At 42.0% G+C, this 72,089-nt stretch overlaps 1 protein-coding gene across 7 annotated transcripts; it reads right to left on the bottom strand.

Moving 5' to 3' along the window:
- Window positions 1-37,945: 37,945 nt before the first annotated feature.
- LOC147420722 (uncharacterized) lies at window positions 37,946-65,803 on the bottom strand. 7 transcript variants are annotated; one of them, XM_086503909.1, is made up of 10 exons: window positions 65,673-65,803; window positions 64,609-65,104; window positions 64,096-64,408; window positions 63,861-64,006; window positions 62,596-62,889; window positions 61,636-62,324; window positions 43,624-43,861; window positions 43,211-43,381; window positions 39,231-39,454; window positions 37,946-38,377 (listed from the first exon to the last, which is right to left on the bottom strand). In XM_086503909.1, exons 2-10 carry the CDS (start codon window positions 64,930-64,932, stop codon window positions 38,110-38,112), a joined length of 2,667 nt encoding a protein of 888 aa, XP_086360035.1. In that variant the 5' UTR covers window positions 64,933-65,104; window positions 65,673-65,803; the 3' UTR covers window positions 37,946-38,109. The 7 variants fall into 7 exon arrangements, with proteins under 7 accessions (XP_086360035.1, XP_086360036.1, XP_086360037.1 ...); XM_086503910.1 differs by lacking the exon at window positions 65,673-65,803 and adding an exon at window positions 65,229-65,627; XM_086503911.1 differs by lacking the exon at window positions 65,673-65,803 and having other exon boundaries at window positions 64,481-64,751.
- Window positions 65,804-72,089: the final 6,286 nt, after the last annotated feature.

Here is a 72,089-nt window from a genome sequence, read left to right as displayed (position 1 = left end):
CAATAGTACCTAGCTAGGTATGCGATGCCTCCCTCACAAAAGCTCATGATGTTGAGGTAAGTCACAATGTGGGAATTATTATGAGAATTTGTCCAAAACTTCTTGTGAATTCTTAATCCCTCTATTTCTTTGGAGGCAAGATTGTGCCCACCAAATAATGCTTTGTGAGAAAATTGTTTTTGACCCTATGTGGGCGTTCTTCAATGGAATGCATAATGGTCTTGACATCTTGAGAAAGGTGAAACCATGGAAAAATTTTGACTTGGTGTCACATCATTATATTGGGACACACTAAGCATGATGCTACTAAAAAGATTCCTTTATGAATCGTCATCATAAACACCAAGAATGACTCTTTCTCATCAGAGTCAAGGATACACTCTCCCCAGTAAAAGGTACGATGGTGAGGGAGTGGACTAGGGGGCAACATGGAGAGAGAGAGAAAGGGGCTTACACTAGTAAAATCTATCATGAGGGCGTGGACTCTAGAGGATACTTGCCCTTCCAAATTAGAGGTTTTTTTTTTAAAAAACCGTTCGCTTCGACTAATTTTATGGGATTGCGCCCACTTACCCACACCCACATGTCTCAAGGGGAGAATTTTACACCTTTTTTGCAAAGTCGTTACATTTTTTGGGTAAATTAGTGTAGTTTTGGTGGATTTATGTGAGAGAGAGAGAGAGAGAGAGAGAGCTCTGGGGCCATTGAGAGGAAATAGAGATAAAAGGAGAGGAGAAAAATGTTGCCAACCATCATCATTGGAAAAGGATTGAAAGGGCAGAAGTCATGAACACGCTTCAAGAATTCCAAAGAGGGTGCTTGGGGCTGGGGATGGGGTGAATCGGGGATGGTGGTGATGTGGGTGTGTGATGATCAAAGGAGGAAGAGGCCACATTATCATGATGATGAGGGAAAATGTTGGGAAAGGCATGTGTGTGTAGGTGGGAATCAACGTTCTTTTGGTTTTTGCAATGATGGGGTTGAAAGGGTCACTTGAGGCTTGAAAGGACACTTTTCTCTTCCTAGTTAGAGGGAGAGGACTCATTAGAGGAGCCCTTTCTTTTTGTGGGGAGCTATGGGGATGCCACAAGAGGGGCAAAGTAGAAGGATCTACGGTTTTTGGGGGGGGGGGGGGGGGGGGGGGGGGGGGGTGTGTTTTAATCCACCGTTGATCCCATCTCCTTGAGATTAAAAATAAGGCTCCCCACCATTTGTTGCTCGCGATTCAAACCTTGGACTTACCCCTACATGCTCCCACACCTTAACTATCCCACCTACCACGCGGTGTTGTACACATGGCGATGGCTTTTGTATAAAACCTTGTCCCTCCCTGTTGCGTCAATCCAACACTCCAAAATGCATGCATTGTCGATAAATTGCCCCTGCCCGTCGATCCCGCGTTTTTCACCTCATGTCACTTGTAAAAGAAAGGGGGGGGGGGGGGGTTGTCATTATGGAGGGGTAGGGAGGTAATAGTTACGGATTACCCCTTTATAACGATTACCCCTCTCTCCTTTCTCTAAGTGCACCTCAAAAGGGTGCAGGTAGAATATGGGCTTGCTATTCCTTCCTTGTGTGCATGTGCGTGAATGAGCTTGTCAAATCAATGTCTTGTCTTTCTAATTCTATGACCCCCCGTGTGGGGGTTAGTGTTCGGGAAAAATCAATTTCACAAACATACAAAATTCCCTTTAAGATAGATTTAAAGAAGAAGTTTTGCAAAAACACCGGCATTTTTTGCAATTTAACTCATCTTCTCCCTTCAACCGATTGATTTGATTTTTCAACCGGCTCAAGTCTAAGCTAGGCACACTTTTTCGGAACACTGATGGGGGTACATATATAGAATAGAAGAGAAGTTGCTTGTTGTTTAGATATCCAAGTCATAGTAATAAGGCAAATACTGTTGGAATTAGGGTTGCAGAGAAACACACACAGCTTGGAGAAGACGAAGGAAGCTCAAGGCACACAATAGAGAGTGTGTTACTTAGTGTGCAATGGAAAGATGGATAGCCCTAGAGTGATGGGCGTATATACAATGCTCGGGAGAAAAAACCTCCTAAAGAGGGAAAAAATGCCCCGGCGGTCCTAGTGTGTTCACACATATCACTACCACATGTATATGGTAACAAATCCCCCCTAGAGTGATGCGGTGAACGAGAGCTGGCACATGAGTAAAGGGAAGTGCCATGCCCTGAGGACATGATCAGTCCACAAAGGGGAGTAAGCCCAAAGCTTTGCGGAAAGCTTCAAGCTTCTCACAAGACAATGCCTTTGTGAAAAGATCTGCAAGGTTGTCCTGTGTTGGCACATAAGCCAAGCTGATCTCTCCTGCTGAGAGCCTCTCCCTGACATAGTGGTAATGCACCTCAATGTGCTTTGTGCGAGCATAAAAAAATGGGTTCCTCGCAACTGCTAATGCGCTCTGACTGTCAGTGTAGATAGTGTTGGCAGTGTCCTGTCCAACACCCAAATCAGCCATAAGGCGTCTGAGCCATACACACTCAACCGTACCTGTGAAGACTGCCCTGTACTCAGCCTCACAACTCGAAGTGGCCACAGTAGGTTGCTTCTTGCTCAACCATGATATACATGAACTGCCAAGCATGAAACAAAAACCACTTGTGGACACTCGCGTGTCAAAACAACCAGCCCAATCTGAGTCCGAAAAAGCATGTAAGTCTGGCGGCAATGATCCCCCCTTGGGATAAAACAAGCCAAGATGTAAAGTGCCACTAAGGTAGCAGAAAATCCTCTTGACAGCCTGCCAATGCTTAGACCCTGGGCTATGCATAAATCCGTTGACCTGTGAAACTGCAAACTGAATATCTGGCCTCGTGTTGCATACATAAATGAGGCAGCCAACAGCAGTTTGGTAAAGAGTGACATCAGCAGGATCACCAGCATCATGTAGACTCAACTTCAAACTTGTTTCCATGGGAGTGGCAATAGGTTTGCAATCCTCAAGTCCAAACTTACATAGCAATGTCTCTATGTAACTTTTCTGACACAAGGCAATACCACCATCACACTGCTTAAACTGTATACCCAAACAATGATGCAACATCCCCAAATCTTTCATCTAGAAAGTAGCATTCAAATTAGCCTTAAATTCAGCAATATGTCTCTCATTTGGTCTTGTGATCAACAAATCATCAACATAAAGAACCACGATGAGAAATACATCACCCTCATGCTTTACATACAATGTGCTTTCTGTTGGATTGTTACGAAAGCCTTGTTTGACCAAATGAGTGTCAGCTTTCTCATACCAAGCACGAGGAGATTGCTTCAACCCATACAAAGCCTTGTTACATTTGCACACTTTGTCCTCTTGTCCTTTTATTACAAAACCACGAGGCTGCGTTACATAAACTTCCTCAAATATGTCACCATTCAAGAAAGCAGTAACAATGTCTGATTGATGTCCATCCCAACCAAAATGATCTGCCAATGCACATAGAAAACTCACAGTAGTCATACGACAAGTGGGAGCAAAAGTTTCTTCATAATCTATGCCTTTTTGCTTTGCATAACCCTTTGCAACAAGTCGAGCCTTATGGCGATCCATCTCACCATCCGGTTTGCGTTTCAATTAGTAAACCCACTTCGTACCAATGGCCTTTTTGCCAGGAGGCAAATCACATAAAGTCCATGTGTCATTTGCTATAAGTGCATCATATTATGATGGCAACCATCCAATTTTCTGAATTTTGTGCTTCATCAAAAGACAGAGGCTCCTCAACATCATGTAAACTAGACACAGCCAAAGCATAACAATCTGATGCATAAGATGCATGGCGAGAGCCTGAACGAGTACAATTAGACAAAGGTACATCCAATTTACTGTCACGCAAAGTGTGCACCAGCCATTTTGGCATACCTCTAGCCTGCTCATTTTCAGCCCTTTCCTCATCAAGTACATCGTGTACATCTGCATCAGTAATAGGCTGATCTAAAACATTTTCAGAAACCCCCATAGGCTGTACATTTGCCTCATTAGAACTTACATTCGTATTTCCACCACTGAAAAGAGGCAACAAAGTGTCATAAATGTCCTGTGAGCTTACATTACTGTCTCTAGTACATGACAGCAAGGGCTGAACAGAATCTTCCACAAACACTACATCCCGAGAAACCAGAATACGTTTTGTTTGCGGATGATACAACCTGTAACCTTTGCTTTCAGCACTATAACCAACAAAAATACATTTGACAGCCTTATCATCCAATTTTCTACGCTGCACTTGTGGCACCAAAGCATATGCCAAACAACCAAAAACACGCATGTGCTCAATAGAAGGCTTTCTATCATGCCATGCTTCATATGGTGTAATAGACTGCAAAGCTTTCGTAGGACACCTGTTTAGTACATAAGTGGCACACATGATGGCCTCAAGCCAAAAAGAATGCGGCAAAGCTTGACTTTTGACCATACATCGTGCCATTTCCGTCAGTGACCTGTTTTTCCTCTCAGCAACACCATTTTGCTGAGGTGTATAAGGCACTATGCATTGGTGTTTTATCCCACGACTAGCCAGAAATGCATTAAATTCATGAGACATATACTCCCCCCCTCGATCTGAACGGAGGGTGCCCATAGTACATTTCGAGACATTTTCAGCCATAGCCAGAAATTGTTTGAAGCACATAAAGACTTCGGACTTCGCTTTAAGCAGAAATACCCATGCGTGCCTGGAGTAATCATCAATGAAAGTCACGAAGTACAGGTAATTGCCCAAGGACGGAGTTTGCATGGGCCCACAAACATCACTATGCACAAGCTGCAACCTGCATGTGGCCCGAACTGAACCATGCTTTGGAAATTTAGAACGCTGCATCTTACCCAAAATATAGCCTTCACAAACATGTTTGACAGGTGCTTCAAGAGGCGGCAAAGAAGCAACCATATCAAATTTCTGCAAACGCAGCAAACTGGCAAAATTCAGATGACCAAAACGTGCATGCCAAAGTTTTGCATCTAAAATAGCCCTTGAATCTGCAATAGCATTTGCAAAATTTTGTCCACACTTGTCATACAAAGTGAGCTTATACAGCCCACGGCACAAAAGCCCAGATGCAACAATTTTATCACCCAAAACTGAGATCATGAACTGTACATCTGTCATCCACAAATTTGACTACGAGTCCAAGTCTAGCAAGTGCGGATACAGATAAGAGATTCTTCTTGATCCCAGGTACATAAAGTGCATCAACAAGTGTGAAAGAACTGCCGTTAGCAGCTAATAAGCACAATCTTTTCAACTCCCTGAACTGGATAAGAGGCGTTGTTAGCACAAGTGACTGAATTCCCATGAGGGACAGACTCGAGAGAGGTAAACAATTCACGATGTGAGGTAATATGCTTTGTAGCACCATTGTCGAAATACCACACATGTGAATCTGCAGCAACTGACAAGCATGCATCATGGACAATAGGATTGTAAGTGCACTCTGCGCTAAAAGCCCATTCTGCATCAACATTAGCAACACAGTCTCCTTTCACAAAAGACTCAACAATGGCTGCATTTGTAGTGGAACCAGCATTTGCAGTGGAACCACCCTCTTTCTTCTTAGCCTCTTTGGCCTTCAACTTAGGACATGACTTGATCAAGTGATCATTGGCTTTACAATAATGGCAACGCATCTTCTTTTTGCCCTTATCACCAGAATTTCCAGACGAATTGCTGCCAGCAGAAGCATTAGGAACATAATTTTTGCCACTCGCAGCAGAACCATAAGAAGTGGCTGCATTGCTGTTACCACCCTTTCTTTGAGAAGCAATAAAAGCCCGTTCAACTGCACGCTATCTAGTCCTGTTTTTTTTAGAAAGTGACTCTTGCAACAGCAATGTGCATAATGCATCAAACTTAACAACTTCTGGATTTCCTTGGGTCATAAGTCTCCAAGTACTAGCAAAAGTCTGGTAAGAATCTGGTAAGGCATCAAGAACAGTCTGCACAAGGGAACTGTCTGAAATAACTTCACCTGCAGAAATAAGTTGCTCATTGATATCCTTGACACTAGCAAGGAAAGTGTCCATATCATCTTCCTCATGCATAATCTTCGACTCCAGCTCTTTACGTAGCAAAGCAATTTTAGCCTCATTGCGGCTTGCATAAAGACCTGCTAGAATATCCCAAGCCTGTTTTGCAGATTTTGGTGAACGAATGTGAGGAACAATGGTGCGCTTCACAGACAACGCAATCAATGCATGAGCCTGCGCATCCTTAACATCCCAACGAGCATGTTCTGCCGTAGTCAAAACAACTCTAACAGTTGCAATCCTTGCAGCAAGACCTGCAACATCCTCAACATCGCCTACATCCTCAGAACCAGGACGTACATCAATGCCCTGCACAATGTTCCAGACACCCTTTGACACAAGAACATGTTGCATCATATAAGCCCACATAGGGTAGTTGTCCCCATCCAACCTGTCCTCAGCAGCAAACATCTTGAACACATCTGTGTTGTTGTTGTCAGCCATGGTAAATGCTGCACCTGATGTGAAAACTGCCCGAAAATAGGAGAAACGGAGCGGGAACAACCTGTGCTATATCACAAACCGTAGAAGACTATAAGGCACATGTTATGGAGAAAACGGCACTGACAGAAATTTTGCACAAAATGACGAAATAGCCTGTGCAGTATTGCCTGTAGTGGAAACAGAGGCCGAAATGAGCCCAAATCAAAATTCTGACCAGACCGAGCTCTTTGAGCATTCTCAGAATATTTTTCGACTTGCGAATGCTTGCCAAAGCTCACTGAAATCAGAGAAAGTGAGCAGGCGTGTACTGGAGCAGCTGGCGACTAAGTCCGAGAGGACGTGACCTGCTCTGATACCAATTGTTGGAATTAGGGTTGCAGAGAAACACACACAGCTTGGAGAAGACGAAGGAAGCTCAAGGCACACAATAGAGAGTGTGTTACTTAGTGTGCAATGGAAAGATGGATAGCCCTAGAGTGATGGGCGTATATACAATGCTCGGGGGAAAAAACCTCCTAAAGAGGGAAAAAATGCCCCGGCGGTCCTAGTGTGTTCACACACATCACTACCACATGTATATCGTAACAAATACATTGTTATGCGTTGATGGGTGATCGCATCCACACAATTAGTCCGCCACACCGAAGAGGAGAAACATTGAATTGTGATGAGGGAGACTCTCACTAAGTCCCCTTCACATTATCTATAATTTTTTGCTATTATGCCTTATTCTTGCCTTATGGCTCCTATTCTTACATTTTGCACTTTGTAGGTTTAGTGTAGTCTCACATGTAGACTTCAAAATTCACCTCTAAATTTGAAATTAATCTGCTAAAAACCAACAAAAATTGAAGGGATTTACTATAAATATTTTTTAGCTTTACGTCCCTGAATTTTCCACATGAATCTTTCCAAGTTGTCGTTGAAATAAGGGTGTTTCTTATTGAATTTAAAAGGAGAATTTTTTTACAAATGGGTTTAGAGCGGGAAAGGTTTTTGTTCACCATTGGGGTACTAAGTTCTAACTTTTTGGCCTTGTAGGGCCTTGGCTATGGCTATGGTCAATCTCCAAATTATCATGAAGCTTGCATTGTAACTTGTGTGATAAACTAGCTGGTATCGAAAGTCCCAAAGGCTTCTTGAAGATGTATTAGAGCCACATTTGACTTGGAGCACTTTGATAGAGACTTTTTGCTTTCTTCAATGCCCCTTATTTAGGTTGGGTTCACATTGTTGAGCTTAGGGCATCTCCACACGCAGGGGGGAGGGGGTACCTTACGTGGATGAACGAATTGCGCTACCTAATGACTTGCAATTCACATTAGCAACATTCCAGCAATTGCCAATGCTTGCCATAATGTTTCTAGGGTTTGCCAAGCATCTAAGCAGTCTTAGCATCATCTATGTAGTGGATATGTGCCCTAGAGTCCCCTCTCATGGTTTGGCCTGGTCAAGCCATCCAATCATGAGCTCTACCCAAAAGCACTTCCAACAAACTACTACCATGATAACTACTACCATGATGGGTACTGTGAATTTCTTAATGGCGATCATGCATCTATTGTTTTTCCTTAGTTAGATAAATGTGAGATAAGTGCGTTTTGGGTGGTTGGAGGGAGAGGGAGAGAGAGAGAGAGAGAGAGAGAGAGAGAAAGAGAGAGAGAGTGTTAATACCCTTTTTTGAAAAGTTTTATAATTTCTATCCAATTTGGAAATTAAGTTACACAATGTAGGGTACTCCCACGCACAATGGAGTAGGGCTCTCGAAAATGCCGATCCTTTTTGCGCCCTTGTGAGAAGGTGAAAACCATATTTGATTAAGGAAATTCTATATAAATGTAAGATCTCGACTTTTGGGTCTCTTATTTTTAAAAAAAGATTCTAATACTTGCATTCGTGAACTTTTGGTTTAGAATGCTTGTTGGTAGCGTTGAACGGTTCTATAGTGAAAAGCAAGGTCTTTTTCACGTTTTGGTAGGTTAGACGGATGTTTGGTTCAATTTTGGGAAAAACATCCGTTTTGTTTTTAGTTTTTTCATGCTTTTCGTGTTTTTCGATGTTTTTTTTGTAAAGAGCAGAGCCATATCCTTAATCTATGAGTCCCGAGGAAGCTATGGTTCAATTTTGTTAAAAAAATGTTTTTTGGACGCTTTTCACGCTATTTTTAGCTTTTCATGATTTTTACAGCCTTTTAGTGTAAAACGAGCCGGCTTTCTTATTCTGGTGGACAAGGAGAACCTGTATCTCGATTTTAGATTTTTTTTTGTTGTTTACGTTATTTTTAGCTTTTCGTTCTTTTTCTACGTTTTTGAAAAGCAACGTGCTTTTTAGGATGATCTAAATATAAAAATATTATTTTTAGTTACTGTAGGGTTTAAAAATGATTATTCGGTGAAGAAAGGAAATTAAACGAGATTTTTACAAGAATTATTTTTCTAAAAAGCGACACCATAAATACACTGGGACAGTATGGAAAAGTCATAGTTATATCGAAGCATCAAGTTGCAGAGATACTAGCCAATTAATCAATTTTCACTGTAAAAATTGAGTGGTAAGTGGAAGAATTGACCACCAAAAGCAAAGCCATGTTTTTAGAAAAGACTGGAGTCTTTTCCTAAAAGCTTGCAGCTATTCCAGGCAGAAGTAGGCGTTAACTGTTGCTTGGGACACACTCGTGTCTCACCCTGTAGCTATAAATTGACATAGAGTGCTCAATTTTCAGTGCCGATAGTTGCGTCTACTACCGCACGTCAATACGTACTTATTATACGGAGTGGTGCAAGCTCTCTATCACCATCTCCATAAGATCTTCTCTCTTGTTCAAGGGAAGAAGAATAAGCAGAACACTCTCTCTCTACTTGCTTACTATCTTCTCTTCTCTTTTCATGGTGCACGCGTTCTTCAACGACTTCGTGGTGAAAACCTCTACATAGACCTCCTAAAGCACGGTAAGAAGCTCTAAATTCCATAGCCATCATCTCTTTCTCTCTCTACTCCGTTTTCTAAGTAACTACCCTCTTGATGGTTTCTTTTTCATATACAACGACATGTATGGACTTACCGGGTGTGTACGAGGATACTCCATGTTTATTTCATCATGTTTAGCACGTTGATTTATGCACACAATGTGTTTATGATCACGTGTGTACTAACAAGCGCTTTTTTGTTTCACATACATAGGTGGTAGGAACACTGTTTTGGTCATATCTCTCAAACCTGTATGAATCAGGTCCAACCCTTTAAATGAAAGATTAAACACATCATTTAAAACATTTTCTCTTGTGGGTCTCACGTGAAAATTCCGCACGAGCAAAGAGTTATGGTCAAAAAATAGCTTGTTGCCCACTGCACGGTCAAAATTTTGGACCGAGGCTTCTTGGAGAACCACTATATAGACTCATCGAATGAGCAAACCCACTTAGTCAAACCAAAACCTTGATTAAACTTACTGATAAATGTATTTAAGTCTTTGAGATCACTTCATGAGTGCGAGCCACCAACTGTTCCATGTACAGGGTTACCTATGCGTGTAGGGGCGCTACCAAGGGGGAATACCATATGACGTCATGAGTTGGACGAGATGTTCATATATATTTTATGGTTTGTCTCATGAGTTGATTTCAAGTGTTTGATATCCATAAAGTTATATGAGAGTATATGGTTAGTCAATCCGAACCGTAGGGGCAGATATGAATAAGGTGGCTTTCTTTTTGTGTTACCATTTGTTGCACGAGTCTCAAATGTGCAAAGTGATGTGATAAGATCTTGGTCTATATTATAAGGCTAATCTTGATGCATTGTTTTGAGGCCAAACATTTTCATTTGCCTGTTATACATACACTCAAAATGGCAAAAAGTTCTTTTTTTCATATATATGATGTTATGGTTTATGGTTGATCAAGTGACGTGGCTGTTTTGCATCATGATTATGTTGATGGAATGATATCATGTGATGTATAGAATCTTACGGATGGATGTGGAACCCTCATTGCATGTGTATGTTGCCTTTTAACCTTCAAGATCAAAACTAGCTCTAAGTGCTAGGGGGTGAGGTGCGGTCATAGTGCATTATGCATGATTAAATGTTGTCAAAATTGGATTTTAAAGTCATGTTTAGTCGCTGGTCATACTTATTTTAAGCATAAAAAGCTCATGTCTTAAGAACCATGTGTGTGGGCTCAGTATGATTGTAGTGGATATGTCAAACTCCAAGGTGGGAGTCAGTTCAGTATGGAACATGATTTATGCTCAAGGGCTGAGATCCCTCATGGATTATAGTTTTGGTTTTGATTGTGGAAGCTGGTGTGGCTCTTCAAATCTTTTTGGGATATGATTGTGCTGCCAAAGTTTTTACAGTTATGTGCTAAAGTGGTTTTGCAGGATTGGATTTACATCACCCTGAGTTGGGTGGAGTGCTCACCCATGTGACGTGATTGGATTATGGTTTATGTTTTTAAAATGGATAGAATGGATCATGAAGTGGTTTTGATGGTTTATGGTAGACATGTAAGGGTAAAGACCCTATACAGTCTGACTGCTTGGAAAAGATTGTTTGTGCATATGAAAAATGCTATTGTGATTGGACTCATGTGTTATGTTTCTCATGGCAGCGCCGCTATAAGACTAAGATCACCTACATCGCTTAGCCTTACACAAAAGAGTCAATGACCCGGGGCTTTGCTGGATCAGTAGTGTTGCCTAGGTCTTTTTTTTTTGTTAGGCTCATCTACATGGTTAGTGCATCGGGGGTTGAATGACCTACATAGCTAACACGTTAGGGATCTTATCTTGGCTTTGCCCAAACACCCGATCCTGGGTATCAAAGAGGCGTGGGACCTAAATTGGTATAGTTGGTGTTGATAGCCTACCACTTGTTGGTATTTGGGATCCTTTCAAAGCTTAGGTTCATGGAGGGAGGCGAAGCGGCCTCAGCCTATGTCTGGCACCGATAGGTTGGAGGTGTTTTGGCTCGCTCTTGGTGAAGTGAAATTCTCTCTTTTCGTAGTAGAGTGGAAGTGGATGGGTGGACTGATTGATCCCTACACAGGGTCCGGTGCTTTGCTAGTCATTTTATATTTTTTGATGTTATGGTATACCCAGATTTGGTTATTGCATTAATTCATGGTTGCCTCTTCTTCCTTTGTCATTCTTATGTGTCTCTGTGCACTCTATTTCACCCTCCACTATTCTCTCTCTCTCTCTCTCTCTCTCTCTCTCTCTCTCTCTCTCTCTCTCTCAATGCGGTGTACACATACAATCACCTTCCACAATATTATCTTGAGTACGCTTTCGTTCATATTACCCATTCATAAGTAGCACTAGTCTCTAGGTGCCTCTGGATGCAGTCCAGCTCATGGCCTAAATTCCATGCTAGGTCGGGTATTGCGAACACCTCCCCTATGCAAACGCTTTCGCAACTCTCATGTATATATTGAAACTGTATAAAAGTGTAAATTGTATATTTTTTGCATCGACCCGTGGGGAGGTGTATGTCTCAAAAAAATTGGACTTTTCAACTAAAAATCTTGAAATTTGAGCCGGCCTTAAATTCTTATACCAAAAATTTGAGGTGGTCATATTTTGATTCAAACAGATTTTTGATAAAGCAAACCTACCTTTTCCTGAGCCCTCCAATGGGGTGACTACAATGATCTCTCTCTCTCTCTCTCACACACACACACACACACACACACACACACACACACACACACACACACACACACAAACAATTCTTTTGGATATGTGAGGATTTTGAAAACAGATGTTAAACGAATCTTATCATACAGTTTGCGCTTGCATGTGCGTGGCATCTTTTCTTCTTTGCTAAAAGCACAAGGTTTTGTGGGCCTAACTCTTCAATTTAGAAGTTGAGTTGTGCTCACTGCTATCTGCCTAAAATAATCTTCTCTTTATTTGTTAAAACTCTAAGATAATATGGATTAAGACAGAAGCTCTATGCTTGGGTTTTTCAAGAGGGATTTGTGCCTTGGTGGCAAACAGTTTTGAAATTTTGCACTTCTAATTTGTACTCAAATTGTCATATACTGTTTCTTTAGTAATATCTAGAAGGCTAGGAACTGTCGTGTCTTTGATAGTGATCTCTTTGTGGCTAGCTTCTCAGAGATTGTACAAGAAAGCAAGGAGACAATATATGTGGTAAGTAAAAGGCATAACTCGGATGATTGGCTTAGGGCAACCCTCGCCATCCGATCGATCCCTGCTTTGTAAAGGGTTGGGTTGTTCGCAATAGTAGGTACTTGTAGCTAAGCTCGGATGTAACCCTCTGTCCCTCAAGGATTGGCATGAGCTTGAGGCTGATTTGTATATCTGTTGGTGACTTTATAATACAGTCGCTCGCAATTGTGAGTTTTGGAAAAAAAAAAGGACAGAAGATCTATGCTTGGTTGGTTGAGTACTTGTTCTGTGTGACATGGGTCATGGATTCAAGTGCAGCCAAGTGACCTTGGTAGCGCTCACGGATGCCCTCTTGTATCACCACGCATGGGAAAGTGCTTTTTTCCACACAAAAAAAGAGACAAAATCTCTATGCTTGAACAAGAGTTGCCTCCCTAGGACATAACATTAAGTATTTTAGGGTTGTGTTGGGCTTCCCTACGCAAGATCTTGCCTGCTAGTGCCCACCCTCCACCTCATAAGTGAGGAGGCTCATATGAGGGGAGATCGATGGGGGCACCTCCTCCTTGTGGCAAAACTGGGATTTAGATCTGTTGTAAGTGGACATTGAGTGGGGCCCCTAGCCGCCTCACTACGGTGTCGACTCCCTCATTTTTAGAGATGATGGAGGTCACCCCTCCATGCTCTTCTTGGAGTAAAAAACGTGACTAGGATCTGGTTCGTTGCTGTAGATGCGAGTATGCAAAAGGTGGAGTGGGTTGATGGTGGTACAGTTGCCCTGCTTTGTGGAAACCTTTGGCTTTTTCATGAGTTTAATGCTCTTGGGTTGGTTTTTGGATAATCTGTTTGTTTGATCTTGGTGATGCTTCAAAGACGTGTTGATCCAGTTGTGACTGAATGATATTTGATTGTGGGTTAGGTTGGATGGGATTCGACTTGAGTTGCAAGGCACTTCTTCCGCTGTATATTGTGAACATCTTGGGGTGGGGTGGCAGACCACCCAAGGGGGTGGCTCTTAAGACACTTCCCTTTTTTGTCTGCTTTGATATGATCTTCTAGTTTATTTTTTGTAAAGGTTATGGGATTCCTTGTAAAAAGCCCAAAGCTATAGCTTGATATGTGCAGTGGTATAGTCTCTGTGTCTCATGATGAACCCATGGATCAATTTGAGCATGGGCTTGCTATGTTTTTTTTTGTTGCAAAACTCACAATTGTGAGTGGATTATATTAGTACAACCAAAAAACTACGAATTTTTTCCATTCTCGTGCCAAGCCATGACAGCTACAAAGGGTCATAATTACACTAGCTAACAGGGGATCCCACGTCTTCACCCAAGCAAGCCAGTCATAGCGGCGCCCAAGGCCTTGTTTCACTCATTAGATTTTGTGTATTTCCCAACAATGAGGATTGCCCCCAACTTTCTTGGATTATCTCTAAGAATTTAGCTGTTACAATGGTGTTCTCAAAGATCCAACAATTTCTTGCCTTTCATACATGTTTAAAGTAGCAAAATCTCACTACTTGCGTTACGATAAGTAGTGCTTGGCTCTTAAACACTTTCCCTCCCAAGAAAAGATCATTCTTGCAGAATCCTATTTTCTAGGTGTTTTGAACTCATTTGCAAGTTTTTCCTGCAAGGCCACAAATCATCGGGCACTCCTTGAATAGATGAGGGAGGTCTTCACTAGCTGACCTACATTACGGGCTTGGTATGTTTCTTATAATTATGCATTGATATAATATCACACTCTCTATTTGAGTGGATATTGCTATTAAAAAAAATTGAAGCTCTACAATCAAAAGTTCTTTTTTTGGCCATACTCACAGTTATAAGTGGAGATGATATATTAACTCAACAAAGAATGTGCCTTGAGTAGACAACATTTCTACAAAAGGGGATGTACAATTCATCAGCTCGTGCCATTCATACAATTGAGTGCATGTTTCTATTCTTCAGCTATATAGACCCTACTCTTGACCCTATTATAAATATCACTTCCATCCGTTCACTCACTATATCCTTGAATTGGGCTACCACAAAGTTTCTCTCAAAGAAACGAAGGTTCATTGCTTTCCAAATAAATTGCCTTAGGTAATAGTACTTGGTAATTTGTGTGCATACTTTGTTCAGAAATCTTCTCTCTCCCTAAGACCAAGTCATTTCTAAAGAAGAGCACCTTTCAACTCTTTTGCACCCATCTATAGACTTGGCGGCAAGACCTCACAAAGAAGGGCAATCTTTAAGGAGGTGCAAGTGATCCTCTAAAGCAGCTTTGCATCCAGAGCAAGTGTATGTCCAGCCCTCTAGCAAGAATCTTGTTTCCAATTGGGAGAGCCCCCCACAATACCTTCCAAGTGAATATCATCATTACGCTTGGCCATTTTATAAAAAAAAATATTATAGTGATAAGCTAGTTTCTTGACTAAGATAGCCTATGACATTGTTGAAGATCATTAAATAGGCTGATTGCTTTGTCTCCACACGATTTGAATGATAGAATTCTTGAGTAAGTTTCTTGGCTCCCTTATGCTATCTCTCTCTCTCTCTCTCTCTCTCTCTCTCCCCCCCCAACACCCCCAAAACCACCTCCAAAACACACACACACACACATCAAACAACTGTAAGATCCCCATGATCCTCCTAAGGAAGGTAAACCTTCAAGGTCTCCCTCCTTGAGGAAAGGCTCTAATCCAATTAGCTCATATCCACATGTAATGCCAAAATTTAGATACCCTTCCAATTGCTACCACTAGTCATTCTTGCCATGGTCTTCAAAAGATTAATGCCATGATAAATTTCATATTGAAGTCAATAAGGTAGCACGATTTTAGATAGATTTCTTTAACGGGAATCTCCAAGACTGGGTGAGGGAAGATAAATCCAATGTTGATGGGGGCTCGCTAGTGGGAAGGTGGTGGCACTAGTGGGCCTACGTGGAGTATGGTATCAAGGTGGGTCTTGGTGGGTGGCACCTACACTGCAAGGCAAGAGAAACATCGTTAAGAGGCCACAAGTGGTGGTAGACGCAGTGGCAAACACCAGAGAAGAGAAAGGAAAAGGGGAGGGGGGGGGCTTCGCTCCCTTAAGGTTTAAGTTGGCAAACAAGAAGAGGAATGTCATGGAGAGGGTATCTCATGAGATCCTTACCAATGAATTCAAAATAGAGCAAAAGAATAAGGGAAATGATTGTGCAAGAAGCCAGAGGCAAGCAAAAACATTATAAAACAAGCATAAGAATTGTTAGCGGGAGTTCAAAATATTTAAGGGTCCACTGATGAAAATAAAAATGGGAGAATAGTTTGTCAAAGTAAAAGTTTGAATATCTTTTCAATAATTTCAGTGAGTGAGTACGTGTTTATGATTCAAAGGCAAGTACGAAGGGGGATCCTCTTTAAAGCATCATCATCACTTTTCCTTGAGATATGAATTTTACGTGCAGAGGAAATAAAATTAGTCAAACATCACTTAAAATAATGATGCCTGATCTTCCAAGCTTTAAGAAACAAAATGGATGATAAACCTTTGCCAATGGGGACCAAACAAGGTAAGGAGGCACTAAGGCATGCTAGGTTAAGAGTAGATGACTAAGAGTAAGTTTAAATATGTGTCTACAATCACATTAAATTTTTATTATATTTTAATATAAAATTATATTGTGTATTATACATATATAATCACAAACGATTTAATATTACAAAGGGCTTCACTTAAATAATATGAAAGGTGCACATTGCACATCAACATTTTGAAACAAAATAAAGTGAAAACAAGTAAAATAGAAATAATAAAATTAAAATTAAAATAATAAATAAATAAATTTAATAAACATAAAAAATAATAATATAAATTAATGAAATAAATATTTATGAAGTCCTTAAATCAAAGGACCCTTTGTCAATACTTCATAGCATGGGATCAAATTCCTTTGAATACACTATTTGATCCAAAAAGATAAATGCAACTTTAAACAAGGTGAGGTCTCATCATGGCTTGTTGAGAGAGAGAGAGAGAGAGAGAGAGAGAGCGCAAAGCATCACCTTTGTGGTGTTAAGATAGCAGCTTTTATGAATACACGCTTGAAACGAAACTAAGCTTGGAATTATCTTAGACGCATGTCATATGCAAATTATCAGAACTACACTTGACGTGCCAAAATGCAATCTCAAAATCTATTAGACAATCTTGGAGGGAGTAAAAGTTAAATTCCACATACAAGAAACCGTTTTCTGATGAAATATGGCTACAATGAAATGAAACAAACTATGATGTTGTGTAAAGTTGGGCAAAAAATACATCCTATAAACAGAGTGTCGTTAAGTTTTCACTAATATCTAGTATAGCAGAGTCGACATACTTGTCTCCTATAGAGTTAATGGCGTATGCTGAAACAGTTGGCACTTATTGGAGGAGATTAAAGTTCTTCTTCAGCTATGAGGAGTCTAGTGGTCATAAGAGCTGCTTTGCAACCTCATGTGCTATACAGAGTTTTATGGAAAAGATTAGTTTGCATATTGAAATTCTTCTCAATCGATCACTAGTACAATCACACCAGCTTATTACAATATGTGCAAGCTAGATCGCATGGCAAAAAGAGTATTTGGCCTACCTTGTAAGACATGTATTCATGCTCTGAGCTCAACTGGGAAGAATGTGGAAATGTAGTGACTTCATAAACTCCAGAGAGAATTCTTGCACCCTAATCAAAGATAAAGAGCTTCGTACGAGGTTTTACCCTTAACATAATTGTTTGGTACATTTTCTTCCTAGTGGACCCCATAATACACAAAAACTTATGCTTCCAAACGATGTGTTTGGTTCTTCCATCACACATGAGGTTAAAATCTACTAAGGGCGCAGTTTTAGCTCATGTAGATCTTGTCGATCGCAAGGAATGTGTGGGAGGCTAGCCATCCAAGGCATTCTCATGATGATCCGATGTCGCACACCACAACTTTCAAAATCAAAAGGGTAGCAGAACAACTGCTCATGAGGCTCCAAACGGTCGATCTCGTGATTTTCATCAAAGCACCTCATCTCTTAGCACCTAGAATAAACCTAATTGGCTACTCTCTCTCTCTCTCTCTCTCTCTCAAATCAAAACCTTGAACTTCCAAATTAGAAAAGCTACTTAAATCTCAAGCGCAGAGACGTTCCGATGTTACATTTTGATGAAGAACACTATATATAAATCTACTCCGATCAAAAGCGTAGAGCCGCTCTCCTAGTTAGTTTTAACGTTGCATTTCAGTTAAGTAAATAGAAAACAATGTTTGTGTACTCTTTGTGTGTGCGCGCGCGTGAGAGAGAGAGAGAGAGAGAGAGAGAGAGAGAGAGAGAGAGAGAGAGAGAGAGAGAGAGAGAGAGAGAGCATGACCAAACCTACAAAAAGAACATTGCATGACATAATGCAAACTTGAGCTACGAATCTAAGAACAATTTCTCCACTCTAATTAGCACATAGAAAGATCTCTTACCTCGAATTAGTATGCAAAGTGACTCAAGGATCCCTCAAGCTCGTAAGAGCTACTCTAGCTTAGCACTCTTGCTGCGTTGATATTGTTGATTACAGCTTCTTCAAAATATTGTTGATTGCAACAGAAAAACTATGAAAGATAGACGACTATGGACGAAGGAGAGGTGAATTAGATTTCCTGCTCTACAGTGCAATTGGTACTCGGAGATGACTTGTATCAACCTGTGTATCTACGTGCTAGCTATGTAAAGCTTACCACCAACAAAGACCATCCTGAGGCTGCGGTCATAGCTATGGCGGAGGACTCTGGAGTACAAAATCTTTAAGACAGAGCTACACCAGCTGTTGATGTCAAGGCTTTGTCTTGCGAGGTCAATAATGAAATGCACGGTCATGTTGACGAGAGGGCCTACAGTTCGTAAGTAGGTGCGCTAGCACACACACATAACACTGGAAGGGAGCTAGCTATCGCGTGTACGTGCTTGCTATGAGCATGCCTTCACTGCTTACCTTCACCACCCACTTTAATGCATGAAGTCGCGGAGCGGAGCGTGGGTCGACTCTCTCTCTCTCACACACACACAGTGAGCTTACACAGTACAGTACGCAGAGATCTGTTAGAAGGGTTATCTCCCAAATCCTTAGTATTCACAAAGAATATGTTAGTATATACAAAGAGTTAGAAGTAAGTGAGTTAGGCGGGCGGCCGGCCATATCCGCATAAGAGGCCACTTGGGCTTTAATCCCAACAACCTCCCACTTAAAGTCCAATGTGGCACTTTAAGTAACTGTAAATCTATGAACATAAATGTACAAAGATTTACATGGCTGCCATCTATCCAATGCCCAATAACTCACGACAATGCACAAAGCCCTCTCCTGGAAGTCCCTTTGTGAGTAGATCAGCAGGATTGTCCTTGGTGTGGATCTTCAGCAGTTGTATCTGCTTGTCTTCAAGTACTTCCCTAATGAAGTGATACTTCACATCAATATGCTTAGTCTTCGAATGGAACACTGGATTCTTTGCCAATTGTATAGCACTTTGACTATCACAATATAACTTTGGCATATCTGCATTGATTCCCAAGTCTGCAACCAATCTACCAAGCCAAATAGCTTCTTTGCATGCCTCATTTGCTGCAACATACTCAGCTTCTGTAGTAGACTGCGTAACACAATCTTGTAATCGAGATCGCCATGATATGGCACCTCCAGCCAATGTAAAGACATAGCCTGATGTAGATCTCCTCTTATCCAAGTCTCCTGCATAATCTGAGTCAGTGTATCCTCTGACACTCAAATCCTGACTACCATAGCATATGCGCATACTCTTTGTATGTTTTAAGTATCTCATGATACCTTTCACTGCCTCCCAATGTTTCTTGCCGGGATTTGACATATATCTGCTAACCACTCCCACTGCAAATTCAATATCCGGACGTGTAGCAATCATTGCATACATCAAACTACCCACTGCAGACGCATATGGAATCTTATCCATTTCAGCCTTTTCTTCCTCAGACACAGGACAATCTTGTTTGCTAAGTTTCACATATGGTGGCAATGGAACACTCAATGCCTTTCCCTTCTCCATATTGAAACGTTGCAAAACCTTGTCAATATACTCTGTTTGAGATAACCAAATCAACTTCTTTGATCTGTCTCTCTCAATGCGCATACCAAGTATATGACTTGCCTCACCCATGTCTTTCATGTCAAACGATTTTGCCATCTTTGACTTCAAAGCTGAAATTTCTTCCAAGTGTTTGCCAGCAATCAACATGTCATCCACATACAAAATAAGGATCAGCCAACTGCCATCCTTAGCCTTCTTTGTATATAGACAGTGATCGAACTCACTACGTTTGTAGCCTTGAGAAAGCATAAACTGGTGGAACTTATGGTACCATGCCCTCGGTGATTGTTTTAAGCCATAAAGACTCTTTAACAACTGGCATACCAAATGTTCCATGCCTTTCTCAACAAACCCTTCTGGCTGCTGCATGTAAATTTCCACATCTAAATCACCATGCAAGAACGCTGTCTTGACATCCATTTGGTGCAACACCAAATCCAATATAGCAACCAATGCAAGAAAGCATCTCAATGTAGTCATCTTGACCACTGGAGAGAAGACTTCATCAAAGTCAATGCCTTGTTCTTGCTTAAAGCCCTTGGCAACAAGCCTTGCTTTGTACTTTGGCTGACTATCATGAGCGGTGATCTTATACATGTAAACCCATTTACAAGGTAGAGCCTTTTTGCCCTGTGGTAATTTAACCAACTTCCATGTCTGGTTTTTATGCAGAGCTGTCATCTCTGACTGCATGGCCAACTGCCATTTTTTCGAGTCAACCACTTGTAATGCTTCCTTGTAACAAGATGGTTCTCCGCAATCTATGAGCATGACATAATTTAGAGATGGCACATAACGATCAGGTGGTTTGGAGACACGCTCAGAACGTCTCACCACAACTGATTCTGCCTCTCTAGCCACTATAGGCTGTTCCTGAGCCTGACCATGCTGTCTTGATGTGCTAGCACTAGGTCCATCTTCCCTGAAGACAACTCTTCTGATCTCCTCTGTCTTCTCTGGCTTAGCGTGAAACTTGGCTTCATTGAAATGCACATCATTGCTACGAATAAGCTTTCTGGACTCAGGATCCCAAAGCCGGTAACCCATCTCGCCCGATTCTCCGTAGCCAAGAAATATACACTTCTTGCTCTTTGGTTCTAACTTATTTCTGAACTCCTTAGGAATATGGCTATAAGCTTCACAACCAAAGACTCTGAGATGCTTATACGAAGGTGCCTTGCCTGTCCATAGCATCTCGGCCACTGCACTCTTATCCAGAACCCTACTAGGAGACCTGTTGATCAAATGGACTGCTGTAGCCACTGCTTCCGCCCAAAATCCATCAGGCAACTCAGCATTTGACAACATGCTTCTGACCTTCTCTTGTATGGTCCTATTCATACGTTCTGCAACCCCATTCTGTGAAGGATTATATGGTGCAGTAAGTTCCCGCTTAATCCCTTTTTCTTGACAAAAGTCTTGAAAAACTTTGGAAACGTACTCTCCACCATTGTCAGTTCTCAAGCACTTCAGCTTCTGACCACTCTGATTCTCCACCAGCTGCAAGAATGTCTTAAAGACCTTGAGCACCTCATCCTTGTGCTTCAAGAAGTAAACCCATACTTTGCGAGAATAGTCATCTATGAATGTACAAAAGTATGCTGCTCCCCCTAGTGACAAACTAGGCATTGGTCCGCATAGGTCACTGTGTACAAGAGCTAACCGTTCGTCCCTACGATTCCTCTTTGATCTGTGCGGTTCCTGTGTTTGCTTACCATAAACACAATGCTCACAAAACTCGAAATCTTGAAATGAAAAGCCAGGCAAATAACCATAATGAGAAAGTATTTCCATTCCTCTTTTTGACATATGTCCCAACCTACGATGCCACAGTGACACACTTGGCTGCTCAATCACATTAATTACATGGTTTTTAACCTCTGAAACATGTAAAGTGTACAGAGTTCCTGACTTGCTGCCATGTGCTACAGTCATCGAACCTTTGGAGATCTTCCAAGCGCTGTTCCCAAAAACTGTCACATAACCCGCATCATCCAACTTCCCTGTACTAATCAAGCTCTTTCGGATTGCTGGAACATGTCTGACATTCTTGAGCCATAAAGAAGAGCCATTCTGAAACTTCAACTGCACATCTCCCACTCCAAGTATGTCACAAACCTGCTCATTGCCAAGTCTGACATAGTCTTTAGTAGCCACATATGATGTAAACCACTCTTTGTGCGGAGAAACATGTAAAGATGCCCCTGAGTCGATAATTCAATCACTCATAGCATGTCCATCCTCTGCAGTCAAGAAAACAGAATCAAAATTGCTTGTAAGGAAGATGTCACCAGCTGCTATACCAGAATCACTGTCTAAACCAGATCCTGTGACATTCACCTCTTCAATCTTCACTGAACTCTTCTTTTCATCTTGCTCAAAACTCTTTGTTTTGCCTTTTTCTTGTTTTCACTTCGTACAGTCTCGCTTCATGTGACCCTTCTTGCCACAATGGTAGCATTCTATGTCATCCTTTGACTTCGAATCACGAGACTTACTTCGGTTTTGTGCCTTCTTACCCTTCTTTTCTTTAAACTGTTGTCTCCCTCGAACGACCAAAGCACTATTGCCTTTGCCTTTGTCAATGTTCTTCCTGTTCACTTCCTCTGTGAGCAAGCTGCCTTCTACATTGGCACTTGTAAGACCTTCTGGCGCGACAGAATTACTTAACGCTGTACGAAAAGTATCCCAACTGTCTGGCAAAGTGATTAAGAGAAACATAGCCTTCACTAAATCTGGAAAGACTATCTCTTGTGCTGTTAACTGGCTGAAAATTGAGTGAAATTCATTCAGATGATTTGACATGGCTGTCCCTTCCTTCATCTTCAAATCCACCAATTTCTTGAGCCAGTAAATCTGAAAAGCAGCACTTTGTTTCTCGTACATATCACATAGCTTTTGCCATACGCCATACGCTGTAGTCTCTTCTGCTACGTTGAAGTAAACATTTTCTGCCAGTGTAAGCATGATTGTGGAACAAGCTAACTCGTCAAGCTCTTCCCACTCATCTTCAGCCATACCTTCTGGTCTCTCCCCTTTGAGCTTCAGTGGCTTCACTTGTTTTTTCTGCACCAAAACCTGCCAAATCTGCTTCTTCCAGAATGGAAAGTTTGTGCCATCCAGCTTCTTTATGTTGTAAAGAGTCTCACTTTGAGAAGAAGTCATATCTGCCAAACTGTTTACTCCTGAGAAAAATCCGGCAGAGTTTCCCCTGTAAACTGGCCTCTGTACACAGTAAACAAGCTATAATCAACAAGCTGAACACCTCTCCTCAGGAACTGTCAGTATTTTTGAAAATTTTTGACAGAGTCTCCCCTGTAAACTGAGCTCTGGGAACCAAAAGATAGCTCAAGAAACAATCATAAATAGCTGACCAGTGACAAATCCTGTAAGCATACACTGTCTCCTCTCTGGGCGATGACAGAACCTGTATCTGTCTCAAGACTGAACCCTGAACAATGCCTCAACGGCCTGACGCATAAGATGCAATCCAGTGTCTACACAAAGTCATACATCCTAAGGGATAAAAGTCGCCGAAGAGGATGCGTGTAGAGGGGAACTCCAGCAACCTAATCCACCTCACACTGGGTAACCCAGCCCCCAGTGCTTGGCTTCAAAAAACCTCACACACGACCCTCTCAGATGGCTCAGCAAACTGCCCAGAACTAGCATACATCCTATAATAGACCAATCACTGTCCTATGACCGCTGCGGCGGTCTGTCTGCTAGCGTGACTCACAACTAGCAGACCCACAATCACAGTACATCAATCTGCAATACATGCCAGTGGTGTCAAGCCGTCGTATGGCCACACCTCCCCTGGAACCTGGCAAGCACAAGAAGTAGCAATGCAGACTGCAATATATATATCTGATGATATATATGTGTACCTGGTCTATAGATGATGCTCTGAAGACGAATAAGTGATGTATGTCGATGTCGATATTGATGTCGACCACCTCCTGCTTGCCAATCTACACAAGACGGATTTCTTTGCGGCTGAAATCTATCTTCTGCTGTAGTGCTCAGAACGAAATTCTGAGGGCATAAACGGCTTCGAAAGGGGGGTAAAATTCCAGGTCGCCTGGTGGAAACGCTCCCGGAACGCCGAGTGTGAATTTTCGAACTCCGGATCCAGAATCTGCCGGAAAAGTGCGCGTACGCGCGATTGCGCAAATCCGCACTGAACCAAGGCTCTGATACCAATTGAAGTCGCGGAGCGGAGCGTGGGTCGACTCTCTCTCTCTCACACACACACAGTGAGCTTACACAGTACAGTACGCAGAGATCTGTTAGAAGGGTTATCTCCCAAATCCTTAGTATTCACAAAGAATATGTTAGTATATACAAAGAGTTAGAAGTAAGTGAGTTAGGCGGGCGGCCGGCCATATCCGCATAAGAGGCCACTTGGGCTTTAATCCCAACAATGCAGAGACCAACATACCATGCCATTGAAAAGACCTAGCAATATCAAAGCCCTTCACTTTCAACTTAAGAGCACACATGTCCTCAATCTAGTGTCTCTACACCAATGGCCCAAAAATTTCACAATTTCTCCACCCACCCTCCTATGGGCTTTTGCAAGGCAAAAGTACCATTTAAAATACCATGATTTTTTTTTCATTCACAAAACACTCTCTTGAAAAACTTGTCGAGCAATGAAAATTGAAAGACCTTCACCATAGTGCACTAAGGCCTGTAGTAGGCCAAAAAGAAAAGAAACATATTGACCAAAATGGACATGAAGATAAATATAAGCATGCATAAACATAGAACTTGACATTTTCACATGACAAATACATCAAGGCACAACAAAACAACAAGACGTAGCAGCATGAGATGATATTGGCCTATCGTCGTCAAAGGCTTTAAGCTTTTTTAAGCCTTTGAGATATGATAATGATGTTTGTAAGTGGTTACCTTGGGATCATTGTTTGTTCTTTAATGCTAATTTTGAAATTTTAAAAATCCAACCAGGTCCTCTTTCCTTTTACACTCATTTCTTGAGCCTCCTCTCCTCTATCTCTTTCTATTTCACACACACTCACATTTACATACACATCTTCAACAATACCTTTAACAATACCATTCTTCATTTTTTGGCAATCCATTTTAAATTTAACCTTTTTTTTTTTGGTAAAAGGTGCGAGTGAAATTATATGAAGAAAATCAAAAAATTTACATGACTTGCCGAGCTCAGAATTCGAGCCAAGGCAACCAAGTACCTTAACATTGTAAACAAAAACACGGGCTTTAGAGGAGTTCTTACCCAAGATACAATTTGATCAAAACAAAAAACCTTAGGCTGTCACATAGCAAACATACCTATCTAATCGAACATGCTCACATACATGTTGCACCACAGGGAGTCTTTCACCACTATCACCTCACAAGATACTCCTACAACATTAGGAGCCTAATACTATCCAACGAACATGTCATAATAACTAATATCTAATTCTCCTAAATGATTTTCTCATGTTAAATTGATCATTTAATATGGGAAAGTGCTAGGGGAGAAAAAGCTAGAATATTGGTTAAGTTAGAGACCAGCCATAGTAGGGATCCAAAGGAGGGAAAATAGGGATTCAAAGGGGGGGCCATCTGCAAAAGAGCAATGTGCAACAATGGGCTTTAAAGACCCTAAGGTTCAGCCCATTAAGACTTCCAAAATGCTAAGGTTCCAAAATTCAAAGGTTGTGTCCAATGGTCAAGCTTAGTAAAATTGGATGCTTAGTGAGTGTCCCAAAAAGTCTTTAAGGCTCCTACATAGGAAGGGGCGAGCCCTGTAAGTAGGAGATAAGAGAGAAACACACACACACACACACACACACTCACAGGCTCCCTTTACACAAAGGGAATGGGGGACACATGTCAGCTCCCTAGCCCAATTGCCCACAAGGTGCACTTAAATCCTATTGGATGGCCATGGAGGTGGACCAATGAGAATTAGGCTAGAGTAAATCTAGTTTAATTCATTTAAAAACACTAAATAAAAGAACCAATAAGAATTAAGCTCTCTAGAAGACTATTGGACAGTCTCCCAAGGGGTCCAATGAGCATTCAGCAGCCCAATGGCTTGCTTGATTCCTATTGGCCAGAAGAAAAAGGGGTCCAATGAAAGTTTAGTTGCATTATTTAATTACCTAAAGCTCTCACAAAAGGGGAAAGGGGGACACATGTCACAAGGCTATCACTTATGCTTCTTAAATCCTATTGGCTAAGCCTGGAGGGGTCCAATGGGAAGCCAACAAGAGGAATTAGCAAGAGGGGTCGACCAAGAGAGAGCGGGGGATGATTTTTCAAAGGAATTATTCCACACACACTCATACTAGCTCATATGTGAAGCAAGAAGACTCTCTCTCTCTCTCTCTCTCCCCTTGTCAAGCTTGAATGGAAAGCTCATCACCTACTCCAAGCTTGTGAGAAGGGAGGCCTACACCAACAACTCTTGGCTTTGTGATGCAAATCCAACCAATAGCCAAGCTTCGATGCATGCTCATCTCCTCTACCATGCTAATTACTAAGCTATGCTATGCTAATATGAGTGATTATGTGAGGAGATATACATGTTTCTCGTAAGACTACTCCTTCTTCCTCTCAATCTACTCTCATACCCCGCTAGCTCTCACCATCTTCGAAGGTGCGTGAGTACTTGGGTCTGAGACCGTGAGGGAATTGATGTTGTGTTTTATAAGTGTTTTCTTAATGCTTGAAGCTTCCATCTTCATTGCACTAGCTAGTTATTGAGGAACACAAAGAATTGTATTGTAAAATGTCTCCCTTCATGGGGGAAACCTATAATACAAAGCCTTTTGGAGGGGGCACTGGCTCCATGTAAATCCGGTCCTCAACTTTTGTCAATAGCTTAATTTCTCTCTCTTTTGCTATCTAACTAGGTGTTATGATTTTTGCTGCTCTCTTCACCCAAGCACTCTTGCTATGCTCACTAGGAGTCTATTCTAATGAAATGCTCACTATGTTCATGCTATTTTCCACTACACACAAGTTACTAGGCCATTAAATGTTACATTGGTATCAGAGCACAATGTTTCTCTTTTTGTGCTCAAGAAGGGAGGTCTCATGCTAGCTATAAATGATTGGTATTATTAATTGCAATTGAGTAAGTAGAATAGGGATTTTTGAACCTTGCAGTGCGCCTTCCTTCGTGCAAATAACGGAGCATCGTCGTTGAGAGCTATGGTCTTAATAGTGGAGTCATACGGGGCTTGCCTACGGTTTAATGACTATTGACCTATTAGAAGTTTGACAGGAGCCAGTGCTCTTTCAGTGTTGAAAGACCCTCTCTTCTATTCATTGCAATTAATGGTATTCGAGCACGAGTACACTTGAGTGCTTTTCTAAAGGGGTAAAGAGGAGTAGCAATATGGCTTGAAGTGCAAAAGTACACCTTAAAAAGTGCCAAAGTACACCTAAAAAAGTTTACACCTAAAAGTTGTTAGAATGGCTGACAATAGTAAAGAGTGAAATTAATGTTGATAGCTTTGATGCCCCTATGCTTGTTAACTACCTTGTTTCTAGGCTTCAACAAGCCTTGGGCAATCCATCACTCCAAAGTGAAGTGCAACGGCAACTTCGTGCTCATGGGATTCTCCAAACTCCTCACCATGATGAAAGAGTACCTAGGAAGCCTCCTTGCGAGACTCCCAAAAAAGGCCTCTCTCCAATTTCGGAAGAAGAAGAGGATCCATATGAAGGGCTCAAAAATTTACTTCTTGATGATGAATCTCCTCCCCAAAGGAGAACCCAAGAGCCCTCACCAAAAGAATGAGAAAGAAGTGAGTCTCCTGCCACTTTGGTGGAGATGGCTCCATGAAGACGGCGGGCAAAACGATATCCATCGCCCCCGAAACGGAGAAGAGAAGACCATCGCACACTTCTCCACACCATAATTTAAAGAAGGATCACAAAAAACAAGAGAAGAAAAAGGCGAGAAAGAGGTCACCTTCTTCTCCATCTTCTTCATCTTATGAAAGTGATGGTGCAGACAAGGAGGACCAAGGCAAGAAAAAGGCGAGAAAGAGGTCACCCTCTTCTTCATCTTCCTCAATTTCTTCATCTTCTGAAGAAAGCGATGGTGCAACTTTTGAACCATGAAAAAAAAGAGGCCATAGGAAATCCTATGCCGCGTGGAAGAGATCGTCCAAGCTCAAGAATTTCAAAGAGGGAGGAAAGAGCATCTCTTTCCTTACCTACAATGGCACCTTTGGTGCTACACACAAAGTCTTGGCCTTTATCCACCAATTTGATGCGGCGTTTGGAGATGAGGGCTTCACGGAGCCCTCTAAGCTACACCATGTAGCCATGCACTTTCAAAAGTCCCCCAGGCAATGGTGGTCTAGCCTACGGGCCAACAGTGAAGCTCCACGAACATGGAAAACTTTAAGAGATTCCATCATGAAGCAGTTTTTGGCCATCGATGCCAAAGACAAAGTACTCACCGAATGGTGAAGCTTGAAGCTCTCTCCCTACGAATCCATTCATAAATATATAGACAAGTTTTGGGACTTACATCTCAAAGCCAATGTCTTCAAAAAGATGGATTTTGGAGAGCAAAAACAACAATTTTGCGTCGGCTTAACTAAAGAAATGGCGGAGTATGTCAACTCCCAAAGGCCATGCACCATATATGCGGTTATACACCATACTATGGTGGCTTCTCGAATCAATTTCCAAACAGGGGCTAAGAGAAATCTTAAGCCCATGGAAAACAAGGGTTCTAATGAGCCTAAGGGGAAGAACAATGCCCAAAAGTCTCCTGAGGGCAATTCCAATATCCCATTTGATAAGCTGCAAGGGTCAACCTACTTCAGTAGGATTGAGCTAAAAAGTGGCTATCATCAAATAAGGATGGTTGATCAAGACATTGTAAAGACTGCATTTTGCACTACGTTTGGTCTTTACGAATACATTGTCATGCCTTTTGGCTTGACCAATGTATCAACCACATTCAACCGCTTGATGGAGAAGCTATTCAGGCCTCACCGAACCTTTACTAGAGTGTTCTTTGATGATACTATCATCTACTCTAATTCACTAGACGAACACAAGCAACACCTCCAGGTAATATTTCAAGTCTTAAGAGAGAATAAACTTTATGTTAATCAAAAGAAAAGTGAGTTTCTCTTACAAGAGATTTAGTATTAAGGTCACATTATCTCTCAAGATGGCATCCACATGGATCCATCAAAGTTAAAGGTAATAAAAGGATGGCCTAAACCAAGGAATCTCCATGAACTAAGAAGCTTTATAGGTATGTGTGCATACTATAGACGCCTCATAGAAAAGTTCTCACTAATAGCAGGACCATTACATGACCTAACAAAGACAAACGTTAGGTATACATGGTCTACCAAGGAGAACAATGCTTTCGAAAAGCTTAAATAAAAGCTTATCTCTCAACCTGTGCTTACACTGCCGGATCTCTCAAAGCCATTTGAGGTCCAATGTGACACTTGTGGTAATTACCTTGGAGCTGTTTTGCTCCAAGAAGAGCACGCCATAGCTTATGAAAGTCGAAGGCTCGACCCTGTTGAGCAAGCTCTAGGCATATATGAAAAGGAACTCCTCGCAGTTCTACATGCTTTAGACTCATGGAAACAATATTTATTGGGGACTCCTTTCATTCTGCGGTCGGATCACCAAAGCCTTAAGTACTTCATGACACAGACCAATCTCTCCGACAAACAAATGAGGTGGGCAAATTTTCTTTCTCAATTTCATTTTCATATTGCTCACATTCCTGGCAAGCATAATCAAGTACTTGATGCACTCTCAAGACGGCCTAGAGTGAATGCGGTTTCCATAGTACTAGGGAAGAAAGAGGAACCATTTACTTTACAAGATGGTTATCTTCTCTATGGCAATAGACTATGCGTTACTAAATCACTACGTGAGAAAGTGATGTATGAATCTCATACTCCTCCTTATGCGGGTCATAGAGGGAATCAGTCTACCCTAAAAGGGATTGAACATATTTCTAATGGCCTACCATGAAAGAAAACATACAAGAGTATGTTTCTAAATGTGTGGTATGCCAAAAGACAAATTTTGATAGAGGGAAGCAACCTGGATTGCTTCAACCTGGAGAGCATATCCATCGATTTCATCTTTGGATTGCCTAAGTCTATCCATGGGAATACGAGAATATGGACGATAGTAGATAGGTTTAGTAAACAAGCTCATTTTATACCTGTCAAAAGAGTATCAAAGCCCATCAAATGGCAACCCTCTTCATATCACAAATCTTCAAGTACCATGGCTTGCCAATGTCCATAGTGTCGGATAGAGATCCTAAAATGACTAGTAATTTCTGGAAGGGTCTCTTTGAGAATTTAGGGACAAGGCTAAATTTCTCTTTGGCCTATCACTCGCAAACAGATGGCCAAAGTAAAATAGATAGCCTAAGAATTCTTGATCTACTAAAAGCCTACCTAACGGAAGTAGATCAAAGGTCCCAATGGGAGAAGTACTTACCCTTAGTGGAGTATGCCTACAATAACACTGTACATACTTCCACAGGAAAAGCATCTTTCGAGGTAATTGAGGGATAAAAAAGTCCCTTGCTACTTAAGGTACATGGGAAGATCTTCACTGCAGATTAGTATAGCCGAGACCTACAAGAATCTTCCAAAAGATTAAGCATGCTATCTCTATCTCACAGCAAAGGCAAAAGGCTGCCACTGATAAGCACAGAAGAGCCCAAGCCTTTAAAGAAAATAATTGGGTCTTACTTCAATTTCCCAAGGCTCGATTAAGGGACATGACGGGCAAGAATCCTACGAGACACCAAAAGTACTATGCTAAGTTAGTAAAAAGGTACTATGGTCTCTTCCAGATTCTTAGACCAATCAATGAGATGGCCTATCAACTCAGGTTGCCCAGTCATTGGCTCATACACAATGCTTTTCACGTGAGCCTACTAAAGCCTTACAAAGGAGAGCCACCTCAAGAACCAACTATTGAAGACCCACCGCAGATCGAGGACCAAGAAGAGGTGATGCAACCCAAGTCCATTCTCCGACATGAAGACAAGATATTAAGAGGCGGTAAGATTATCTGACCGTATCTTATTAAGTTTAAGAATTTTCCTTTTAAAGATTCTAGATGGATGCAAGGCATACAATTAAAGGATAACCTAAGTATGCATGCTTAGAATCAAGTTTGCGGAGACGACGTCTCCCTAACACCAAGTAGAGCTTGTCACTCTACTATGGAAGATTGATAGGACTAATGTGCAGACATGCTTGCGGTAGCCTTAGGCTCTCAAGCGCCAAATGGATTAGTCATCCATTATGGAACAATGTTGTAGGGTAAGATAGTGATCCTCTACTCGCTAGAAAAAGGACTAATGAACAGGCTTTATCTTCTCTACCCCATAGTCGAGGACGACTATGATTTCAAGAGAGAGGTCATGTCATAATAACTAATATCTAATTCTCCTAAATGATTTTCTCATGTTAAACTGATCATTTGTTATGGGGAAGTGCCAAGGGAGAAAAAGCTAGAATATTGGTTAAGGTGGCAGACCGGCCACAATAGGGATCCAAAGGAGGGAAAATGAGAATCCAAAGGGAGGGCCATCTGCAAAGGATCAACGTGCAACAATGGGCTTTAAAGACCCTAGGGTTCAGCCCATTAAGACTTCCAAAATGCTAAGGTTCCAAAATTCAAAGGTTGTGTCCAATGGCCAAACTTAGTAAAATTGGATGCTTAGTGAGTGTGCCAAAAGTCTTCAAGGCTCCTACATAGGAGGCGGTGAGCCTTGTAAGTAAGGGATGAGAGAGAAACACACACACACACACACACACACACACACTCACACTCACATGCTCCCTTTACACAAAGGGAATGAGGGACACACGTCAGCTCCCTAGCCCAATTGCCCACAAGGTGCACTCAAATCCTATTGTATGGCCATGGAGGTGGACCAATGAGAATTAGGCTAGAGTAAATCTAGTTTAATTCATTTAAAAACACTTAATAAAAGAACAAATAAGAATTAAGCTCTCTAGAAGACTATTCGACAGTCTTCCAAGGGATCCAAAGAGCATGCAACAGCCCAATGGCTTGCCAGATTCCTTTTGGCCAGAAGACAAAGGGGTCCAATGAGAGTTTAGTTGCATTATTTAATTACCTAAAGCTCTACAAAAGGGGAAAGGGGGACACATGTCACAAGGGTATCACTTATGCTTCTTAAATCCTATTGGCTAAGCCTGGAGGGGTCCAATCGGAAGCCAGCAAGAGGGGTCAACCGAGAGAGAGAGGGGGATGATTTTTCAAAGGAATTATTCCACACACACTCATACTAGCTCATATGTGAAGCAAGAAGACTCTCTCTCTCTCTCTCTCTCTCTCTCTCTCTCTCTCTCTCTCTCTCTCTCTCTCTCTCTCTCTCTCTCTCTTTCTCCTTCTCAAGCTTTAATGGAAAGCTCATCACCTACTCCAAGCTTGTGAGAAGGGAGGCCTACACCAACAACTCTTGACTTTGTGATGCAAATCCAACCAAGAGCCAAGCTTCAATGCATGCTCATCTCCTCTACCATGCTAATTACTAAGCTATGCTATGTTAATATGAGTGATTATGTGAGGAGATATACATGTTTCTCATAAGACTACTCCTTCCTCTCAATCTACTCTCATACCCCGTTAGCTCTCACCATCTTCGAAGGTGTGTGAGGTCTTGGGTTTGAGACCGTGAGGGAATTGATGTTGTGATTTATAAGTGTTTGCTTAGTGCTTGAAGCTTCCATCTTCATTGCACTAGCTAGTTATTGAAGGAACACAAAGAATTGTATTGTAAAATGTCTCCTTTGATGGGGGAAACCTATAATACAAAGCCTTTTGGAGGGGACCAGCTCCATGTAAATCCGGTCCTCAACTGTTGTCAATAGCTTAATTTCTCTCTCTCTTTTGAAGTATTGTTCATTCCTATCTAACTAGATGTTATGCTTTTTGTTGCTCTCTCCACCCAAGCACTCTTGTTATGCTCACTAGGAATCTATTCTAATGACATGCTCACTATGTTCATGCTATTTTCCGCTACACACAAGTTACTAGGCGATTAAATGTTCTGTACAAAACAATTGAGAAAATCTAGGTTTTTGTAGGAAAGCTGAGCCCCATCAAGAAGAGGACCAAGCGGTGCCACCAGGATCGACGGGTCTGCCACCACTGCAAACCCTACCACCGAGTTGAACAAGAAGAACATGACGCCATTACAGCCCATTGAGGCCCTAGAGGGGTACCGTTCACCAACATCAAATGATGCATCCACAAACCAGGCTAGGGTTGAGACCATACTAACAACATGATATCATGGTTTTTTCGGAGAGCTAAGCCACCGATAAATGATCCGATCCCGCCAACTAGTGCCGCGATAGGAAGGACCTGCCACATGCCAATCCCATGCTAGTCAACAACAGGAGGAACAAAAAAACCATAACCAGGACCAGGAGAGCGATTAACCCCTCAAGAAGAGGGGATTGCAGTCGTCAAGCCCTCATCTGAAAAAATATGTGTGCGATAAAGGTACCTAAGGGGCATAGCAAAACTTGACCAGGGTCCCCTCCCTGAGAACAAACCCCAAGCATTTTCACATCAGATCTCTGCTCCTCGTCCACATGGCTTGCCATGCTCAAAAACCTTAGAGATCGATTGAACATCAAACTCAAGATTTGCTATACTGAGAGAGAGAGAGAGAGAGAGAGAGAGAGAGAGAGAGAGAGAGAGAGAGACTTGCTTCGAGCTCCCATAGAGCCACACATATAGGCTTGCTTCGAGCTCCCATAGAGACACACATATAGATCTCAAGCCTCGATCTCCCATAGAGCCACACATATAGGCTTGCTTCGAGCTCCCATAGAGACACACATATAGATCTCTCTCTCTCTCTCTCTCTCTCTCTCTCTCTCTCTCTCTCTCTCTCTCTCTCTCTCTCTCTCTGTGTGAGAGCAGGCTCTCACAAAGACAATGGCAGTGGAAGTTAAATAAATTACTATCAAATGAGCGTGTGTCTGAGGGAAGAATGCTCCCACATAGCCAAGGAGAGCCGAAAATATATAAATATATAAGGTTGCTCCCATATTCCATAGAGACAAACATAGATGATCTCAAAGAGAGAGGAGGCTCCCACAGAGCCAAGAAGACCAATATATATATATTTTTGTGTGTGTGTGTGTGTGTGTGTGTGTGTGTGTGTGTACAAAGAGAGAGAGAGAGAGTATTATCGTTCAAAGGTTATAATGACATATGTGACAAAATTAAACAAGTCAAATGCTCTATGCTAAGCTGATCAATGACTCTTGATGCTTGAGGATTGTGGACACGAGGGTGGCAATTGAGCTTCCATGAAGTAGCTGAGAGACTGGAAATAGGAGGGAAGCAAGCTCAAATGTGATAAAGTCGAGCACTCAAATAGGGTATGTGAAGCTAAGAGTACTGAACTTGCAAGGGGCATAGTATGCAACAATGGAGAATACTTTCCAAATGCCCCAATGCCATGTCTCATATCAAAGTGAGTGAGAGCTAAGCTAGATCACTGCTAAGGTGCAAAGTCCAGATGGCGAGATAAGCTCCAACATCTATAGGTGAGTTTAGTAGATCATCTCTCAAAGATTAACATGCTTTAGCAATTGCTGACAATGTTATAATTTGGATTGTTATAAGTTGTCATAACTTACTATTTAACCTTGTTATTTGAACTCTTTAATCATCACCATAGCATGATCAAGGCTATCATGATTTCATAACTTACTATTTAACCTTGCTATTTGAACTCTTTAATCATCATCATAGCTTGATCAAGGCTATCATGATTCAACGTCACTCTCTCAGATCATCATTCGTCAACAAAGCATTTGTAAGGCTATTGAGATGACGATGAAGGATGAGTCATCACTTTTAAGGACAATTTTTTCCTTGGTATGAAAATTCATACTCCAAAGACATGGATCTCCTACTTCATTTTTGTGTGTTGAGGCGGTGAAATGATGATAGGATCCTCCAATTTCCTTCTCGCAACCACATTTAGCCTTAAATTTTGTGAAATTTGATTAATTTTAGTCCCACCCACCAAGTTATATCTCTATCTCCCATTCTATAAGTTCTACAAGTTTGCATTTCCTTGCCCCCCCCCCCCCCCCCCCCCCTCTCTCTCTCTCTCTCTCTCTCTCTCTCTCTCTCTCTCTCTCTCACACACACACACACACACACACACACACACACACACACACACATGCACACACACACACACACACACACACACACACACACACACACACACACGTGCGCGCGCGTGTGCGTGCGCGTCACATGGGCGTGCGCATGCACACACATACACAAAGATAGGGAAAGAGAGAGTGGAGAGTCAATGTTGAAAATGATTGATGCTTGCTTTCCCTCACTCTTAATCTCATGTTCACCTAGCTATGTTAGTAGACCAAGCCACTAACGTAGCCTACCAATCAGTGGGACGAGCTACCAAAGTTATGCCATGTGTCCACGTTAAATTCCAAAGGAAGATTGAAAAGGGTCACAAAGAATGTGTTGCTATTTATTATTATTTTTTAACCTAGACAGGGAAGAGCACCCCTTTCAAAAACACTTCAAAGATTAATTCTTTTTTTTTTGAAGCCATACAAATGTGAATGGTTAAAATAAAATTAGAAAAAGAAAAACAACACCAAACAAGCTCCTCATAGACCATGTAGGAGCCACAAAAAGAATTATCACACTGTACAAATCACACCTTAGTAAACATCCATAGAAGGGGGGAATCGTCAACTCCATCACTTGGCAAGAAGCCATTCAAGCATAACGCAAAAACCAATTTTTCCTTCTAGACACTGCCCTTCTCAGGTGCTCTAGCAATCAATAGGGTACATGTAATTTGAGATATCCTCCATCCACTATATGCATCTTAATCTGCCACGTATAAATGAGAGAGAGAGAGAGAGAGAGAGAGAGAGAGAGAGAGAGAGAGAGAGAGATGGATGATGAGGACCTTCAACAAGCAAGTGCAATTAGCAAGATTAGAGGGCAAGAGGCTTATATATTCTTCTCTCAAAAACCTAAGCATGTTGCCTCCCTAGGTACCAATGGTGAAGGGCATACCTACAACCATGGATAAAAGGTCTAAAACACATAAGAAAATGCAAACAAGCAAAATAAAATATACAAAATAACAAAAATTGCCCAAACAAACTCTAAGCAAAAAACAGCCATATCTTCCTTGTGGGGTTTAAAGGCCATGTGCATGGCCCAAACCGTCCAACCCACTGGTCAACTCAAGTGATTAAGGAGCTTCAAGCACCCTTATACTCTCTCTCTCTCTCTCTCTCTCTCTCTCTCTCTCTCTCTCTCACACACACACACACACACACACACACACACACACACACAAGAATGTGCTTTATTTGGCTTGGGTATGTGTTGTGAGGCATGATAAAGTCCTTGCGTGTTTTGGACACGCTAAAAACTTCTTGAACGTCCTTTTAGAGTGCTTGAAAGTGCTTTTCACACAAGAAATATGCAAGGATTAGCTCTTTTTTATTTGAAGAGATTAGTCCTTGGAGGAAATGGAAGCCATTTACAAGTGCTTGAAACTTAGAATCCTACGGAATCATGCAACCTATTTATAGGTGCTTTAGAAGAGGCCATCAACTATGTCATATCCATAACCAAGCATCTCATGACTTTCGACCTACTCCCTTGAGCACTCGTCCCTACATCTAATAGGCTAGAGTATGAAGAATCACCACCGAACCGTCCTATATAGCTCCTGAGTTGCCTATTCTCCTTGAGAGACGATACTTGTCATGACACACGATTACCTCAAGACGTGGTTCAAAGTCGAATACAAGAGACACCCTAAGTCCACAATTTCATGGAAAAGATATTAGACAAAATGGGTTGCAAATCTAGGACAAATCAAGCACATGCACTAGAGGAGGTATGACAAAATCCTTCTCTTGGGATTGTTTCTACAACATAAAAACTTGTCTTCTCTTCTTCTTCTTGGCTATCCTCTTTTGGCCCCTCTTTTGGCTATACCTTTATTTTGTTTCATGTGGAGACGTGTGTATCAACTTCCCAAAAATAAGATAGTGTCATTGATGTCCCTCTTGATGGTGGTTGTTGAATGCGCCTGTCAATAAAAATTTAACAAAGAAAGAAGTCCTCATGTTGTGATTGTGAATTGCAACAATGATCTCGCTCCAGTGTACCCCCAATGCCTTGGCAACACTTCTATTTCTCAATTGCTTTGTATCTTTGCCAAACGCCTTGGAAGCCTTTTTATTCCACAATTGTTTTGTATCTTGAGGGATATACACCATTTTTTTTAGGGATATACAATTGTGTACATTGTTTTATCCCAGAACTAGGGACTATTTTCTTCAGACTTTTACTCCCTTCCTTGATCTAGACAGTGTCCACAATGTAACCATCTATATTTTCACCCACTACAAACAAAAATTACTTGAATTACTAAAGCACATTGGACTTCCTTAAGCAGATATAACCATGCATCCCTTCAATATCGATGAACCCACAAAGTAAAAAGATAGAATATGCATTGAACCACAAAGGTTAATAAAAATTTGTCTGGTAAACATGCTAAAAATTTAGTAAGCAAGCACTGCACATTTGTCTTTTTGACAACTTCATGAGCCTAAGCAAGGTAGAAGCAAGGGCTATCTGTCCAAAACCATTGCTCTAGGATCCTAAGAATAGTTAAGGCAGTAAATTCTTATACAGAGGATGGGAAAGGCTTCAGTGGGTGGGAAGACAAGAGGGCAAGGGAAAAAGAAACAAATTTGTTTAAACTTTACATGCAAATATAGTAGAATGTGCGTTAGGTTTGGATTCAAGAAAACAATTAAAGTCCACTTTGAAGACAAAAGATGTAGGACCACTCAATGCTTGACTAAATTACCAAATTGACCTCTTCATTACAAGGTCTTAGTCTTGTAAGGCCTTGTGAAGACATTTAATATCTCTCTCTCTCTCTCTCTCTCTCTCTCTCTCTCTCTCTCTCTCTCTCTCTCTCTCTCTCCCCGAGCGCACGCACACGTAAGCCAAAATTTGTAACTAATATTTAAACATTAGGTTCCAAAAATCTGTGCCCACCACATGACCAATCAAGCTATGCATCAAAATGAACGTAGTAATGCGAAAGAAGAAATAGGTGGAGAACATTGGACATAATTGATGTCAAATGTGGAAATTACAAGGAAACAAGATGGGGCTCATGAGAATAGCTCAGAATTGCCGCTAACACAAAGCGCTTCTTTGGACTTTACTTGGTCCAAAGTAGGACCATGGAAAACATTGCTACAAAACAGATTCTACCTCAATATTTAATGGCCAGGTCTAATTGAACACTTATCATGTCTAATTTTGGTTGCAGTTGAGGAGCATCCCTCATCAAGGCCTGCACAAGCTCATACAAAGTGACACACTGCCTCAAGGCTTCACTGAAGTCATCTTCTAAAGTCACTTTGATTTTAACCTTCCACTTGTTAGCTTTGAAATCACAATGTCGCTTCACCATCCTTTGCTGCAAGGCTGTCGCTAGCAGATGGCTAGTTTTCCTAAAAGAGACCTCTCTCAACCTCACCCTGCATTCAGCAAAACCCTGGTTAGTTCCAAGTATAGCTGAAAATTGTTTCATAGACAGTTACTCACATATGTAAAGACATAATAACTAGAATGGGGGAGACCGTGTGCCATTGTTATGGATAACCATAAATTCATTTAGTAAATTTTTTATCACCTCATTGCAAAAGCGCGTCCCTTGATCACTCACTGCAATTGCTATTAATGATGAATCCTTTGTCACTAACATCAGCTCCATGCATTGCATAATTGACCAAGTGCTACAACATCCCACTAGCGTCACCAATGCCCAAAAGTGGCTGTAGAACTAGGTACCATCTCACACACACGCACACACACAGGCATGCATCAATACAACGATCTGCGTGCTAAGTTTCTATAGAATACGCTTACTCTTGACTCATAAATGAACAGCAGTGTACTCAGCATTTTCTGCTTTGTACAGTCTAGCCTTGCATAAAAACATCCATTCTCCCTTCGTAACTCAACAATAGATGTGTGCTTTCTGATTTGGCTATGAATATGAGCCTTACCTTACAAAAGAGCACCAAGCAGGCCAAGCAATTGCAGATGAGCCTTTCATCTTTCTGAAAGCCTACAAATGAGCCTCTAATGTGCAATTGCAGCATGGTTTCTAAGTTTGATAGCACCTCAGCTGAATTTTGATATGCACAAATTAAAATTCATGGGTTGCATAAAAATTGGCCTTAATTCTCCTCAATGAGAAGAAGCTACTGGGATATACTCATAGAAGCGTGCATTTTTTCAATAACCTTATTTGTTATGTGTTGAATCTCTGAATTTGATTTCAGACAATAGCAAAACAATCTTCAAGTGCCATATGTCAGAGTTTACCTGAGTTGCTCTTGTTGGTTCGTCATTCTGGTAATGCTCTGACTATAATTTTCAACCTGCACACTCAAGCTCTCTCTGTGTCCCTGTAAATCTTCAACCCTTTCTGTTAGAGCATTATCATGTCGGCTTACATCCCTAATTTGTTTACGAAGATCAGCCACAAGTTTGATGTGCAATGCTTCTTCAGCATCTTGTCCATCAGAAGCTTTCTTTTGACTTACAGCCTGAAGAAACACACAGTCAACAAGATTTTATATAGACACATCAAAGTAAAACTGCCAAGTATGGCAATACTTAGAGCCATGTGGATAAAGTTGCGGACATGCATGCTAAAGAAAGCTTGTTGATTAATAAAGACGATATGCAAACTCATGAGCAGCATATTCATGTGCTGCAAAAAGGCGTGGCAGACTTGGGCATGTACATTGGCCTTGAGGAAAAAATGCATGCTATCATGGAAAAGAAATGGAGGAATGGGTTAACTTGCAACAACTTTCCAACAAGGTCATAAGGTAACGAAGTTGGAAGTGGGACGTGCTACGTTAAAGTTAGGGTATAAAAGCAAGAAGAGGAGATCACTTCGCTCAAGAAGTACATGGATGACATGCGCACAAAATCAAGCATAGAAGAGGAAAAAATTCAACCAAGTGTGGTGGAAGAACTCTCAAAAAATCAAGGACGACATGCAACACTAGCAAGCGAAAGGGGAGAAGAAGACAGTAGAGACAACATCTTGGGTGCAGATGCTAAAAGAGACCTAGAGGAAGCAAACCAATGGATTCAAGTGGCCAGAAAAGGTAAACATGAAATCCCCACTCTTAATTTATTTGGGAGATGATCTTACAATGTCTCAACTAGCACACATGAACGAATGCATGCCCAAGCTCTTGGCTGCCAAAGAAAATGTTACCATACATATGTGGTAGTGATGTGTGTGAAGACGCTTACTAAGAACAAGATATTTGAGGTAGACAAATATGCGCAAGATATGGATGAAACATACATGTTATCAGCCTCTTCCAAATTTGATAGTGCCACACCTCCTCTCTCTCTCTCTCTCTCTCTCTCTCTCTCTCTCTCTCTGGGCTGCTCACGCTGGGTTGAGCACAAAGCTTGCGCGTGAAAGGCAGAAGGCCAGGCGATTCTACTTTGTGCCGAGTATGCTGGCTTCATATTTACCAAGCGGGGGGGTGGTTGTTTGAGGCAATGGGGCTACCCGAACAAGCAAAGCACCAGACATAATCATGCTTTAATGTACGCTCATTGAGGACATTCATGTACGAGTGTTGAGGTTCCTGCAAGTACGAAGCAATTGTATACTGAAAGATAAAGATTGCTCTTGAGAAGACTCGGGGTAAGCAAAAGAAATCTACTGATCGTCACTGTTGTGAACTTGTATCTTCACTTGGTGATTGGGCACTTTTGCGCTTTGAAAAGTCCAGGCTAAGGAAAAGGAAAAGGAAGGAACGTTTGTTTCCAAAGCTCCGTATGCGATATTATGGTCCTTTTCAGATTTCGGAAAAGATCGGTGATGTAGCTTACAGGTTGAAGCTACCACTACATAATGCTTTTCATGTCAACCTTCTAAGGCCCTTTGTTGGTGATGTGCCAGAGAATATGCTGGATGAGGAACACCCGAAGTGGAAGAATTGGATGAGATTCTTGTTCCTGAACAAATATTGGCACATAAGGAAAGGAAGGTTAGAGGAAAGGTTGCAAGACACTATTCGATGAAGTTCAAGAACTATCGGTATTATGGTCCTTTTCAGATTTCGAAAAAGATCAGCGATGTAGCTTACAGGTTGAGGCTACCACTACATAATGTTTTTCATGTCAGCCTTCTAAGGCCCTTTGTTGGTGATGTGCTAGAGAATATGCTTGATGAGGAACAGCGAAGTAGAAGAATTGGATGAGATACTTGTTCCTGAACAGATATTGGCACATAAGGAAAGGAAGGTTAGAGGAAAGGTTGCAAGACACTATTTGGTGAAGTTCAAGAACTATCCATTAGGAAGAGAATGGGGTCTAGGAGAGCCTCTTTATTTGGCAGTTTAAAAAAGTCAAACCTTTAGTATTAAGAAAGTATTCAAAGGACAATTTTTGAGTTTAAACAGGCAAAACGGCTAGTTTATTTGAATACAAACTTTCCCCCCAAAATGGACTTTAAAATCTAGCGGGTAAAACCATATCATGTAGCATATCTATAGAAAGAGCTCTACGCATAGATTCCAGATCTATGATCTCCGCTCAAATTAGAGATCATATGTAGGAGTTATGGAAGGCTGAATATCATAAAATTATCCACCTCCTTTTTGGGGGGAAAAGTGCATCCTTTGATCACTCTTACACACCCACCATTCTTGCACACATGGCGTACACCTATTTGTCAAAATGTTAATCACCTCCATAAGCTCATGGCAAATAAAGAGGCCCTCCTACACCCCATTCTCTTCCTAATGCATCTTTGGATGAGTAATGGATAGAAGAGTCTGGATTGGTTGATTCACCTCAACTATTGCAACTATATCTTGAAGCCTTTCAGATGGAACCCACAGTGACTTGATGTAGCTCTATGGAGCAAGGTGAGACCATGGTTGATGATGCTCAAAGGAGTAGTTAAGCAATTGTATCTACTCTTTCCATACAGAATTTGACTAGAGAAGTTTGTGCTTGAGAGTACACCAAAAGACTTCTATACTCAATATATGTGTGGTAACCAGGTTGGTGGGATTGTCTAATCGTCCAACCCTACATTTTCGGAAGCATGCATATCTTTGATTCCCATCATAGAATATATGTGATATCAACATGTATTATTGGCATGCAAGCGAGGTCCCTTGCAGTATTTCAAGGGTGCATTTTTCATGTTGCCTTCTTTAAATAGATACTACATCTTTTTATTTATTTTATTTTTACTTGTTTTCCCCAAAACCCTTGAAAAGGTGCAAGTTGACATTGCATGGCTAGTGTGAAACGATTGCGGCCGAACGGGTTTCTCACATTGGGAATCTAGGTCAGTCGGTATGGGACTGGTCGGGCTAGTTAGCACTGAATTCTGATGAGTATGGAAGCCTGTGTGCGCCAAATGGAATTTGGGCCACTTGGCAAGTCACAACTTTATAAGTTGGTGGGTACTAGGAAATTAAATCAAAGGGGCAAACTAGACACATGGTAGTAGGAAAGCACGGTGACTGCTTGCTCCACTCCCTCTACCTACCCACCAAACTCCACTCTCTTGAACACTTGAATCTGCCCAGCATGCATTCTCCTGCACATAATCATTTTCCTCACATGTACGCCAGCTCCACATGCAAAGAAGGAAAAGAAGACAACCCAAATATACAGACAGCTAGGAAGAAGATCTGACGGTAACTCCTCTAACCGAAGATAAAGTGGCATTTTTGCCAAAAGAGCGGTTGAATAACCCACTAGCACCTCTGCAAATGGAAGAGTCTGCCCATGTTAAACTTCTTTTGTAGAAACCTTTCACTTATTAAATGGAAGATGCTACAAACAAACAATAAACAAGTTACTGTAGGTGCAATGGAATTCTTTCGCATCATATGCACAAACTCTTCCTTTTCTCCTTTGAAACTTTGGTTTGATAAGGTCAATTTGAGGTGTTTTAAGCCCCTTGCATAATGGAGGAGGCACCATTTTGACTACTAATTTGCCGAGGTAATTAAACACTAAAACAAGAAAATTACACATGATGTGAGACCAATGGGGTGTCTACTAATCAGTGCTTCTGGCAATGTCACTTTGGACTGCCTTTCTCTATCCAGAACTAACTTATGATCACTTCCAATCAGAAAAACACTGCGAAAGCACACATGTTTGAAACCTGTATCTGTGTGTGACACGATAAAAGACTGTCACACCCATTCACACACGTGTTTAAAACCTGTATCTGTGTGTGACACAATAAAAGACTGTCACATCCATTCACGCACGCTAAGAATGTAAGTGTAGAAACATGCCTGCACTTTGACGAAGATTTGCCTTCGATTTGATACTCTTGTCTCAAGGCTTGAGATCATTCGATCTCGAAGGCACCCAAGATTTTCTAGTTTTAACTTCAACCGGTCCAACTCTTTTTGAAGGGCTGCTGTCATGGCCATTGGCCCCATGATTGCTTTCATGACTGTGTCCTAAAAATGTGAAACAGACTATGTGAGGGCAGAGTTTCCTTGCAGACATTCACAACAATATAGCTATAAAACATAGTATTTAAAATAAGTTCCTCTGGCCTTTGGCCTTTTTCCATTCACTTACAAAAAGAGTGACATTGCGTTTATGAACAAGAAGAAAACAAATATGCATAAGAACAGAAGTGAACAGCATTCAATATACATCTCTCTTCCTGTCCAGAGTCTCTCTTTTGTTGGAATACCTGAGTTTGTTTCTCAAATGCAATTTTTGTGGTCCAAAGCTTAACATGGTGCTGAAGCTCAGCCACTTCTTCGTTGACCTCATCCCTTTCTTTTGCAGTATCTTTCAGGCAAACTTCCAATTGTACAAGATCATTTTCCAAATCTTTCAGAGAGAGGACAATGCTTGTTTGAGTATTGAAGTTCTCATTTTCAAGAAATTGTTGGAGGGTGGTGTTTTTCGCAATCAAATCATTAAACCTATATAGATTAGACAAGTTATTTACTTACACCAAGAAAGAAGACTGTTAAACTTTTACAAATCTTTATGCATGTATCCAAATCTGGTGTTAATCTTGCATGTAACTGTTTAAAGTATCAATACATGTTGTTAAGATAAATTGAAATTAATTGCTGAAAAGGACTAAGGAGGAGGCCTGTTTCCTCTATATCCCATAACCATTTTAAATGCTGAGGCAATAGCTCACTGCTCAATCTTCGATTGATCCCTCCTTACGGCAAGAAGACTTACAGAAACATATTCACCAGCTTCTACTAGAGACCACATTTAGGACAAAGCGAAGTAGATAGAGTGACTTCATGGCACTATAAGCTTATTATCTGGTTGAAGGTAGCCAGTGTCACAAAGTGCTAACGTGTCAACCACTGAAGACAAAGGACTTCAAAATCCTAACCCTAGACAAACTTACAGATCCTAGCTGAGGGGCCTAAAACCCAAATGGAAGACAGAGGAGTTAAGATTAAAAATCCTAACACTACCAACTTGCAGATCATTGGCTGAGGGGCCTAAACCCTCAAAAGACCAGCAGAAGCCAAATTGCATAGAGGATGATGACATCGCAGCAATGTACGGATCTGTCTGCGGTTTCCGTAATCTCATGATGACATGGCAGCACTGTATGGACAGCCCTCTAGGCGCCAGCTATGAAGGAACACAGCAGATCCCCGAACCTGTAACCTTGTGGGAGCAATATAAAGAACTCCAGAAAGGGGCACTAGGGTTTGGGACCAGTGCAGTCAGAGAGTGGAACTCCGCCGTTCGGTGTCTCTCTCTCTCTCTCTCTCTCTCTCTCTCTCTCTTTCTCAGTTCAGTTGTTTTGAAGTGCTAAAAGTCTCTTCTGTTCTGTTGGCACGCGATGGGTATAAGAGCTTCAAGTGTGCGCTTTTCTGAAGGCATATCGGTCCCTCCAAGAACAAAAAGAGCAAGATGGCACTTCTCGATTCTACAGAGTACCTGCAGTTCCTCCTCGGCGAACTCCACCACATACTCTTGAGGCATCCTCAATAGAACCTCCCAATCTGCAGAGTTTTCAGCAATTTCTGAGCTACATATTGCCGCCTTTGTTGCCTCCTCCTCCGGCACCAGAAAGCAGAAGAGCTTCTACCTAATAGCCTACTCAGTCCTCGTTTATACCAACCTCTTCTTCCCCATACCGGTGCTCCTTAATGAATAGAGGAGGTGTTGCTTCCATGATCGATTGCCGCATTTTTGGACTGGATTATTATGAGAAGAACGATCATTTAAGCTCTCATATCACTGAAACCAAGGAGTCACCTGACGTGCCACAAAAACACTTAACTAGTGTAATCACTTCCGACAACGGACCAGATGGAAACACAGAGATAACTACAAACTTCACGTTATAACACTTCAATCACTTAAATATCTGCGAGAGAGACGACATGACTCGGCGGAGCTCTGAGCCAAGACAGATTGACCCCAAAGACTGGCTCCCCTTTCGGTACCGACTCTCTCCGAGACTCTGCGTCCAGATGCCTTTGAAGATTGGCCTTTGGGCACTTATAAGAGTACAAGGGATGCCAAAAGCAGAGCCCCCAAAGAATCATGTTCAAAAGCACTTGATTCTAAAAGCATCTGCTCCTAAAAGCTGGCGCCTCAACTATTGAGATCTACCAGCGAAAAACGCGGAATTCCGTACAACTACAACGTGTCACCTGTTGGTGCAAATTGCAAAAAATCCTGCCACGTGTCATCTACAATGTAAGATGTAAAAATCCATACTGATCTACCACATCATCACTTATTATGCCTGCCTTTGTGGGTGCATGTCCTCTTTTATTAAGTAAGTCCCCTCGGCAAAACTTTATTACTAGAGAAGTTTCAATTTCTTCTATTTTAATAATTTGGCCCCTTGGCGGGCACCCAAAAGTTGGTTCTTCTTCTTTTCTCTAGGTTTTAGGTCCCTCGGTCGGAATCTACAAAACACAATCAAGTTAGTTTTAGACCCAAAGGTCACTCAGATGTCCTAGTATTATGCAAATGGTATTCATATGCAACTACCACTTAGAGAAAATTGATCATGGCACAAAGAATTCCAGCTTTGACCAAGAGATTGGCATGGACCATGTCACGAGGACGTGGCAATTGTTAACCTTAGTTGTTGGTTTCTTTCCGATGATTTTTTTTTAATTTTTGGGACCCTCCTTTTGAAGTTGCAAATGGCCGGGACATTGTATGGCCAGAATGAAAACGACCGACGGCCAAGAGTTTCACCCGCAGACGGGGAAAGGCCTTGTCGCCACGAGTTGGTCGGGCCGATCGGCACAGGAATCCGAGCAGTAAAAGTATGTCTAGGCTCAATTCAAAGTCATTTAGGCCCCTCGCTACACTTATAAGTCGGTGGGTACTAGGAAATTAACTCAAAAGAGGCAAAGTGGACACATGGCGGCTCCTGAGCAATTTTCCTAGCTTGCATGAAGAGGGGAGGCTGATTTTGAGTCATTAAGTGACTACAGTGTGTGTGTGTGTGTGTGTGTGAGTAGTTGGTGCAGGTGATGAAGCTTTAATGAAAAGCTTGCCTTCTCCCTTGCACTATGTAGCACGATGATTCCGCTCTCGTGCACCTCTCTCCCCTTTTGAATACAGAATCGTGATGCCCCGCAATGAGCCCTCTGCACTTATTTAAAGGCCCTTGGTCTTGAAAAGCAGTTTACATGAAAAGCTTGAAACTCAAAAGCAACTCGCTCAAAAACAGATGCCCAAAAGCTGCCAATGCAAAAGCTGAAATCCATACAACTCTGCCGAACAGGCCAACGCAAAATCTGGAACTCCATACTTCTCTGCCACGCCATCGGCTGGTTACGCGTGTGTGAGGGTCCAGCTTCATTTTAATGCCTTGATGTCCTTTGGCCCCCATTGAACGGGGTCCCAAAAGCTAATGGAACTACTTCTTTAAAAATAGGCCACTCGGCAAGACTTTGTAAGTCGGTAAAACTTCTTCTGCTGCTTTTGCTTCTTCACTTAGGGTTTAGGCCCCTCGGTCGGGATCTGCACGTTGGCTCCGTTCTTCAATGGCTTGACACGTCAACAGTTTGTGACATCCCCCCTTCTTGAAAGAGTCCGCAATTACAGCATATGTGCAAAACAACTCAAGTTAGCTCAAAAGTTTTCGAGGGTCATTCGGAAGGACAATCCGAGGGACAATCAGTTTTCTCATTCCAAATCGGAGCTCTTGATTTCCTGGGTCGTCGGCTTCGCAGAAGAATCTCATCCAATAAGGAGTCTCATTCCATATCGGAACTCTTGATATCATGGGTCGTTGACTTCCCAGAAGTATCTCATCCAATAAGGATATTCAGTGGGTGGCACATCACAATGCAACACAAATGCTCACATATGCATGTTACAAGACATAGAAACATAAAGTCGCCTATGAACACTCCCCCCGTGAATAACCATCCAGGTCCGGGCCATGAGCTGTTCAACGACTCCCTCATCACTCCTCTCGCAAATAACCTAAAAAGGTCCGGTCCATGAGATATAAAGGCCTTTTACAACCAAACGCCCCCCCAGACCGCAACCTGCGTCGTTTGGAGGTGCTGAGAGTCACAACTGCTCAGACTTCTTAATACTCCCCCCCGGAAAATTCTCCTTTCATAAGCTACTACCCGTCCATCTTGCATTAGCACTACTCTGATACTATTGCCACATGTGTCACACTCGACCACAAACAACTTCCTGAGATCTAGTAAAACAATCACGGGATCTGAAGTCAACTTTTTCTTTAAGAGACTGAAAGCTGAAATCTCTTTTTGGGTCCATCTGAAAGTGACCTCTTTCTTTTGCAAAGCGTGAAGAGGTGAAGCTATCTATGCAAAGTTCCTAACAAACCTTCTATAATAAGAGCACAATCCCAAGAAGCTTCGAACATCGTGCACAGTCTTTAAGTCTGGCAATGTCTTGATCGCTTCAACCTTAGCAGGATCCATTCGAGCACCATCCTTTGACACTATGTGGCCAAGAATGTGGATCTCTTCCAAGAAGAATTCACTTTTCTTAGGATAGACAAGTAACTTTTGATTGCGCAACTCTTCGAACACAATGGTCAAATGACGCCTATGCTCCTCTTCATTCTTCGAATAGACTATCATGTCATCAAAGAATGTGCCAACAAACTTTCGATGTGAGCGGAAAATCCGGTCCATCATCCTATTGAACGTAGCAGGAGCATTTGTGAGACCAAATGAAATCACTAAAAACTGATAGAGACCAAATGTCCTCCTAAACGCATTCTTGTGCACATCCTCTGGCCTTATAAGAATCTGATGGTACCCGCTCTTAAGGTCTATCTTGTTGAAAATTGCAACACCCTCTAAAGGTCAAGAATATCATCAATCCTTGGAATAGGAAACCTGTTCTTGATGGTATTCTTATTCAACGCACAGTAGTCAATACACCAAGAGCCCATCTTTCTTCTGCTCTAGGAGCACTGGGGAGCAAGAAGGTGAAGAACTAGGTTGAATCAGCCCCTTCTCTAAAAGCTCCTCAACCTAGCCCATAATCTCTTTCTGTTGAGCCGCACTAACCCTGTAGGGAGCTCTGTTTGGTGGGCTACACCCCAGCACTAAATCTATCGTATGGTCCTCAGGCCTCTCCGGCGGCAATGGTGACGGTAATGAATCAGAAAAACAATCATTAAACTCTTGCAAAAATGCTGACCTTTCTTTATCTAACACATAAATTTGACTGACAATTATCTAAAACATCACCTGCAAAAATCAAGTACATAGAAAGATGATTTTTAATTACAGAAGTGATAGCTGAAGCAGATACAATAGGGACAAACTCCCCTTCAAGCTTTACATTCAAAACATGAGTTTTGTCCCTATGTTGAAGAGTGATCATTTTGTTGAAGACATCCACCAGCACGCCATGTATTTGGAACATCCAAGGGATTCCCAACAGTGCATCGCACCCTTCCAATGGCATGATATAAAGTTCTTCTGTGTCCACATATGAAAACCACACAGATGCAAACATTTGCTTGAAGTATACCCATGTGGCGGGTGCATGTCTTTGCATCAACAGTGTCATCAATCATGTGAGCGCATTGCCTTTCAAGAAAGTGGCAGCTTTCTTGACCTTAGAGACCTCTGTAAAATTCCCTACTGCATAAGCTGTATCAAACTGCTTGAGGAAAGCGAGGGCCTTTGCCTTATCCTCAAAGCCGCTAAAAGTGTCAAACTTTATAGTCGCACCACCTTTGTAGGCTTTTGGCTTTTCCAGTGCCCCCAAATTGTCATAGGGAATTGTCTGCAACATGGGCACTGTAATAGGGATCATCGGCGTTCGTTGGCCATTAGCATTTTGCGTCATTGGTACCATATATGGCTGCTGGTCAAAAAAACCAGCCATGCCAAAATTGCCCTGTGGCACCCCAAACTGGCCCTGGTTGCTCTAAAAGCCTTGCTTCATGCCGATATTACCATACATGGGGTTCGGCATCATGCCTTGCATACCCCCAAACACTGTTTCTAGCATATATTGCAGGTTTCCAGGCGCATAACCAGCCATACTTTGCAACACAGATCCACCCCCGAAATACCCAGGATGTACAGTGGGTGGTGGAAAAACTTGATGCATTGCCTGGAAACTGGTTCCCTATCCATTTAATGCAACATGTGGACTCTGAAAGGTGACGGGCTGAACTGGCAAAACCTGTAAAATTGGCGTCCTAACCACCTGTTCATGGACGGAAGGAACCTATCTTGGAGCCCCAACAGACTCCGCAACGTGTGAGTGCTCCCTATCTTTTTTGGACGCATGAAGGACCTGGGCTTGAGCCTCAACGGGCTCTATTGGCTGTGTGAGTTACCTTGTTTGCCGTGGCACTGGTGGTGCTTACAAAAACTCCATAAACCTTGGGTTCTGCACCAGTAGAGTGAAAACATTCACAGCGGCAACCAACTAAGTCCTGAATGCATCATCTTCAAGTTTCCCAGTCATAAAGCCCTGCACTGGTGGAGCATTCACATCAGCAAGAGGTACAGACAAGGGTGGCCGTGAACACACATCGTAGGTATTGCCTACCTGTCCTGCGAAGAGGACCCCTCTTCCATAAGGCCTTTCCCTTTGTCGGCCATAGTGTAATAATCCCACTTTCTTGTACTTTGTATTCACCAAAAACCAACAGAGCGCTACCAAGCAAACGCCAACAATTTGTTGGCCCCAAAGATTGGCGCCCTATCGGTATTTCTTTATTCTTATCAAAAAGGGAATAAAACCTGCGATTTCCTACAAACTATCCCGCATAATCCGGGCTGAGAAAGACCTGTTCTGGCCCGATTTCGGCAACATAATTGTACTAGGAACTTCACAAACAAAATCCTCACGACTTTCCCGACGCATACGAGCACTTTCCCAAACTTGGCGAGAATCTGCAGCACGCTGAATTCTCTGTTTTCTGCCCTGCACCAGATCACATCTACAGTGGTCCCCTCGCTTCCCCGGACCTCTTGGGGGTATTAAGGACCAATTAGGGCCGAAACCCTAAACCTGCAAATTTACACAGAAAGATGTAATTTCCTGTTTTGGGCTTCGTGTCGCGTGCCGATCGCATCCGTAGCAAGCCCTCGAGCTCCCACACCTAAAGGGCTACTTGCCCTTTAAATCGGACAAGATTTCTCGCGTGAAATTTCTCCGAATTCACCTGTACCTACGAGGGATTAGCAACTAGCTAATCCAATACCTGTGCAAGAGGCTCTTGCCTCGGCAATCGCACATGAACCCACATAATTGTACATACAAATGAAAGCCCTCGAGCGGGGCATCACGTTTCTGTATTCGAAGGGGAAAGAGATGCACGAGAGCGGAATCATCACGCTACATAAGACAAGGGAGAAGGCAAGCTATAACAAACTTGGACACCCCAAGTCTAGAATCTGTCGCGACAAGAGAGAGAATCACTTAAGATACTTCACAACTTTAAAATCACAATTCAATTTGGTCGACATGGCCCGGCGTAGTTCCGTGCCGAGAGAGATTGGCCCCCCTTTCGATATTTCTTTTTACGCAAAGTACAACTCCCGCAGGGTCCTCGTGAAAGGATGACCAACCCACAACCAAGAGCCTATGTGCACATGAGAAAAGCCGTAAGAAAGAGTGAAAGCACCTAGAAGGTGAACACAAAGCTCTCACAACCCTAGCCTCTGTTTGTAGGCACTTGGCCCCAAAAGCGACTTAAGAGTCGCTAGTTACTTTACAACAGTGCTAAAAGTGTTAAGTTGATGATAAAAAGCACTAAAATCTTATGGTATCAAAAGTTGGCATCCATGAAGCACTGAAGTCTCTGCTCTCACAATCTAGCATCAAATAACAACTCCCTTGCAGAAAGTGCTACATAATCTTGTTCGTCCCCTCCCATGTTAGCACTAGTGATTTGTGCCACAAAGTTGCACGCAGGTTTGGTCGTCTAGCTCTGCTTCTTGTCGACTTCTACTATTTTTAAACAAGTACGGTCATGCCACATCGCCACTCTTTGCCAAATACCTCCAACATGAATAGCAGGAACAAAAATGAACTGCAATTGATTTTTCATAAGAGAGTAGTGAACTATAACTTGACTATTAGAGGTTCCACCTCCATCGATCAGAGTCTAACCCTCTCCAAGTAAAACCCCCAGGTTCCTCCAAGTCTTAAAGTTTGCATACAATCATTCCATGCACTCTTCAATGAGAAAAACGCCTTTTGAAATCATCTACCGTAAACCCCATCTCCCTCCTATTCTTTTAACCGGAAAAAAGTCTCTTGCCGCCAATGAATTTGTACTTCGCATGTGAAGCGCGAGCCGGCACTCTCAAGAAAAACAAAACAAGCCAATCAAAATTGTCAAAAGCTAGATTTGCAAGCTAGTATCTTTCCTCTGGGGAGAGGTTGCTTGTCACAAACTGGCAAGCCCCTTGACACACAGACCCTGCTGGCAGCAACCCATGAAATGCGCCGACAGGCTGACTTGGCAAACTGTACGGACGCTCGTAAATTCCACTGACTGCTGCTGACGTGGGTGATTCTCCGCAAAATGCACTAACTTGCTGATGTGGCAGTGGGTACGGATTTTCGAAAATTACACTGGCTGATTTTGGCAGCTTTTGGGTTATAGTTGCTTTTGAGTTTAAACTTTTTGGGGCTCTGCTTTTGGGCATCCCTTGTAAGAATAAATAAGTCTTTTGGGCCTCATTACTTAGAGCATCTGGACGCAGAGTCTGAGTGTGAGTTCCCGCAGACTCCCTTGTACTTTGCACACAGATTAATATAAAATGAAATACCGAAAGAGGCGCCAGTCTTTGGGGCCAATACCTCTTGGCACGGAACTATGCCGTGCCGTGTTGTCTTTTGTGAATTGTTTTAAAGGGAATCTCTACTATGTCGTGGTAGAATCTAGACTTGGGGTGTCCAAGTTTGTTACAAAGGTATCAGAGCGCAGCCAATTTTTCTTCTACCGTTTTCTCGCGACACTTATGGATTCCAACAAGAATCAGTCGACTTCTTCTACATCTGCTAATGCGGAAGGAGATCACGAAGAAGATTTTAATGATCAAACAGAGGAATAGTACAGGCCACCTCGGCCTACTCAGTACTTTGAAGAGATGGAACATCGACAGCAAGTTGACAGAGTACACAAAGCACATGATTAAAATTGCGAAGGATCCGAAATTTGCAAATTTTTTGTCTCAACAATCCATCGCCAAAGTGCACACCGAGTGGCAGAAAGCCACGGAACCACCCATCAAACCGACTGTCACAAACTGCTGACGTGTCAAAACCTAAAGAATGGAGCCAACTTACAGATGCCGGCCAAGGGCCTAAACCCTAAGAAGAACGAGTAGCAGAAGAAGTCCTACCAAACTGATGGGGACCCCTCCGATGGGGCCCTAAGTGACATAAAGAATTAAACTAAAGCAAAACTCACACACACACACAAGAATTGCGAAGCTGGCTGAAGACATGGTAGATTTTTGGCTGGCTGATGACATGGCAGATTTCCAAAAATCACGCTGGCTGATGACATGGCATGCTATACGGATTTCCGCGTTTTTTTGCGTTGATTGCTGGCGTGGCAGCTGTACGGAAACCCGGATTTTACGCTGTTTGCTTTTTGGCTTTGCTTTTGGACCAGACGCTTTTGAGTTTGAAGGCTTTTTACTGTAAACTGCTTTTGGGGCCTAGGGCCTTTAAATAAGAGGTTAGGGCTCATTCTCTGGCATGCTTCCTGGAGAAGGTGCAGAGGGTGGAGTTCCGGCTTGTATTGTGTTGATGCAATATAAAGAAATACCGAAAGGGGCGCCAAGGTTTGGGGCAAATACTTTTGGGGTGGAATTCCGCCACTCCGTGTCGCGTGTCGTCTCTCTCTTTCGGTTCAGTTGTTATTGAAGTGCTAAAAGTCTGCTCTGTCTGTTCTTTTCTCTTGGCACGTGGTGCCCGTCTTGTGACAGTGGATTGAGCATCAGGCGTGTGCTTTTCTGAAAGCATACCGGTCCCACCAAAGAGCAGATAGAGCAAGGTCTATTCTTTCTCTTGACACGTGGTGCCCGTCTTGTGACAATGGTATCAGAGCATCAGGTGTGTGCTTTTCTGAAAGCATACCGGTCCCACCAAAGAGCAGACAGAGCAAGGTGGCGCTTCAAAAGTGCGCTTCGAAAGTTCATTGGAAATTTTAGCTTCGTGCTGTGCCGGTGTCGAATCTAATTGTGAACTGTTTTGAAGTGAATCTCTGTTGTGTCGCGGTAAAATCCTGACTTGGAGTGTCCAAGTTTGTTACATCTTCAGATGACCAAGGGAGATTCTTTGAACGCTTATTGCAAGAGATTTGGAACTCTTTTCTACCAACATCTTCATTTAAGGTCTCTTTCAAGGAACAAATTTAGCGGTTTTGCTGCGGACTCCCTACAGAGATCCGAGACTACTTCCTGGAATAAAAGTCTAATTATATTCAAGAATTGATGGATCATGCGAAACGGGGTTTTGCGATACATTAAGGAAATTTGACTTACCCCACTAATGAGATCTTGACTCAAAGAACCCAAGAGACCTCTCACAATGAAAGTAGAAAGAGAAAGAGTTCGCAAGAAAAAAAAGACAAGGATACACGATCCGGGCTCACTGTTCGAAAGAGGGCCAATTACATCAAAGAAGGGAAGTGTTTTGGATGCGGGGAACATCGGCACGTCTCCGCAAAGTGCCCCAAAAGGGCACGGCAAGAACATAATGAAGATAGGCCAGAGAGTTCGAGAGAAGCAAAGGAACGTGGAAAAAAAGGAACGATGAAAGCAGGACTGGTTCCAGATTGCATGGGAACTGAGCCAAGCATGATTGATGAAAGTATAGAACTTTGCCGAGCTTGGGGCAAAGTGAAAGATCAAGAAGCCCTGATTTTCTTCGATGGAGGAGCCAAGGCCAACTTCATTTCACCCGAATTGGCGGCGCGGCTCGAGATTACACCCGATAGGATGGGACCACCGGCAGAGGCAGTTCTAGCGGCACCCAGACGGGACATAGCCATTACACCTGTCATTGGCAAACTTCGGTTGCATTATCAGGGGTATTTGGGACACGAGGACTTTTACATAATGCCCTTGGAAGGTTGTGACGTCCTCCCTTGAAGTCCCTTGGTACCATAAGAACAACGCCGTGGTCGATTATTGGGAAAAGAAAGCGACTTTGACAAATGAAAAGGGACGAAAATTTGTACTTGATGTAAAAATTGAAGGGCGAATCTGTCCCTATTGTATCGGCTTCAGTCGTTTCCAAATTAATGAACTCCAATCTGTTTGTTTACTCGACCTACGTGAAAGAGTTAAATGATGAACACAAAACGAATATGTCTGAACTTGATAAAGAACACCAAGATTTTCTCCACACTCATGCCGATTGCTTCTCTGAGGGCCTGCCAAGCGAGTTGCCACCATCTCGTCCTGAGGATCACACTATTGATCTGATACCTGGAAGCACACCACCAAATCAGCCACCGAACCGTGTTAGCCGAGCCCAAAATGAAGAGATTATGAACCAAGTGAAAGACCTTTTGGAAAGGGTCTTATCCAGCCAAGTACTTCACCCTATTGCTCTCTGGTGTTGTTGGTATGGATCTTGGAGAATGTGCATTGATTATAGAGCTTTCAATAAAATCAACATCAAGAACAGATTCCCAATTCCAAGGATCGATGATATTCTTGACCGACTACAGGGATCCTCTTGTTTCACCAGGATTGATTTGAAAAGCAGATATCATCGGATCAGAATCGCATCGAGAGATGTCTACAAGACAGCTTTTCGGACGAGTTTCGGTTTATATGAATTTTTGGTGATGACTTTTGGCCTTACCAATGCTCCAGCGACTTTCAACCGAATGATGGATAGGATTTTCAGAGAGTACATATCTTTTGTCGGCACTTTCTTTGATGACATTATAGTCTTCTCAAAGGATGAGGCAGAACATAGACACCATCTACTTTAGGTCTTTCAAGCATTGCGAGATCACAACTTAGTTATCAATGCCAAGAAAAGTGAATTTTTTTGGCTGGACATACACTTTTTGGGACACATCGTCTCAGCAGCAAGAGTACGGATGGACCCGGCCAAGATTGACACTATATGTGATTGGCCCAATTTGAAGAATGTTCATGAAGTTAGAAGTCTTTGGCTTATGTTCTTACTACCGGCGCTTCATTCAAAAGTTTGCAGAGGTCAGTCCCTCTTTTGCACATTCTGACACAAAAAAGAGTCCCTTTCTCGTGGGGACCCACAGAGGTGACTGTCTTTCACACATTGAAAGAAAAATTGACTATGGGACCAGTTTTGACTTTGTCGGATTTACAAAAGTCATTCAAAGTATATTGTGACGCTTGTGGTCGTAGTTTGGGTGCGGTCTTAATGCAAGAAGGCCATGTCATTGCCTATTAGAGACGATTGTTTTCAGGGTCGGAATTGACAACACAGATTTATGAGAAAGAGCTTTTGGCGGTTATCCATGCTCTTACTGAGTGGCGACATTACCTACTCGGAGCCGATTTTACGGTCTTCACTGATCATCAGAGTTTACGCTACTTCTTGTCACGGAAGCAGATTTCGGAAAAGCAGATGCGGTGGGCTGACATCTTGTCACAGTTTCACTACCAGCTTGTCCATGTTCACAGACAGAAGAACTTGGTGGCAGATGCTTTGTCCCGGAAGCCGTTAGTCTTGGCTTTTTCCGCGATTCATCATAGAAGCTTAGAGGACATGGTTGAACACTACGCTACAGATCCAGATTTTTCTGATGTATTCACTCGAATACATAATGGGGAGGTAGTAGCGGGATATTCCATAGGGGATGGCTACTTGATGAAGAAAACGATGTTGTCTGTTCAGCCGTTGAGGGAAAAGGTTCTAGCTGAATGCCATTGTCCACCTTTTACGGGTCACCGCGGCATTGACACCACCTTGAAAGGTGTGGAGCGTTACTTCTTTTGGCCGAGACTCAAGAAGGATGTGGACGACTTTGTACACAGTTGCTTGGTATGACAGAAGGTCAAGTTTGACAGGCATAAAGCATAGGGTTTGTTACAGCGTTTACCCATTCCCAACCGCCCATGGGAAGTATTGCAATGGATTTCATTTTTAATCTCCCGAAGACACAATGTGGGCACGATGGCATCCGCACTGTTATTGACAGATTTAATAAGCAAGCTCATTTCATTCCAGTGAATAAAACAATTAAGCTGGACAATTTAGCGAGACTATTCATTGCCTAGATATTTCAATTACATGGCATGCCTGAGACTGAAGCTGCCCGATACTTGGAAGATTCACAATGCTTTTCATGTGAGTCTATTGAAACCTTTTAAAGGCGATGTGCCCAATGATGGGGAGCCAAATGAGCAACCGGAGGTGGAGGAAAGCAAGGAGATACTCGTTCCAGAACAAATATTGGCACACAAGGACAGAAAGATAAAATGTAAAGTGATTAGGCGGTTCTTGGTTAAGTTCAAGAACTATCCTGCATTGGATGCGAAGTGGATGGAGGAGGAGGACCTAGCAGATACTCCTCAGATTTTGGAACTTTATCTTGAAGCATTCGGTTTAGCATAGTCTACTCCGATAGAACCCCAACTTCAGCGAGGGTGAATCTAATGCAGCGGGTTTGCACAAGAGGGGAGTCACTCCGCTCCTTTGTCAACGGATTACCGCAATTTGAATAAGAGTCACTATTGTCCCCTTTGGGTTTCAGGGATACTAAAGGGCTGAGTAGTATTCTATTGTATGACTTTATAACTGGAATTTTCCAAAATGAAAATGATTGATTTGTACTTGACTTGTTTGAGTGCAGGAACTGAAAGACGAATAACTGCAGCATTTTGGTCTCATAAATCTCTATAGACATGATTGCAATAAGGATTAGTTAATTGGGCATCCGTGAGGTCGGGAATGGATCTAGATGTGATTACTAAATACGTTGCCGATTGATCATGTCTGAGATTTGGAATGAGTTTGTATTTGATTTGTCATGTGATGTCCTGTGATGTATGGTGATGTGACTGTCGTCTTGTACAAGTGCTAGATGTGTCATGTTGAGTACATCGGTACTAACAATCAGTGTCTACTAAGACAGTTTATGGCCTCTGTCACAAATTGCTGACGTGTCAAAGCCCTGAACAAGGGAGCCAACTTGCAGATGTCGGCCAAGGGGCCTAAACCCTAAGAAGAACAAGTAGCAGAAGAAAAAGAAGTCCTACCAACTTATGGGGACCCTGTCCGATGGAGCCCCGGTGACATAAAGGGATTAAAATAAAGCAGGACTCTCACAAACACTCACGCAAAGCTGATGACATGGCAACTGTACGAAAATTCTGAAAATTGCACTGACATGATGACGTGCAACCTGTACGGATTTCCGCGTTTTGTGTTGGCTGATGACGTGGCAAGCTGTACGGATTTCCGTTATTTACGCTGGCAGCTTTTTGGCATTGCTTTTGCACCAGAGGATTTTGAGTTTGAAAGCTTTTCACTGTAAACTGCTTTTGGGGCCTAGGGCCTTTAAATATGAGGCTATTCTCTAGCATGCTTCCTGGAGAAGGTGCAGAGTCTCGAGCACCGGCTTGTACTGTGTTGATGCAATATGAAGAAATACCGAAAGGGGCGCCAAGGTTTGAGGCAAATACTCTCTGGGGTGGAATTCCGCCACCCCGTGTCGCGTGTCGTCTCTCGCTCTCTCAGTTCCGTTTTTACTAAAGTCCTAAAAGTCTGTTCAGTCTGTTCTTTTCTATTGGCACGTGGTGCTCGTCTTGTGACACCTCTGTCTGTTTTGCAGGCGTAATTGAGGGCGATTACAATTCTTTCAAGAGGGGGGTATTTCACAAACTGGTGACGTGGCAGGCCCCCTGACACACACACCCTGCTGGCAACAACCCGTGAAATGCGCCAACGGGCTCACGTGGCAAACTGTACAGACGCCTACAAATTCCACTAATTGCTGACGTGGCAAATTCTCCGCAAAACGCGTTGACTTGCTACGTGGCAGTGCGTAAGGATTTCCGAAAATTACGCTGGCTGAGTTTGGCAGCTTTTGGGTTACAGCTGCTTTTGAGTTAAAAAGCTTTTGAGTTAAAACTTTTTGGGGCTTTGCTTATGGGCATCCCTTGTAAGAATAAATAAGTCTTTTGGGCCTCATTACTCAGAGCATCTGGACGCAGAGTCCGAGTGTGAGTTCCCGCAGACTCCCTTGTACTTTGCACACAGATTAATATAAAAAGAAATACCGAAAGGGGCACCAGTCTTTGGGGCCAATACCTCTTGGCACGGAACTACACCGGGCCGTGTCGTCTTTTGTGAACTGTTTTATAGTGAATCTCTACTATGTCGCAGTAGAATCTAGACTTGGGGTGTCCAAGTTTGTTACATTAATCAGGCAAATGAGGTACTTATAAATTTCGTATCTTTCTCAGGTCTTTGTCTTTGACAATACTTTTTGGCATTCCATGATACTTGAAAATGTGAGCAAGAAAACTCGTCATATAATCACATTACTTGTCTTGCGTACTAGAATGGAATGTGCTTGTTTCTTGAATCTCGCTATGATAGTCCAAATAGCATCATTTTCCACCTAGAGGCCAAGGGAGGTCCATGATAAAATCCATGGCTATGCTTTCCCAAGGTTCTTTGGAGACAAGTAATGGTTGAAATAAACGTGGAGTCTTACCTCTCCGATGAGAGTGAGGCGTAGTCACCTCTACAAAATTTGGCTCAACCACCTCTGACATCAAAGTATAATTCACCCATTGTGAACTACAAGCCACACGACGAGCAAAAACTGTCGCAAAATGATGATGTGGCTGTCCGAAGCTAAAGCCTAATAGACTTTAAGTTGTTCCAACTTATAGGGTACCCGTCAGATGGGGCCCCCGAGGACACTAGAAACTACAAAATAACTAAATCGCGTGGGACTGCTGACGTGGTCGGCTATGTGGACGCCCGCAAAACGCGTTGTGCCACGTTCGGGCGTCCGCACAGCCGGCCACGTCAGCAGTCCCACGCGATTTAGTTATTTTGTAGTTTCTAGTGTCCTCGGGGGCCCCATCGGACGGGTACCCTATAAGTTGGAACAACTTATTGCTATTAGCTTCCGGGTGGACTGTCCACGTCATCATTTTGACGGAAACCTGCTCTTGAACAGTAGAATCCAAGAAACCAAAATCTCGAAGTAGAGTATGAGCCTATCTAAGAGAAACATTGGGCTTCACATGTGCAGTAGAGCATACGAGAGTAGAAGTACCACCAATATCAACTGACATGAAGGGTGTAGGAATAGCCGATGTAGAGGGAGAATTGATAATAGGTGAGAATATAGAGAGTGAAAAGGAACCAATGAGAGAGTGGTGATAAAAGGTGGAGGTGCTAAAGAGGTTGAACAATCTTATTATCTGATGAAGAAGCTCCAAGAACCAATCTAGCCTCACCATCAACCATCACGGGAGAAAACAATATCCTCCAAAATCAAAATCCTTTGGAGGTAAAAAAACATGACCACAAAAGATCATCTCTTCGGATTAAGCATCCAAAGTTCTATTCAGGTTTGCCTTAGCAGGAAGAAATAAATCAAAGGCATAAATTCACCTCCTTTGTCAATCCTCAAGATAGAGACTTTAGCCTTAATTTTGTTTCCCCCTTGACTTATCCACTCTTGAAAGTAAGAGAGCGGACTTCTTAGCAAAAAACGATACCTATGTCTTTAAAGAGAAATCATCAACAAGTACCAAATAAAACTCACAACCACAAAGTGAATCCACCTCCATAGAACCTGAAGAGATCAACATGAAGGCACGAAAAGTGACCTCCTCTAGAAATGAGTACCTGTGTTGTTTACCCTTTCCACACGATGAGAGAAGCTTAGGCAATTCAACAAGATGTTGCAAAGCAGCAATGTCAACACCACCAAAAGAGTACCAAAGAATACTCTTGTCATTTGTAATAAGTGTTGTGGATTTAGGAGAGATCAAACTATGCAAATGTGACTCCTATAGCAACAACCACAAGAGAGACCATATACAATACAAGCCACCTTCTCGATGACCATGAGCCATAACAATAAGGTTCCTTCTATTAATGGCATTAATGACTTCATCATCAACATAGACTTCAAGACCTTTAGAACTTGCTTTGAGATGGAGAAGAGGTTAGTTGAGAGCTTAGGCAAATTTTAGTACATCATTCAAGATAGCATTTCCAAGAGAGATATTTTTGACACCAACCACACGCAAAGTAGAATCACCACCAATATGAACTGATGAAGAGATAGTTGGATAGCTCTCCATAGTGTGAGAATTACTACACATGTGAGAGGATGCCAATCCAATCACTCTTGGCCACGGCCTCAAGCTCTTGTGGATGGGTGGTGCAATTGCCAGGAGAGAAATCTCACTATAGGGGGGAGAGAGAGAGAGAGAGAGAGAGAGAGAGAGAGAGAGAGAGAGAGAGAGAGGCCAAAGCAAGCTAAACAGCCTTTGAGGTTCCTTCTTCTTTCGATTTTTCTTTGCCTTTGTTGTCTCTTTTGGTGCAGAAGAGTGTAGTTTCACATGCCACCTACCCATTCCTAACACTCTTTAGTTATTGTTGTGTTGTTGTAGATTTCACAGCACATCTTTAATGCCTTTTGCCTAAGAAAATACTGGCTATATTTTCCTTCATGCAAATCTTTGAGAATTTATTTAGTTGAGGTTCCACAAAGGCCGACTAACAATGTCTTGCTGCACGGACACAATAATGGGCCTTTTATATAATTTTTGACAGATGTGTGATTAGAGATGCCTGCATGTATTTGCAACGATCTCTTCATTACGTCTTCCAAATAATACTTGGAGCACTTCAGAGGCGAATTACTTTCAGCACTTTTGGATAGTTTGTTTAAATAAAGGTATCCCCATTGTGCTTTGACAAATTAAAGAAGCTTCAACTTTACTTTGGAAAAATGTGTACATGCATGTGTGCACGTGTGTCTCTGCACTGCAAGAACCTGTCTATGTGGTAAAACAAGCCTCATATGTAGCAAGAAAAGCTGTGTCACTTAACCACCGTCATATGAAGCTATAAGCCTGCACACGCATGTATCTTCATTCTTGTGCTTAAATGTAGGCGTGCTTGCAAAGACAAGCATTGCTTGTCCTGATTTACGTAAATGTATCCAAGAAAAGTGTTGAGCTTAAATGTAAACGGTCTCTTTTGATAATTAAAGCTTAGAAAGTACCTCACAATCAAGCAGTGATTGTGCCTCATTGAATCATCAAGATCTTTCATACTCTTCGTGAGCAGGCCAAGATCTGTCTGAAGTCTTTCATTCCGCTGCAGCAATGCAGCCTTCTCACTTTCCAGCTTCTGTAGCTTTTCTGAAAGACAATTATTTTCACTTGTTAAGTCGACCAGCTCACTCTGCATTGTCAACCACTGCCTTTGGGATTGTGTGGACGCCTTGGCCAAAGCAGAAATCTCATAACTGATGTTTGCAATCATGTGGTCCCATGGGGTGAAGTTTTTGTCTACAAAGTTTGCTGTGAGCTTGTCATAGTGTTTATTTAACCTATCAATTTCCTTTGTTTTCACATCCACATCAGAACGCTTTCGTTTTATTTCCAAATCCAGTTTGGAGACAATTAGCAGCTTCTGTTTGATCTCTGATTCAAGTGCTTCTAATGCATCCCGCACACTCTGATTATAGATTGCGACCTTCAACACATCATTGCGAATCTGTGCAAGCTCAAACTCAAGCTCTGTTACCATCATGTCTTCTTTCTTCACATTCTGTCTCACAGCCATGATATCATGAACTAACTTTTGATGGGACCTTTCCAGTGTTACTTGGTTTCCCAAGCTTCTGATCATGTCATCCTCCAACATCATGGTTTCTTCACTTTCTTTCAATATTTGCTTTTCAATAACCTGTATTTGTCATCAATTGAGTAAACAATTCATTACGATTGACTGCCCCTTTATATAACCATAGTGCAGCATCCTCTTTCCAAAAACCCTGTCCCCAAAACCTGAAGGCTGCACTTACAAGGACTGAATTTTTGCAGTACAACCAGATCCTCTTTCATGATAAAAGAAACAACATTTTTACTCCTCACCCCTTACAATTTTAAAGAGATTGAAAAAAAGCGATTGAAGCCTCTCATATGCAGTGTTCAACACAGTTCTTGACAGAAAGAACCTGTATTTCAGCAGTAATTACTGCTGTTTCCTTGATAATTTTGTCCTCCTTAGCCTCAGTTTCTTGGACGGAAACCAAGATCCTAGCATACTCTTCAAGAAATTTCAGCCTCTTTGCCACTACTTGTTGCATCTTTCTTTGGATAACCTTGATACGATTCTCTATGGAATTTAATGTTGCAACTTCCTGCTCCACTTTGGCATGTTCTTTCTTTACAGCCTTTCTTAAGGAGTGCTTTTCACCCTGGATGGCTAATTCCTGTTCCTTCTGCTTTTGAATAGCATTAATTAATCCCTGGAATTTAGCAGGATCACAAAATGAATAAGTGCTGTTTGATCGAGAAAAAGATTTTGTGAAATTTTGAAGCAAGCACCAAATCAGAAAACTTGGTAGAAACCCCAGTATTTAAGGCATGAAAGAGTATACAAGCATGAATGTGAGAGAGTAAGAATGTGAGAAGAGAACCACTGAGATGTCGCACTCTACGATCCAAGCTGATACTACTCCATATGTCCCCAACAGGTCTCTATAAAATGCCGCTCTCCAGTTTTAAGTCATAATTATAAAAGAGTATCCAAGAATAAAAGTGAGAGTAAGAACGTGAAATGAGAACCACTGAGTTGCACTCTACACTCCAATCTGCGAGTCCACTCCCTGCTCTCTCTATCTGTTATTATGCCATCAAGCCTGTTTCTAACCTTTTAAACATTACTCTGCTTTTCAAAAATGACAACTGATTTAAAAATTGAAACCACTCCAAATCATAACAGTTCCAAACATTGCCTCTCACATGGCTCCAAGTACTACTAGATAGTATACGTCAGTCCATTAGGCATTCATTACTACTAACAGACAAAGAAAACAAATGGCGCACAGATGAATTGAAGCACTAGTCAACCAAGAATTTAAGATATGTTCGATAAGAGCCACTGTTAAGGGATGATGGCTATCAACTAGGCTGATGAGTGCTCGGTGCAAAGAAGAAACCCATGTTCAATTCTTTGTAAAGTGTTTCCCTTGCCACAAGGTAGTAGGACTCTCCGTCCGTATGAAAGCAACTCACTCAGAGTCCCAATCAAAAGTGTCCAAAGAACATAGTGAAGCTGCTGCTAGTGACATCTGAAGATAGTGATCTTCTATTCTTTGTTCGCTCTACAAAGGTATTTAAACAGAGCTGCATATATTCGGCAATCTTTGGATAACTAAATCTAAGTGATTGTTAATCAGCTAGGGTAACATACAGAGGTAGGGACAAAAAGGCTGACCTGTACTGCCTCATCACAACGTGCAAGAACAACTAAAGATGAACGCCACTGTGCCATGATCTGTTTCTTCTCTGAATGTATGATTTCCATCTCAATTTCTGCTTCACTGAGAGCATCACGTGCAACTTGTGTCTCTCTCTTTTGGGCTGCACCAAACGCCCTCAATCCAGCAATCAAAATTTCTCCATGCTCTTACAAGTTAATGAGATAGTTACAGCAAAACCTTGGTACATACCTGCAAGCTTCGCTAGGATTAGTTCCTTTTTATCTAAATGACGCTTAATCTCATGTTGCAGGTGAGCAATAAAATAGTCTTGATCTTTTTTGTCTTTCTCTGCCTTGACAATATCTTCTTCAGTTGCATATGTGACCCGCCTGGTTACAGCAATGTCACTTTTAACCTTCTCATTATGAGACTCTATGTGTTTCACTGCTTCGCCGAGACTGTTCAGATGATGCTTGGCTTTCTCCATTTTTTCTTGTAAAGCGACCAATCCAGCGCTTTTAGCTTTATGTTCTTTTTGATACTGGCAAAGCTCCTCATCTGCCTAAAGCACATAGAAAACTGCTGATATGGATAAGGAACAAAGTATGCAGAGATGAAAGTAGACATGCCAAACCTTCAGACTTAGGTGTCTATGCGTTCTTCTATGCCAGAGGATGTTAAAAAAAGAACAGCGTTACTCAACTGACAACAACTTCAGAGTCACATTTCGAATAGACTGTAAGAGCCCGGAACGAATCAAACCTTCAAGTGCTCCATGTGTATGGTAGAAAGACGATCATTGGCTGATTTCAAGCTTGTTTGCAATGTCCCAAGGGTTTTCTGTAGACCAAACATCTTCACACCAGCTACCTCTCGCTTTTTTGTAGCATTTTTAAGAACAAAACGCTTCTCACGAATGCGATCTTCAAGCTCTCGCTTTTGGTCCAAGAGTTGTTCTTTCAGATCATGCTGAGCTTTGGTGAGAAGAGGATTCTCACGCAAATTGATAGCATTCTCTTTCACCTCCTTGAGAACTTGGGGATCACCAAAAGGAACAGCCGGAAGGGCTTGCATATCAGGTGCCATAGCAAAGGACAGCTCACTTAATGGTTATATTCCAGAATTGAATGTATTCACTTGTCATGGTCACCCCATCACTCTCAATAGGTAGACCATGTCGGTGAAGTCTAATTGTAGCACCATTGGCGATGATCCTGTAAGATATTGTCAATCTGCTCCACAGTCGTCATTCTTTTTTCTGGTAAAATCAGAGATGCATAGATGGTCAACATTACAAAACATATGAGAGATACTCTTTACATGTGACATTTTGCAATTCTGCACACATGACATTTCGCAATTCTGCAAAAACTTGTACGCACCAGCTTCCACTCATTTCATTTACTGATGCAGCTTTTACTGATGAGATTATCTCTTTGGGCCAATTTATCAGGTAGACCATAGCAATTTGGAACTGAAACAAGTTTTAACTGACAGGTGTGCCATCGTGTGAAAAAAGCATGAAGAGCGTCTCTCTGTGTATCATATGAAAAGCTTTTCTATCCCGATGAGCGGGCTAACAGACAGCGTACCCACGTGTGTGTGTGTGTGTGTGTGTGTGTGTGTGTGTGCGCGTACGCACGTGCGCGCAGGCACATGTGTGTGTGTGTGTGTGTGTGTGTGTGTGAGTGAGAGAGAGAGAGAGAGAGAGACGTCGAGGACGAAGCTGGCCAGCCTGGCCTTTGCAGTGCATTGGGTGCGAAGGGACATTGTGTGTGTGTGTGTGTGTGTGCGTGAAAGAGAGAGAGAGAGAGAGAGAGTCTAACCTGAGGCGCTACACGAGGGAGCAACTCGTACAATGAAGGAAACAGAGAATCGCACGCCTCAACGTCGCTGCAGTTCGTAATCTTTTGGTGTAATAATCCATCATGTATCTCCCGGGGTGCCAAAGGGAATTAATGACACCAAAGTCAATACAACGAAAATTTGGCTCGTGAGTTGTGCAATCGAGGGACTGCCAAACTAGTGCTAAGAAAACTCAAATGAGCAAGACGGCGACAAGCCGGTTAAACATACTAAGACCACCATGGTTTAAATACATTCACTATTAAGAATAAGTATCCATTATCACGCGTGGATGAGCTGTTCGACAAGCTCACTCATGTTCGATTTTTTACAATGATAGACTTGCGATCAGGATATCATCAAGTACATATTCGACTTGCTAATATATCTAAAACTACATTTTGAACAAGATTTGTACATTACGAATTTTTGGTTATGCTTTTTGGGTTACCAATGCACCAGCAACTTTCATGACACTCATGGATAGTGTTTTGAGACTGTACTTGGGCAAGTTTGTTATCGCTTTTCTCTATGACATTCTCGTATATAGTGCTTCTAAGGAAGAGCACTTGCAATATATGAGGCAAGTGTTTCAATTGCTAAGATCAAATAATTTATATGCCAAAGAATCAAAGTGTGACTTTCTCAGAAAACTCACTATCTAAGGCATGTTATCTTAACTAATGGGCTGCACATGGATCAATCCAAAGTGGATGCCAATCGGAGGTGACCTTCTCTCGAAAATCTGGAAGAATTACATATTTTTTTTGGATTTGCTAATTTTTATCGACGGTTCGTTAAAAACTATGCTCAGATTGTTGTGCTAATGACAAACCAGCTAAAAGGCAAAGGGAAAACCTTTCGATGGGGTGCCGCTCAACAGCAAAGTTTTGATACGCTAAAGGATGCATTAGCTACATCTCCTATTCTAGCTATTGTGGATCCTTTGAAGCCATTCATTTTGGAAATGGATGCCAGTAACCATGCTATTGGAGCAGTCCTTCTACAAGAGGGGAAGCCAATTGCGTTTGAAAGCAAGAAGCTTGATTCAACGTAGCAGAATTATTCTGCTTATGAATGCAAACTCTATGCAATAGTGTCTGCTTTAAAGACATGGCGGCATTATTTGTATGAAGCTCAATTTGAGATTGTGTTTAACCACGAAAGCATAAAATGGTTTACACAACAAACTGACTTGAAGGGGTCAAAAGGCCAGGTGGATTGAGATACTTAAAGAGTATGACGCAAAGCTCCGGCATCGTAAAGGACGATACAATGTGGTGCTTGATGCTCTTAGTCGTATGCATGAGATCAATACTCTTTGTTCACGGAACTTCAAAGTGAAGTATACAGATGCTTACACTTACCTTGGAGTGGTTTTTGGTGGACCAACATTTTCATTGAGGAGAGCAGCAGAGACTAGGCCATGGTACTTGAAGATTTGTGAAATGAAGAGGGTTTCCATTTGATGGGCTTTGATAGTCTTTTTAACAGGTATAAAACGAGCAAATATGAGCATGATGACGTACACTCCAAAGTGTGGAGCCATGTGCAAATGAGGGATCCTTCTCACTCCAAGGCTACTAGTGTTTTGTTAACCTCCACACACAGTTCTCCTCCGTCGAGTGACGAACTACAGAGATGAAAGAGTTTTTCCATCGATAATGGGTACCTACTCCACAAGGGGAGAGTTTGTGTACCAACGGACACGGACATTTGGTGCCAAATTCTTTATGATGTCACGACAGTTCAAGTGTAGGGCACCCAGGCATTAAAAATACTTATGATCTCGTAAGACGACAGTTTTACTGGCCAGGTTTACATGGATTTGTTCAAGACTATGTCTTGCATTGCCAAAAAAGTCAACAAAGCAGAGCGCCTGAAGGTAAGAGGACTCTTACATCCTTTGGAGATTCCCAATGGTAAATGGAAAAGTATCTCTATGGATTCTATTGTGGGTTTACCAAACATTGTACGAGGTCATGACTTGGTATGGGTGGTCGTAGACCGGTTGACTAACCTATGCAAGTTTATTTCAACCAAGTCAAACCATAAAGACTCCAGAATTAGCTAAGTTATTTGTGGACAATCTGTACAAGTTGTATGGATTGCCAAGTAACATTGTGAATGATTGTGATCCCAAGTTTACCATTCATTTTTGGAGGGTTGCGTTTAAATGATTGGGTACACAACTTAACCTCAGTATCGCAGATCATCCAGAAACGGATGGTCAAACTAAACGAGTTAACCAAGTGCTAGAGGATATGCTACGAGCATACATTAGTAAGAAACAAACACACTGGGAAGAGTATCTACCTCTACTTGAGTTTGCCTACAACAACGCTAAGCATGTCACGATTGGATTTAGTCCTTTCATGGTAATGTATGGTTTTCAACCTAGGTCACCAGTTACAGTGGGGTTGGCAACCGAAAAACTCCAGCAAGTTAAGGATTTTATGCAAGACCATATGGATATGTTGAAACTCGCTCGTCAAAATGTCCAACAAGCACAGGATTGGTATAAGAAGTCCGCTGACGATGAGAAACATCGGCAAGTTACCTTCAAGGAAGGGAAAGAGGTATTTTTACGTGTGCCAGAGCATTCAGAAAGCCTGAAGACTGGGCCAACACCTAAATTATCTCCGAGATATTGCGGGCCTTTCAAGGTACTCAAGCGAGTTGGTGATCGTGCTTACAAACTCTTGTTACCAGCACACTCTCGTGTCCATCCGCTATTTCATGTAAACCCTTTACGTAAACGCTTACATAAGGACGACAATGTTATAGGCCAACAAATTTTGGTTGATTTCATTGAGCCTCCTACCCAACCGAACCTAAATGTATTTTGGACTATCATGATTTACATACGCGTCGTCATGTACGTCGACATACTTTAGTCAAGTGGAAAAATTGACATGAAGAAGGTGCCACTTGGAAAAACATTAGTGTTCTTAAGAAGAAGTTTCACACTTTTGTTTTCGAGGACGAAAACACTTCTCCAAGGGGGGAGTAATGTCAAGCCAAGGGCCACCGTGGAGGTCAAGGACCGAGCCCTGGCTGCCATGGAGACGGGATCCTAGGGGCAAAGCCTATAAAAGGAGGTTGGCTGGAGGATCAAGGCAAAGCAGTCTCAAGGCCTCACATTGGAAACTATATGGTATATTCTAATCCAAAATTTCATTCTAGAACAAGTGGCATGTACCTTTACTAAACCATTTCTTGATCATGGTGCCTAATCACATATATTATAAGCTCTTATGGGGATGTTGTATGATGTTGATTGAGTTGGTTGTTTAGAAGTTTAAACTTACATTGTTTGGCTTCAGACACTAGTTGACATATGACATCTACCTAGCTGGAAAACTCTTGCTATTTGTGTTAGTATGGAAACTATATGGTATAGTCTAATCCAAAATTTCATTCTAGAACAAGTGGAGTGTACTTTTACTAAACCATTTCTTGATCATGGTGCCTAGTCACATATATTATAAGCTCTTATGGGGATGTTGTATGATGTTGATTGAGTTGGTTGTTTAGAAGTTGAAACTTACATTGTTTGGCTTCAGACACTAGTTGACATTATGACCTCTACCTAGCTGGAAAACTCTTGCTATTAGTGATTGTGTTAGTATGGAAAGTATATGGTATAGTCTAATCCAAAATTTCATTCTAGAACAAGTGGGGTGTACTTTTACTGAACCATTTCTAGATCATGGTGCCTAGTCACATATCTTATAAGATCTTATGGGGATGTTGTATGATGTTGATTGAGTTGGTTGTTTAGAAGTTGAAACTTACATTGGTTTAATGACTCCTTTAAATCGTTGTAGGCAATTATGAGTTGGTTCTAAACATGTTTTGCGTGAACATGTTTTGCTAATGGTTGATACATAATGGTAAATTTCACGTAGCCTTTTCCAATCTGTAAATGGATTGACATATGATGCATGCACTAATTTGCTCTAAAATTATAGCGATATGGATGCCTTATTAACTAGAGAGAGTGACTTTTGAGGTGGTTTGAACTCGTACAAAATCTGACTTGAGGAATAAAGTCAACTATTCACAGACATGGCACTAACTTTTCTAGCTTATTGTAGTAATTTGGTTTTGGCAAGCATAGAAATATGCTCAGAATTCTCGAGCTCTTATTGTTTTGAGGTTTTCGACTTGTGACACTTTGGCCTTCACTTGGTCCTTTCTCTGTGGACTATAGCTCTTAGCTTGGGAGGTTTTAAATTTGGACATCTTAAGAACGTGACTTTTGTGAGTTAGTTTACATCTAAGTGATCTATACTTATTAGCAATACTTATGTCAAAAGAAAACCAACCAATAAAGTGGTTGATTATTGGCTTGATTCATCTAGATTAGTGATGAATTGGTTGACTGGTGGCTCACCACCCACTTTGAGGACCTCATACATTGTGCATATAATTCATCGACCGCGAATTTAACCGTCTTATAGCCGTCTCGCTCAATTGAGTTTTCTTAGCACTAGTTTGGCAGTCCCTACAAGCCAAACTTTTGTTGTATTGATTTGGTGTCATTAATTCCCGTTGGGAACTTTGGCACCATGGAAGATGCATGATGGATTATTACACCAAAAGATTACGAACTGCAACAATGTTGAGGCGTACGATTCTCTGTTTCCTTCATTGTTCAAGTTGCTCCCTCATGTCGTGCCTACAGAATGAGTCTTCAGAGGTTGTTGAGATGGAACATCAGCTTGTTGACTATCTTAGCAGGGGGTTTATTCAACCGAGTTCTTCACCATGGGCTTCTTTTATCCTATTTGGTGTATAGAATGAGTCATTTTGAGGTTGTTGAGGGCTTCCCATGGTGAAGAACTCGGTTGAATAAGCCCCCTGCTAAGATAGTCAGCAAGCTGACGTTCCACCTCAACAGCCTCAAAATGACTCATTCTCTAGGATGGTTTACTGACTGGTTTACTGCCTGCAACCACATCTATGCCATGTTGCACAGATGTTGTCGATGGTAATCTCGATGGTAAATCATTAGAAAAGAACATCTTGGAATTCTATTAATAAATCTTTTAACTGACTAGAAACGTTTGCTTATTGATAAGAGAGAGAAGTAGCCATTGCCGGAAGAGAGGAGAGAGAAGCATGCGACGTTGAGGAATGTTCAACAGATTCAACATTTGAAATAAAATGACACAATCAATAATACAAGAAAAATTCTTCTATTTCATTATCAGAAGTGAGCTTCATAAGCTCTGTTGTACATATCAGTGGTGGTGAGAAAGGCACATCCTTCTCTTCTAACAACAACACATGTGCGCCATGGAATTCAAACATCAAACTATTGTGCTCATAGCTACGCTTTAATGATGGTCCTAAGCTATGCAACAACTCTCTACCAAGGACCACATTTACCCACTGCATATTCATAACCTAGAAATCCAAGGATGTGGAATAGCCTTGAATTTCCAACGGTACAGCTCTCACTTGAGTGTCCCATACTTCGGCATCATAGTCGTTTATCAATGCTACCTTGTAGTGGTGGAAACTCGGAGTTTGGGGCAATTTGAGCTTTTTCACTAATTCGTAGTTAATGAAATTATGAGTAGCACCGTCATCTACCAAGATACGCACCTTGTGCCGCTGAAGAGATCCGCGCATACGCACTAGCTGTAATGGGAATGGCCTATGAACTTTGAGAATAGCGAAATTAAGAGAATTAGAGTGAGCATTTTTGTGAGGTTACTTTGAGAACTTGGAGGGTGAACTTAATTGATGGTAGCAACATAAACATAGTACTTAATTAACTTGGCATGAACAATACTTTTGCAAGAGAGAGAGAGTATTAGAGAACATGTCAAGAGAGACTTTGTTACAATACAATATTTGTGTTCCTTGTGACCTTGGTGATGCTATGAACATGGAAAGCTTCATGCATCACGAACTTAACATAAACTTTGCAAAAAGAATTAACTATCCCAAGCCTCAATCCCAAGGCCTCAAATACCTTCGAAGGTGGAGAGAGCTAGCGGGGGATGAGGGTAGGGAAGAGGAAGAAGAAACATTCTATAGGAGAAAGAAATAGTTCCTCATTTATCATCACTCTTCTTGCTTAGCATAGCATAATAGCATAGTAATGAAGATGAAGAAGATGACAAGCTTAATCATTGAAGCATGGCTCTTGGTTGGATTTGCATTCCATAGCCAAGAGTGTTGGTGTAGGCTCTCCACTTCTCAACAAACTTGGAGAAGGAGATGGAGCTCTTGCATTTTGCACTCCACACAATGAGAGAATGTGTGTGTGTGTGTGTTGGGGGGGGGGGAGGGGGAGAGTATACCCCCCCTCTCATGGTTGGTCCACACCTCCCTCCCTTTCTCTCTCTCTCTCTCTCTCTCTCGTATTATTTTATTATTTC

This window comes from Adiantum capillus-veneris, chromosome 28 (assembly GCF_014529385.1).
Source record: "Adiantum capillus-veneris isolate H3 chromosome 28, ASM1452938v2, whole genome shotgun sequence".
NCBI lineage: Eukaryota > Viridiplantae > Streptophyta > Polypodiopsida > Polypodiales > Pteridaceae > Adiantum > Adiantum capillus-veneris.
Note: the sequence above shows the minus strand (reverse complement) of the source record. Positions and strands in the feature narration are given on the sequence as shown.

Coding starts and splice junctions, on each gene's coding strand:
- LOC147420722 (XM_086503909.1), bottom strand. CDS start 64,932: ATGGCACCTGATATGCAAGCCCTTCCGGCTGTTCCTTTTGGTGATCCC. Junction 62,325..62,595: donor TAATTACTGCTGAAATACAG/GTTCTTTCTGTC, acceptor TGACAAATACAG/GTTATTGAAAAGCAAATATT. Junction 38,378..39,230: donor AACCAACAAGAGCAACTCAG/GTAAACTCTGAC, acceptor TGCTGAATGCAG/GGTGAGGTTGAGAGAGGTCT.